We start from the raw sequence: 72089 nt of genomic DNA, 5'->3' as shown, positions 1-72089 counted from the left end.
TTTGGAGTATTTTGAGAGTCTTAATTAGCATAGGGCTTTTTCTTCTTGTTGAGTCAATGATTGCCGCCAGGCCTGCATATCCTTAGGCACCTGAGAATATATTAATCAATGTATTTGGACTATAGAAAAGGAAATACAGTCGTTTTTAAGGTTAGCAATACTACACTTTTTGAGTTAATGGATTTTCTCTTTTGTAATAGATCACTGTACTTTGTTATAAATCACTGTGTCCTTGCTATGCAAAAATGTAACTTTATCACTATCTTAAGACTAAATAGATCTTAAGGGGAGCATTGGTGAAAGGATTTTCATTTGTTGGGCTGATGTTTGCTGCTAAATCTCCATATTCCCTGCCCTTATAATGAATATAACTAACATATAGGAGAAATAAGTATTAACCTTTAAACATATAGGAGAAATAAGTATTAACCTTTAAGATTAATCCTGTTAACCTTGGGTTAAATAAATTCCTTTCTTGATTGTAACTCACTACACCCTCACCCTATAGGAATGTAACTTTATTTGGAGGGTGGTGCCTGGTTTAAGAAAAAACACCCTTGGAAGAAATAAGTTTTTTGGTTATCAGAAAGAAAGGATCATAAAATCCCTAAGACCTTTTTATGTGAAGCACCTGATTTTGATAAAGTTCAGGACTGCTGACCCCCCACCCCCCAACCCCGGGACTCTCTATTCATCCCTATGTGTAACAAAAGGTATATAAGCAAACCTAAAAATAAAGAAAATGGATCAGTTTCCGGAAAGACTGATTCCCCCATGTCGCTTCTTTCTTGTCCCCGTTTTTCTGGCTGAATTCCCATCTGGAGCATGGATGCTATTCCACGTAATCCAAGTTATTCAGCCTCTTTTTCTCCACTAATCTTCCTACTACACTATCCATTTCTAATCTCTCTTTATATCTGTAATTAAATATGTATTTTTCCAAAGACGCCGATGCCGTCCCCCCACCTTCAAATCACCCTGGATCCACCGGGGCTGGACCCTGGCAGTAAGCCCTAGCCACAGCAGTCAAACAGGAAAAAGAAATATTAAGAAAAGGCATCCAAATCAGAAGGGGAAAAGCAAAAGTGTCACTATTTGCAAGTGACATGATACTATATATAGAAAATCCTAAAGTCTCCACCAAAAGACTATTAGATCTAATAAATGAATTCAGTAAAGTTGCAGGATACAAGATTAATATACAAAAATTTATTGCATCTCTGTACACTAATAATGAACTATTAGAGAAAATAAGAAAACAATTCCATTTATAACCACATCAAAAAGGACAAAACCTAGGAATAAATTTAACCAAGGAGATGAATGACCTGTACTCTGAAAACTAGTAGACACTGTGAAAAGAAACTGAAGATGATAAAGATAAATGGAGAGAAATTCAGTGTTAATAAATTGTAAGAATTAATCTTGTTAAAATATCCATACTGCCCAAATTAATCTACATATTTAATGTAATCCCTATCGAAATACCCATGATAATTTTCACAGAACTAGGACAAATAATCCTAAAATTTATATGGAATCAGAAATACCCCAAATTGCCAAAACAATCTTGGGAAAAAAGAACAAAGTTGAAGGTATCATGGTCCCTGACTTCAGACCCTGCATCCGAGGTCAGTGGCAGCGGCTGGGAGGAGCTACCCAGCATCCGAGGTCAGGGGTGGCTGGGAGGAGACACCCCGCGTCAGAGATTAGGGGCGGCTAGGAGAAGCCACCTCGCACCTGAGGCCAGGGGCGGTGACCTTGAGGAGCCACCCGGAGCCCGAGGCCAGGGGCGGCAGCTGGGAGGAGCCACCCACGCCAGAGTCTAGGGCCTGCAGCAGGGAGGAACAACCCAAGGAGTGGTGGCTGCGCAGGCACAGGAGGGCCTAGAGGAGCTATCCCACGTTGAAGATCAGGAATGGTGACGATAAGGAGATACCCCTCGTCCAAGGTAAGGAGCAGCAGCTGTGTGTTGCTGGAGTAGCCGTGAAGAGATACCCCACGCCAAGGTGAGAGAAACCCAAGTAAGATGGTAAGTGTTGCAAGAGGGCATCAGAGGGCAGACACACTGAAACCATACTCACAGAAAACTAGTCAGTCTTATCACACAAGGACCAAGGCCTTGTCTAACTCAATGAAACCAAGCCATGCCTACAGGGCAACCCAAGACGGGCGGGTCATGGTGGAGAGGCCTGACAGAATGTGGTCCACTGGAGAAGGGAATGGCAAGCCACTTCAATATTCTTGCCTTGAGAACCCCATGAACAGTATGAAAAGGCAAAATGATAGGATACCAAAAGAGGAACTCCAAGGTCATTAGGTGCCCAATATGCTACTGGAGATCAGTGGAGAAATAACTCCAGAAAGAATGAAGGGTTGGAGCCAAAGCAAAAACAATACCCAGTTGTGGATGTAACTGGTGATAGAAGCAAGATCCGATGCTGTAAAGAGCAATATTGCATAGGAACCTGGAATGTCAGGTCCATGAATCAAGGCAAATTGGAAGTGGTCAAACAAGAGATGGCAAGGGTGAACGTCGACATTCTACGAATCAGTGAACTAAAATGGACTGGAATGGGTGAATTTAACTCACTGACCATTACATCTACTACTGCGGGCAGGAATCCCTCAGAAGAAATGGAGTAGCCATCATGGTCAACAAAAGGGTTCGAAATGCAGTACTTGGATGCAGTCTCAAAAACGACAGAATGATCTCTGTTCATCTCCAAGGCAAACCATTCAATATCACAGTTATCCAAGTCTATGCCCCAACCAGTAACACTGAAGAACCTGAAGTTGAACAGTTTTATAAAGACCTACAAGATCTTTTATAACTAACACCCAAAAAAGATGTCCTTTTCATTATAGGGGACTCGAATGCAAAAGTAGGAAGTCAAGAAACACCTGGAGTCACAGGCAAATTTGGCCTTGGAATGCAGAATGAAGCAGGGCAAAGACTAATAGAGTTTTGCCAAGAAAATTCACTGGTCACAGCAAACACCCTCTTCCAACAACACAAGAGAAGACTCTACAAATGGACATCACCAGATGGTCAACACCGAAATCAGATTGATTATATTCTTTGCAGCCAAAGATGGAGAAGCTCTATACAGTCAACAAAAACAAGACCAGGAGCTGACTGTGGCTCAGATCACGAACTCCTTATTGCCAAATTCAGACTGAAATTGAAGAAAGTGGGGAAAACCGCTAGACCATTCAGGTATGACCTAAATCAAATCCCTTATGTCTATACACAGTGGAAGTGAGAAATAGATTTAAGACACTAGATCTGATAGATAGAGTACCTGATGAACTATGGACTGAGGTTCATGACATTGTACAGGAGACAGGGATCAAGACCATCCCCATGGAAAAGAAATGCAAAAAAGCAAAATGGCTATCTGGGGAGGCCTTACAAATAGCTGTGAAAAGAAGAGAGGTGAAAAGCAAAGGAGAAGAGGAAAGATATAAGCATCTGAATGCAGAGTTCCAAAGAACAGCAAGAAGAGATAAGAAAGCCTTCTTCAGTGATCAATGCAAAGAAATAGAGGACAAGAACAGAATGGGAAAGACTAGAGATCTCTTCAAGAAAACTAGAGATACCATGGGAACATTTCACACAAAGATGGGCTCGATAAAGGACAGAAATGGTCTGGACCTAACAGAAGCAGAAGATATTAAGAAGAGGTGGCAAGAATACACAGAAGAACTATACAAAAAAGATCTTCACGACCCAGATAATCACGATGGTGTGATCACTAATCTAGAGCCACATATCTTGGATTGTGAAGTCAAGTGGGCTTTAGAAAGCATCACTACGAACAAAGCTAGTGGAGGTGATGGAATTCCAGTTGAGCTGTTTCAAATCCTGAAAGATGATGCTGTGAAAGTGCTGCACTCAATATGCCAGCAAATTTGGAAAACTCCGCAGTGGCCACAGGACTAGAAAAGGTCAGTTTTCATTCCAATCCCAAAGAAAGGCAATGCCAAAGAATGCTCAAACTACCGCACAATTGCAGTCATCTCACATGCTAGTAAAGTAATGCTCAAAATTCTCCAAGCCAGACTTCAGCAATACGTGAACCGTGAACTCCCTGATGTTCAAGCTGGTTTTAGAAAAGGCAGAGGAACCAGAGATCAAATTGCCAACATCCGCTGGATCATGGAAAAAGCAAGAGATTCCCAGAAAAACATCTATTTCTGCTTTATTGACTATGCCAAAGCCTTTGACTGTGTGGATCACAATAAACTGTGGGAAATTCTGAAAGAGATGGGAATACCAGACCACTTGACCTGCCTCTTGAGGAATCTGTATACAGGTCAGGAAGCAACAGTTAGAACTGGACATGGAACAGAGTGGTTCCAAATAGGAAAAGGAGTATGTCAAGGCTGTATATTGTCACCCTGCTTATTGAACTTCCATGCAGAGTACATCATGAGAAATGCTGGACTGGAAGAAACACCAGCTGGAATCAAGATTGCTGGGAGAAATATCAATAACCTCAGATATGCAGATGACACCACCCTTATGGCAGAAAGTGAAGAGGAACTAAAAAGCCTCTTGATGAAAGTGAAACAGAGTGAAAAAGTTGGCTTAAAGCTCAACATTCAGAAAACGAAGATCATGGCATCCGGTCCCATCACTTCATGGGAAATAGATGGGGAAACAGTGGAAACAGTGTCAGACTTTATCTTTTTGGGGCTCCAAAATCACTGCAGATGGTGATTGCAGCCATGAAATTAAAAGACGCTTACTCCTTGGAAGGAAAGCTATGACCAACCTAGATAGTATATTCGAAAGCAGAGACATTACTTTGCCGACTAAGGTCCGTCTAGTCAAGGCTATGGTTTTTCCTGTGGTCATGTATGGATGTGAGAGTTGGACTGTGAAGAAGGCTGAGCACCGAAGATTTTCTGCGTTTGAACTGTGGTGTTGGAGAAGACTCTTGAGAGTCCCTTGGACTGCAAGGAGATCCAACCAGTCCATTCTGAAGGAGATCAGCCCTAGGATTTCTTTGGAAGGAATGATACTAAAGCTGAAGCTCCAGTACTTTGGCCACCTCATGCGAGGAGTTGACTCATTGGAAAAGACTCTGATGCTGGGAGGGATTGGGGGCAGGAGGAAAAGGGGACCACCGAGGATGAGATGGCTGGATGGCATCACGGACTCGATGGACGTGAGTCTGAGTGAACTCCGGGAGTTGGTGATGGACAGGGAGGCCTGGCGTGCTGCGATTCATGGGGTCGCAAAGAGTCGGACATGACTGAGCGACTGAACTGAACTGAACTGACTTCAGACTATACTACAAAGCTACAGTAATCAAAACATCATAGTACTGGTATAGAAACAGATACATGGATCAATGCAAAAAATAGAGAGCCAAGAAATAAACCCACATATCTACAGTTGATCAATCTACAATAAATGAGGCAAGAATATACAATGGAGAAAAGATAGTCTCTTCTTTTAACAAGTGGTGCTGGGAAACCTGGACAGCTACATGTAAAAGAATGAAATTAGAACATTCCATCATACCATATACAAAAATAAATTCTTTATGTTTAAAGACATAAGTGTAGGTCCAAAAGCCATAAAACTTCTAGAACAGAACATAGGTATAGCGCTCTTTGATATGTCATAGCAATGCTTTTTAGACCTATCTCCTCAGGAAATGGAAACAAGAGCAAAACTTAATAAATTTTACCAAATTAAACAAAGATTTTGCACAGCAAAAGAAAGCATTGGTAAAATGAAAAGACAAGCTACAGGATGGAAGAAAATATTTGCAAATTATATAACCAATAAGGAGATGAGATCCAAAATATAAAAACATCTCACGCAAATTAATATTATAAAAACAACTCAATTTTGAAATTGGCAGAAGACCTGAATAGACATTTTTCTAAAGAATACATACAGATGGCCAACAGGCACATGAAAAAAATGGTCAACATCACTAACTTTCAGGTAAATACAAATCAAAATCACAATGAAATATCAACTCATTGTCAAAATGGCTATTGTCAATAAGACAACAAATAAATGTTGATGAGGACACAGAGTAAATGGAACCTGGATACATTGTTGGCGGGAGTGTAAATTAGCACAGCCACTATAGAAAACAGTATGGAGATTCCTCAAAAGACTAAAAATAGAACTACCATCAGTTCAGTTCAGTTCAGTTCAGTCGCTCAGTCGTGTCCGACTCTTTGCGACCCCATGAATCGCAGCACGCCAGGCCTCCCTGTCCATCACCAACTCCCAGAGTTCACTCAGACTCACGTCCGTCGAGTCCGTGGTGCCATCCAGCCATCTCATCCTCGGTGGTCCCCTTCTCCTCCTGCCCCCAATCCCTCCCAGCATCAGAGTCTTTTCCAATGAGTCAACTCTTCTCATGAGGTGGCCAAAGTACTGGAGCTTCAGCTTTAGTATCATTCCTTCCAAAGAAATCCTAGGGTTGATCTCCTTCAGAATGGACTGGTTGGATCTCCTTGCAGTCCAAGGGACTCTCAAGAGTCTTCTCCAACACCACAGTTCAAACGCAGAAATTCTTCAGTGCTCGGCCTTCTTCACAGTCCAACTCTCACATCCATACATGACTACTGGAAAAACCATAGCCTTGACTAGATGGACCTTAGTCGGCAAAGTAATGTCTCTGCTTTTGAATATACTATCTAGGTTGGTCATAACTTTCCTTCCAAGGATTAAGTGTCTTTTAACTTCATGGCTGCAGTCACCATCTGCAGTGATTTTGGAGCCCAAAAAGATAAAGTCTGACACTGTTTCCACTGTTTCCCCATCTATTTCCCATGAAGTGATGGGACCAGATGCCATGATCTCATTTTCTGAACGCTGAGCTTTAAGCCAACTTTTTCACTCTCCTCCTTCACTTTCATCAAGAGGCTTTTTAGTTCCTCTTCACTTTCTGCCATAAGGGTGGTGTCATCTGCATATCTGAGGTTATTGATACTTCTCCCAGCAATCTTGATTCCAGCTGGTGTTTCTCCCAGTCCAGTGTTTCTCATGATGTACTTTGCATAGAAGTCAAATAAGCAGGGTGACAATATACAGCCTTGACGTACTCCTTTTCCTATTTGGAACCAGTCTGTTGTTCCATGTCCAGTTCTAACTGTTGCTTCCTGACCTGTATACAGATTTCTCAAGAGGCAGGTCAGATGGTCTGGTATTCCCATCTCTTTCAGAATTTATGATTAGGCAATTCCACTCCTTGGTATATATGTGAAGAAAATGAAGACACTTATTCAAAAAAGATATAAGTACCCGAGTGTTCATAGCAGCATTATTAACACTGCCAAGATATACAAGCAGCATAGGTATCCATCAACAGATGAATGGATAAAGAAAATGTAATATAACTACACAATTAAATACTACTCAGCCACAAAAAAACATGAAATTTTGCCATTTGCAACAACATGGATGGACTTGGTGGGTATCATGCTTAGTGAAATAAGATAGAGCAAAGCAAACACTGTATATTTTCACTTACACGTGGAATCTAAACTATAAAACTAATGAATCAATACCAAAAAAGGCAGAAACAGACTCACAGATACAGAAAACAAACTAATGATTATCAGTGGGGGGAGAGGTCATGGGATAAGATAAAGAAGGGAATTAAGACATATGAACTACTGTGTATAAAATAAACAAGCTACAAGGATACATTACACAGCACAGGAAAATGTAACCATTATTCTGCTTAAAAATATTGAATCACTATATCATACACATGAAATTAATGTTAATACTATAAATCAACTATACTTGTAATTTAAAAAGTAATGTTTGCTATCAAAATCAATAGAAATTATTCTTGTTCGTAAAAAAGCAAATGAATTTTGTCCCTTTATAAGATAAAAATCTCTGCAAAAAATTGTCAATTCAGCTCAGTTCAGTTCAGTCACTCAGTCACATCCAACACTTTGCAACCCCAATGACTGCAGCACACCAGGCTTCCCTGTCCATCACCAACTCCCAGAGTTTACTCCAACTCATGTCCATTGAGCTGTTGATGCCATCCAACCATCTCATCCTCTGTCAGCTCCTTCTCCTCCTACCTTCACTCTTTCCCAGCATCAGGGTCTTTTCTAATGACTCAGTTCTTCTCATTAGGTGGCCAAAGTATTGGAGTTTCAGTATCAGCATCAGTCCTTCCAATGAATATTCAGGACTGATTTCCTTTAGAATGGACTGGTTGGATCTCCTTGCTGTCTAAGGGACTCTCAAGAGTCTTCTCCAACACCACAGTTCAAAAGCATGAATTCTTCCATGCTCAGCTTTCTTTAGAGTACAGCTCTCACATCCATACATGATTACTGGAAAAACCATAGCTTTGCCTAGATGGAACTTGTTGGCAAAGTGATGTCTCTGCTTTTTAATATACTCTCTAGGATGGTCATAACTTTTCTTCCAAGGAGCAAGTGTCTTTTAATTTCATGGCTGCAGTCAACATCTGCAATGATTTTGGAACCCCCGAAAGTAAAGTCTCACTGTTTCCATTGTTTCCCCATTATTTGCCATGAAGTGATAGGACCAGCTGCCATGATCTTAGTTTTCTGAATGTTGAGTTTTAAGCCAACTTTTTCACTCTCCTCTTTCAGATTCATCAAGAGGCTCTTGAGTTCTTCTTCACTTTCTGCCATAAGGGTGGTATCATCTGCATATCTGAGATTATTGATATTTCTCCTGGCAATCTTGATTCCAGCTTGTGATTCATCCAGTAAAGCATTTCTCATGATGTACTCTGCATGTAAGTTAAATAATCAGGGCGACAATATACAGCCTTGACATACTCCTTTCCCAATTTGAAACCAGTCTGTTGTTCCATGTCCAGTTCTAACTGTTGCTTCTCGACCTGCATACAGATTTTTCATGAGGCAGGGCAGGTGGTCTGGTATTCCCATCTCTTTCAGGATATTCCACAGCTTGTTGTGATCCATACAGTCAAAGGCTTTGGCATGGTCAATAAAGACAGAAGTAGATTTTTTTCTGGAACTCTCTCACTTTTTGATGGTCCAATGGATGTTCGCAATTTGATCTCTGTTTCCTCTGCCTTTTCTAAATCCAGCTTGAACATCTGGAAGTTCACAGTTCACATAGTGTTGAAGCTTGGCTTGGAAAATTTTGAGCATTACGTTCCTAGCATGTGAGATGAGTGCAATTGTGCAGTAGTTTGAACATTTTTTGGCATTGCCTTTCTTTGGGATTGGAATGAAAACTGTCTTTTTCCAGTCCTGTGAGCACTGCTGAGTTTCCCCAATTTGCTGACATATTGAGTGTAACACTTTCACACCATCATCTTTCAGGATTTGAAATAGTTCAACTGGAATTCCATCACCTCTACTAGCTTTGTTTGTAGTGATGCTTCCTAAGGCCCACTTGACTTCACCTTCCAGGATGTCTGGCTCTAGGTGAGTGATCACACCATCATGATTATCTGGGCCATGAAGATCTTTTTTGTATAGTTCTTCTGTGTATTGTTGCCACCTCTTCTAAATATCTATTGCTTCTGTTAGGCCCGTACCATTTCTGTCTTTTATTGGGCCCATCTTTGCATGAAATGTTCCTTTAGTATCTCTAATTTTCTTGAAGAGATCTCCAGTCTTTCCCATTCTATCCTCTATTTCTTTGTATTAATCACTGAGGAAGGCTTTCTTACCTCTCCTTGCTATTCTTTGGAACTCTGCATTCAAATGGGTATATCTCCTTTTCTGCTCTATCTATTGCTTCTCTTCTTTTCACAGCTATTTGTAAGGCCTCCTCAGACAATCATTTTGCCTTTTTGCATTTGTTGTTCTTGGGGATGGTCTTGATCCCTGTTTCCTGTACAGTGTCATAAATATCCATCCATAGTTATTCAGGCACTCTGTCTATCAGATCTAATCAGACAGTGAATCTATTTGCCACTTCAACTGTATAATCATAAGGGATTTGATTTAGGTCATACCTGAATGGTGTAATGGTTTTCGCCACTTCAATTTCAGTCTGAATTTGGCAATAAGGAGTTCATGACCTGCGCCACAGTCAGCTTCCAGTCTTGTTTTTGCTGACTGTATAGAGCACCTCCATCTTTGGCTGCAGAGAATATAATCAATCTAATTTTGGTATTGACCATCTGGCGATGTCCTTGTGTAGAGTCTTCTCGTGTTGTTGGAAGCGGGTGTTTGCTATGACCAGTGTGTTCTCTTGGCAAAATTCTATTAGCATTTGCCCGGCTTCATTGTGTATTCCAATGCCAAATTGCCTGTTACTCCAGGTATTTCTTGACTTCCTGCTTTTGCATTCCAGTCCCCTATAATGAAAAGGACATCTTTTGGGGGTGTTAGCTCTAAAAGGTCTTGTAGGTCTTCCTAGAACCATTCAACTTCAGCTTCTTCGTCATTACTGGTCAGGGCATAGACTTGGATTACCGTGATATTGAATGGTTTACCTTGGAAACAAACAGAGAACATTCTGTCGTTTTTGAGATTGCATCCAAGTACTGCATTTTGGACTCTTTTGTTGACTATGAGGGCTACTCCTTTTCTTCTAAAGGATGCTTGCCCACAGTAGTAGATATAGTGGTCATGTGAGTTCAATTCACCCAATCCAGTCCATTTTCGTTCACTGATTTCTAAAATGTCGATGTTCACTGTTATCAGTTCAACTCATTTTAATGTTTTATGGGTTACTTCGCAATGAGTTAAATGAAATCTTTGACATGTGCTCATTTTATATGGGTATGAGTGTTGTGATTTTTACCTGTTTGAAGTTTACCTCTTAAAAATAGTGGAATCTGGGCTCTGCCTGAAGTATGTTCTTTGCTCTGCCCTGCAGTACCTGCCAGGAGGAACATCTCTGCCCACTGTGCAGGTGGTCAGTGAAGATGCCTTCTGTTTCCTGTCCCTACTCAGTGTCCACATCTGAGGTGGACGTTAGAGTATCTGCTCTCTTCGGTGCTGTAGGTTTTCCATCTCCCCACCATCCGTTCAGACTAGGGGAGCCTCAGGGCATTTTGGAGGGCTTCCCAGGTGGCTCAGCAATAAAGAATCCACCTGCCAATGCAGGAGACATGGATTCCATCTCTGGGTAGGAAAGATCCCCTGGAGGAGGAAATGGCAACCCATTCCAGTATACTTGCCTAGGAGATCCTATGGACAGAGGAGCCTAGCAGGCTACAGTCCATGGGCTTGTAAACAATAGGACAAGACTTAGTGACTAAATAATAACAACAACAACAATAGGGCTTATTGAAGCTAGTATCTGAGTTTCTTTGGCAATAAAAGTCCCCCAGGAACTTGGGAAGTTTTGTGTATTGACTTTGAACAAGCATTATGTACTTGGAGCCTTAACTGAAGTTGTATTCCATAGCAAATATTTACACCTGTCTTGTGTTTACTAGTTCATTGCTTGTGTCAAGGATTTCTCCCCCATTTTTTGAGGACTACCTTGATGCCCACAATATTATCTGAAATAATAGGCTTGAGCTGGATAACAATCTTTTAGCCTGATTTTGCTATAAAGCAGGAGCATTTTATTTAGCTGATAAGACGCTGAGTAAGTTTTGTCTCCAAAGTTTGAATTTGGAAGCATTTGGATTTCAAACCTAAAGCCCATTTGCTTCCAAATATGCTTCAAAATGAACAAGTTCTTGCCAGCTCATCCCATTTTTATTACACTTTGTTAAATGCAACTAGGACAGGCTCCTGGCAACCCCTTCCGCTAAGCAATAGGCACCAAAATCTCATGATCTGACTTCCAAATTATCATGGGTGGGAGCCACATGCACCAACTGACTTGAGTCATCTGATTCCAGTTTTCCAGAAATAATGTTCCTCACCATCCACTGCCCAACCATTAAGCCAATGCCATATGGCTTTAGCTTTTTATTACAGCAACACTCTGCCTGCAGAATTAATTTCTGTATTAGGGTTAAAAGGCTGTCATAATTGTTTTTACTGGAGTCACTTAAGTAAGATAATGGTCTAGCCCCTCATGTGGTGTAGTAGCTTTGCTTTCATGGACACTTAAGGTCACAAATTCATTTTATTTTTTGTTTAGCAATATTCTAAGTAGATGCGGGCAAGTTTTTTCCTGGAAAGGGCTAGATAGTAAGTATTTTACACTTTGCAGGCCATAGCATCTTTGTTACATCTATTCAACCCTGCTGCAAATGCAACCACGTAAGTGAAAAAAAATAATGAGTATGGCTAATGGGTATGGCTAAAATAATGAGTTCCAATAAAATTTTATTTATAGGACACTGAAATCTAAATTTCATATAATTTTCATGTGTTGAAATATTATCATTCTTCTGAGTTTTTCCAACCATTTAAAAATATGAAAATAGGGGACGGGATAAAGATGGCGGAGGAATAGGACGGGAAGACCACTTTCTCCCTCACAAATTCCTCAAAAGAACATTTCAACGCCGAGCAAACTCCACAAAACAACTTCTGGAGGCTGGCAGAGGTCATCAGGCAACCAGAAAAGCAGACCATTGTCTTCAAAAACAGGTAGGAAAAAATATAAAAGACGAAAAAGGAGACAAAGGAGGTGGGGAGGGAGCTCCGTCCCGGGAAGGGAAGCCTGTCCCGGGAAGGGAAGCCCGTCCTGGGAAGGAAATTTTAAGAAGAGAGGTTTCCAAACACCAGGAAACACTCTCCCTGCCGAGTCTGTGGCGAGTCTTGGATACACAGAGGGCAACATAACAGGAAAGAAAAATAAAGAAATAATTAAAGCCAAGAGATTACAAGCCCAACAGTAACTCCCCCAGCGGAAAAGCGGCACAGACGCCTGCATCCGCCATTGGGAAGTGGGGGCAGGGCAGGGACGCGCGGGAGGCGCGGGCTGCAGTGCTTTGTAAGAATCGGGCAGGAACGCCCCACGCGCAACCAGAACGATCTAACTTGCGCTAGCAAACCAGACTGTGGGATAGCTGCCGCCCGAAAAGCTCGAACATAAGACACCGCCAGGACCGAGCACAGAACAAAGGACGGAACGGAAAAAGCCGGCTGCAGACCATCCCCCGCCGGGGACGCAGCCAGAGCCGTAAGGACTGGAAAGGGGCAATTGCAGACCCGGAGAGACTTTACTTACCTAACCGCAAGCAGGCCTCTTTGCTAAGACTTCTGGGGATGCTGGACACTCACAATCTGCCTCACGGGGGACTCCAGCGGTCCACCCAGAAAGCTGAGCAGCAGCGGCAGAAAAGGTGACACGCCGCGGCGATCGCGCTCGCCAAACTCCTGAGCTACTCGGACCTGGGGAGGGCACAAAGCGCAGTCCCAGCCGAATCTGTGCCTCTGAGGGCGGCCTGAGCGCCGAACCTGAGCGGCTTGGACCGGGGAAGTGCACGCAGCCTAGGGCCGGCCCCAGACGGTTCCCGGCTGAGCATCGTAGAGCCGGAGCGGTTTGTGCGCCGCGAGAAGGGACAGGTCAGGCGGGGCTGAGACACTGTGCACACGACAGTGCTATTTGTTTGCAGCATCCCCCCTCCCCACAGCGCGACTGAACTAGTGAGCCTAAAAAACCAGCAAACAGAAGAAGTTAAACAGAGGGAACCACCTTGGAAGTGATCCCACACGGCCCAAAACATCAGAGAAGGGCCAGATATATTTTTAATAATTTTAAAATCATTCCTTTTTTTTTTCTTTTTTTTCTTCTTTTTTCTAACTTTTTTTTTAATTGTTAAGTCTTCTATTTCTCCTCTAATTTTTATTTCTATAACCTACTATTACTATTTAAAAAAAAAAAAAAGACTTTTTTTTTTTTTTTAAGGCAAACACCATATATAGCCTTTGGATGGTTGTTGGTGGTTTTTTGTTTTTGTTTTGTTTTGTTTTGTTTTTTTGTTTTTTTAATAATTCTTGTTTTTTTTTCTTTCTTCCTTTTTCCTTCTGCTTCTTTTCTTTAATATTGTATTTTTTAAAATCCAACCTCTACTCTAGATTTTTAATCTTTGCTCTTAGGTGTCTGTTGTCAATTTTGTACATTTAAAAACCCAAACTTCACTACCCAAGTTTACCTGAGAGCGAGATTACTGGCTTGACCACTCTCTCCTCCTTTGGACTCTCCTTTTTCTCCACCAGGTGGCCTCTGTCTCTTTTCTCCCCCATCTCTTCTCTATCCAACTCTGTGAATCTCAGTGTGTTCCAGACGGTGGAGAACACCTAAGGAACTGGTTACTGGCAGGATTTGTCTCTCTCCTTCTCATTCCTCTCTCTTATCCTCCTGGTCACCTCTGTCTACTTCCTCCCTCTCCTCTTCCCCATATAACTCCGTAAATACCTCTGAGCGGTCCAGACTATGGAGCACACATAAGGAAGTGACTACTGGCTAGCTTGCTCGCTCCTCTTTTGATCTCACCGCATCTCATTCCAGTTACCTCTAACTACCCCCTCCATCTTCTCTTCTCCTTGTAACTCAGTGAACCTCTCTGAGTGTCCCTCAATGTGGAGAAACTTTTCATCTTTAACCTAGATGTTTTATCATCAGTGCTGTATAGATGGAGAAGTCTAGAGGCTACTGTAAAAATAAAACTGAAAACCAGAAGCAGGAGGCTTAAATCCAAAGCCTGAAAACATTAGAGAACTCTTGAATTCAGGGAACATTAAGCAATAGGAGCTCATCAAATGCCTTCATGCCTACACTGAAACCAAGCTCCACCCAAGGGCCAACAAGTTCCAAAACAAGACATACCACTCAAATTCTCTAGCAACACAGGAACACTCCCCTGAGCTTCAATATACAGGCAGCTCAAAATTATTCCAAAACTTTTGATGTCTCATAACCCATTACTGGTCACTCCACTGCATTCCAGAGAGAAGAAACCCAGCTCCACCCACCAGAACTCCAACACAAGCCTCCCTAACCAGGAAACCTTGACAAGCCACTGATAGAACCCCACCCACAGTGAGGAAGCTCCATAATAAAGAGAACTCCACAAACTACCAGAATATAAAAAGCCCACCCCAAATGCAGCAATATAACCAAGATGAAGAGACAGAGGAATACTCAGCAGGTAAAGGAACAGGAGAGTTGCCCACCAAACCAAACAAAAGAGGAAGAAGTAGGGAATCTACCTGAGAAGGAATTCCGAATATTGATAGTGAAAATGATCCAAAATCTTGAAATCAAAATAGAATCACAGATAAATAGTCTAGAGACAAGGATTGAGAAGATGCAAGAAAGGTTTAACAAGGACCTAGAAGAAATAAAAAAGAGTCAAAATATAATGAATAACACAATAAATGAGATCAGAAACACTCTGGAGGCAACAAATAGTAGAATAACGGAGGCAGAAGATAGGATTAGTGAAATAGAAGATAGAATGGTAGAAATAAATGAATCAGAGAGGAAACAAGAAAAACGAATTAAAAGAAACGAGGACAATCTCAGAGACCTCCAGGACAATATGAAACGCTCCAACATTCGAATTATAGGAGTCCCAGAAGAAGAAGACAGAAAGAAAGATCATGAGAAAATCCTTGAGGAGATAATAGTTGAAAACTTCCCTAAAATGGGGAAGGAAATAATCACCCAAGTCCAAGAAACACAGAGAGTTCCAAATAGGATAAACCCAAGGCGAAACACCCCAAGACACATATTAATCAAATTAACAAAGATCAAACACAAAGAACAAATATTAAAAGCAGCAAAGGAAAAACAACAAATAACACACAAGGGGATTCCCATAAGGATAACAGCTGATCTTTCAATAGAAACTCTTGAGGCCAGGAGGGAATGGCAAGACATACTTAAAGTGATGAAAGACAATAACCTACATCCCAGATTACTGTACCCAGCAAGGATCTCATTCAAATACGAAGGAGAAATCAAAAGCTTTACAGACAAGCAAAAGCTGAGAGAATTCAGCACCACCAAACCAGCTCTCCAACAAATTCTAAAGTATATTCTCTAGACAGGAAACACGAAAAGGGCGTATAAACCCGAACCCAAAACAATAAAGTAAATGATAACGGGATCATACTTATCAATAATTACCTTAAACGTAAATGGGTTGAACGCCCCAACCAAAAGGCAAAGACTGGCCGAATGGATACAAAAACAAGACCCCTCTATATGCTGCTTACAAGAGACCCACCTCAAAACAAGGGACACATACAGACTGAAAGTGAAGGGCTGGAAAAAGATATACCACGCAAATAGAGACCAAAAGAAAGCAGGAGTGGCAATACTCATATCCGATAAAATAGACTTTAAAACAAAGGCTGTGAAAAGAGACAAAGAAGGCCACTACATAATGATCAAAGGATCAATCCAAGAAGAAGATATAACAATTATAAATATATATGCACCCAACATAGGAGCACCGCAATATGTAAGACAAATGCTAACAAGTATGAAACGGGAAATCAACAATAACACAATAATAGTGGGAGACTTTAATACCCCACTCACACCTATGGACAGATAAACTAAACAGAAAATTAACAAAGAAACGCAAACTTTAAATGATACATTAGATCAATTAGACCTAATTGATATCTATAGGACATTTCACCCCAAAACAATGAATTTCACCTTTTTTTCAAGTGCTCATGGAACCTTCTCCAGGATAGATCACATCCTGGGCCATAAATCTAAACTTGATAAATTCAAAAAAATCGAAATCATTCCAAGCATCTTTTCTGACCATAATGCATTAAGATTAGATCTCAATTACAGGAGAAAAACTGCTAAAAATTCCAACATATGGAGGTTGAACAACACACTTCTGAATAACCAACAAATCACAGAAAAAATAAAAAAAGAAATCAAAATATGCATAGAAACTAATGAAAATGAAAACACAACAACCCAAAACCTGTGGGACACTATAAAAGCAGTGCTAAGTGGAAAGTTCATAGCAATACAGGCATACCTCAAGAAACAAGAAAAAAGTCAAATAAATAACCTAACTCTACAACTAAAGCAACTAGAAAAGGAAGAATTGGAGAACCCCAGAGTTAGTAGAAGGAAAGAAATCTTAAAAATTAGGGCAGAAATAAATGCAAAAGAAACAAAAGAGACCATAGCAAAAATCAACAAAGCCAAAAGCTGGTTCTTTGAAAGGATAAATAAAATTGACAAACCACTAGCCAGACTCATCAAGAAGCAAAGAGAGAAAAATCAAATCAATAAAATTAGAAATGAAAATGGAGAGATCACAACAGACAACACAGAAATACAAAGGATCATAAGAGACTACTATCAGCAGTTGTATGCCAATAAAATGGACAACGTGGAAGAAATGGACAAATTCTTAGAAAAGTACGATTTTCCAAAACTGAACCAGGAAGAAATAGAAAATCTTAACAGACCCATCACAAGCACGGAAATTGAAACTGTAATCAGAAATCTTCCAGCAAACAAAAGCCCAGGTCCAGACGGCTTCACAGCTGAATTCTACCAAAAATTTCGAGAAGAGCTAACACCTATCCTACTCAAACTCTTCCAGAAAATTGCAGAGGAAGGTAAACTTCCAAACTCATTCTATGAGGCCACCATCACCCTAATACCAAAACCTGACAAAGATGCTACAATAAAAGAAAACTACAGGCCAATATCACTGATGAACATAGATGCAAAAATCCTCAACAAAATTCTAGCAATCAGAATCCAACAACACATTAAAAAGATCATACACCATGACCAAGTGGGCTTTATCCCAGGGATGCAAGGATTCTTCAATATCCGCAAATCAATCAGTGTAATTCACCACATTAACAAATTGAAAAATAAAAACCATATGATTATCTCAATAGATGCAGAGAAGGCCTTTGACAAAATTCAACATCCATTTATGATAAAAACTCTCCAGAAAGCAGGAATAGAAGGAACATACCTCAACATAATAAAAGCTATATATGACAAACCCACAGCAAACATTATCCTCAATGGTGAAAAATTGAAAGCATTTCCCCTAAAGTCAGGAACAAGACAAGGGTGCCCACTTTCACCGCTACTATTCAACATAGTTCTGGAAGTTTGGGCCACAGCAATCAGAGCAGAAAAAGAAATAAAAGGAATCCAAATTGGAAAAGAAGAAGTAAAACTCTCACTGTTTGCAGATGACATGATCCTCTACATGGAAAACCCTAAAGACTCCACCAGAAAATTACTAGAGCTCATCAATGAATATAGTAAAGTTGCAGGATATAAAATCAACACACAGAAATCCCTTGCATTCCTATACACCAATAATGAGAAAGTAGAAAAAGAAATTAAGGAAACAATTCCATTCACCATTGCAACGAAAAGAATAAAATGCTTAGGAATATATCTACCCAAAGAAACTAAAGACCTATATACAGAAAACTATAAAACACTGATGAAAGAAATCAAAGAGGACACTAATAGATGGAGAAATATACCATGTTCATGGATCAGAAGAATCAATATAGCGAAAATGAGTATACTACCCAAAGCAATTTACAAATTCAATGCAATCCCTATCAAGCTACCAGCCATATTTTTCACAGAACTAGAACAAATAATTTCAAGATTTGTATGGAAATACAAAAAACCTCGAATTGCCAAAGCAATCTTGAGAAAGAAGAATGGAACTGGAGGAATCAACTTGCCTGACTTCAGGCTCTACTACAAAGCCACAGTCATCAAAACAGTATGGTACTGGCACAAAGACAGAAATATAGATCAATGGAACAAAATAGAAAGCCCAGAGATAAATCCACACACATATGGACACCTTATCTTTGACAAAGGAGGCAAGAATATACAATGGAGTAAAGAAAATCTCTTTAACAAGTGGTGCTGGGAAAACTGGTCAACCACTTGTAAAAGAATGAAACTAGATCACTTTCTAACACCGCACACAAAAATAAACTCAAAATGGATTAAAGATCTAAATGTAAGACCAGAAACTATAAACCTCCTAGAGGAGAACATAGGCAAAACACTCTCAGACATAAATCACAGCAGGATCCTCTATGATCCACCTCCCAGAATTCTGGAAATAAAAGCAAAAATAAACAAATGGGATCTAATTAAAATTAAAAGCTTCTGCACAACAAAGGAAAATATCAGCAAGGTGAAAAGACAGCCTTCTGAATGGGAGAAAATAATAGCAAATGAAGCAACTGACAAACAACTAATCTCAAAAATATGCAAGCAACTTATGCAGCTCAATTCCAGAAAAATAAACGACCCAATCAAAAAATGGGCCAAAGAACTAAATAGACATTTCTCCAAAGAAGACATACGGATGGCTAACAAACACATGAAAAGATGCTCAACATCACTCATTATCAGAGAAATGCAAATCAAAACCACAATGAGGTACCACTTCACACCAGTCAGAATGGCTGCGATCCAAAAATCTGCAAGCAATAAATGCTGGAGAGGGTGTGGAGAAAAGGGAACCCTCCTACACTGTTGGTGGGAATGCAAACTAGTACAGCCACTGTGGAGAACAGTGTGGAGATTCCTTTAAAAATTGCAAATAGAACTCCCTTATGACCCAGCAATCCCACTGCTGGGCATACACACCGAGGAAACCAGAATTGAAAGAGACACATGTACCCCAATGTTCATCGCAGCACTGTTTATAATAGCCAGGACATGGAAACAACCTAGATGTCCATCAGCAGATGAATGGATAAGAAAGCTGTGGTACATATACACAATGGAGTATTACTCAGCCGTTAAAAAGAATTCATTTGAATCAGTTCTGATGAGATGGATGAAACTGGAGCCGATTATACAGAGTGAAGTAAGCCAGAAAGAAAAACACCAATACAGTATACTAACACATATATATGGAATTTAGAAAGATGGCAATGACGACCCTGTATGCAAGACAGGAAAAAAGACGCAGCTGTGTATAACGGACTTTTGGACTCAGAGGGAGAGGGAGAGGGAGGGATGATATGGGAGAATGGCATTCTATCATGTATACTATCATGTAAGAATTGAATCGCTAGTCTATGTCTGACGCAGGATACAGCATGCTTGGGGCTGGTGCATGGGGATGACCCACAGAGATGTTATGGGGAGGGAGGTGGGAGGGGGGTTCATGTTTGGGAACACATGTAAGAATTAAAGATTTTAAAATTTAAAAATAAATAAATAAATAAATAAAAATAAAAATATGAAAATAATTCCATAAAGAGCCAAGGGCTGTAGTTTGCTGACCCCTATATGACCAGGTTGTCCTCCTCTGCATGGTTGAACCTGGGTCATGGGCATGGCAAGGATCAAGCTCATGTGATAGGAAAAGAGGGACTTCAAAGCAAGCAATATTTTTATTGTTGTTGATAATAAATAGAAATGTATATCTCACAGAGGCTGAAAGTCTCAGATCAGGGTGCCAGCATGGTTGGGTGACATCCTCAGCCAGGGGGCAGATTTTTCATTGTGTCCTCCATGGCGGAAGGGCTAGGAAACACTCTGGAGTCTCTTTTATCAGGACACTAATCTCATTCATGAGGCCTCTACCCCCTTGACCTAAGCACCTTCCAAAGGCTGCATCTCCTACCATCACTTTGGAGATTAGCATTTCAGCACATGAATGGGGGGAGGAGGGGAGGGGAAGCAGACACAGACATTCAGTCTTTAGCACACAATGAACTATCAATCACTAGACACTTGCCAGAATAGTTAAAATTTTAGAAGGAGACAATCCCCAAAGTTGATAAGGTGGAGCATCTGGAATTCTCATGCACTGCTAATGAAAAGGTAAAGTAGCAAATAACCACTTAGGAAAATTATTTGATTGTTTCTATCAACACAAAATATATATATATCCCGCCTGCATGCTAAGTCACTTCAGTCGTGTCTGACTCTTTGTGACCCTAGGGACTGTTCCCCGCCAGACTCCTCTGTCCACAGGATTCTCCTGACAAGAATACTGGAGTGGGTTGCCATGCGCTCCTCCAAGGGATCTTCCCAACCCAGGGATCTAGCCCACATTTCTTATGTCTCCTGAATTGGCAGGCAGTTCTTTACCATGAGCACCACCTGGGAAGTCTTAGCAATTTCATCTGTAGGTATATATCCAAAATACATATGTATTTTCACCAAAAGATGTGTACAATAATGTTCATGAATGCAACACTCTTAGTTGCCAAATAGTAGAAACTTTCCACATGTTCATGAACAGTACAAGGGATACATGGTCACATACAAGATGCTACAGTCATATGCTGGAATGCAGCAACAGGTCTGAGTAAAGTACTGCTACTAACAATGTAAGTAAATCTCTCAACATGATGTTGTCGAAAAGAAAACAAAGTGAGGCAAACTGCCTGGTTCCATTTTATATAAAGTTCAAAAACAGGCATAAGCGACCTGCAGTATTCGAAGTCAGGACAGAAATCAATTTTAGAGAAGAGGGAGGAAGTAGTCATTGAGGAAGGAGTGGGGAGTGCTTCTGGGGTCCTGGGAAGAGCCCGCTTCTTGACCTAAGTGGTGATGACACAGATCTGTTCCCCGTGACTGCATCCTCACCTCTCAGCTGAGCCATCATCCAGAGTAGGCCTTATCTGCACCTGTTTCCTTACAGACTCTTCTTACGTAAGGAGCACAGGTCTGCCTCCTGGGTTACACTTCCTCCTTCCTCGTGTGGGAAGATTTTCCAGTCCAGCTGGTACACCTGCTTCGCTTCATCAAACACAGTCAGTAACTTGAGGGCACACCTGAGCCACATTTCTAACTGGTCCATCCCTTCCAGCCCTGAATGAAAGCCCCTGCCCGAGCACAGGCTCCACACTCCCTGGACAGCACCTCTCTAGTTGAATATGTGCACCCTCCTTCATCCCATCAGATCAGAAAAGCTGTGTGGCTTTGGAGGCAATCAACCCAAATTTGTTTTAAATGAACACATGCAGCTGGGACAATGGATGCCCTTGGCATGAGACCACTGCCCCAGCTCACTCCAGTGAAGCCACAAGGAACAACAAGCTGAGCTAATAGATTTCACAGGTTCAAGACAAGAACATGGGTGCAAAGCCAGTGCTCTGGTTCTAAGGCCACAGACAGAAGAGCAAAAGTGCTATGGAAGAGCATGAGCGCAAGCTGTTATGTCTAATGCAGGCATCAGATCCAGTTATGCCAGCAGAGAACATCACTTTCCATTGGCTAGAACTGGGTCACATGGACCCTGGTCACAAAGGACACTGGAAAACAAAGATAAAGCTAGGTGTCCATGTGCTCGGAAGACCAGAAGAATATCTGATAATCAGCTGTCCCCACTCACTCCCAAGATGACTTCCTAAGAGCATTGTTAGGGTCACCAGCCCGATGTACTTCCTATAAAGTTGCTTGAGACCCATGGCCTGAATTCTATAGGTCCCTAGCTCTAGTTTTGCCTTAACAATATCTCTTCCATTCTGCCAGCTAAAAGACCACAACTATGTGAGGTGAAATTCTCTCCACCTCTGTGTGTCCGTCTTCTAACAACCACATCCATGCAGAGAGAAGCTAAAGATTCTTGGCTCTAGTCTAAGAATATACTATACACAGAAGGCAATGTTAAAGCTATGAAGGTTGACAGATTTTCGTGTCCTAGATGAGCCCTCACATATAACAGTTAAAACTGCATAATAGCTACTACATACGAGCTAGTGACCCATGGGATCATGTGTTCCTGTGCAGTAATCTCTGCTTTGGCACCCCAAATACAGCTGGATTCTTCTCCTCCCCGCCACGCACTAGGGGTCCTACTCCCACAGCCTTTGAAGTATGAAAGTATTAATTGCTCAACCGGGTCTGACTCTGCAACCCCATGGACTTTAGCCTGCCAGGCTCATCTCTCCATGGAATTCTCCCAGCAAGAATACTGGAGTAGGTAGCCATTCCCTTCTCGAGGGGATCTCCCTGACTCAGGGATCTAACTCAGGTCTCCTGCATTTGCAGGTGGATTCTTTACTGCCTGAGCCACCAGGGAAGGCTGCAACTTTTGGACTTACAAATATCCTGGAACAAGTTTCCACACACAATACGGAAAGGTGTCACACTGGCCTGTCAATAGCTGAGATAATGGTGCAGGTGAAGCAGAAGCCCTCCAGATCTTCAACTGGAATATCCCCCAATTGTTGGCTTTGGTAGTGGGGATTCAGGTAATGGGAGGCTGCCAGAACCCACAAAGTCAGCCTCTACCAGACAAGAGCCAGTCTAAGCAGCTGCACTGACATTAGTCTAACTTTGAGAAATTGGATAGAATGTAGATGGTTGGGATCTGATTTTCTGGGAAGGTCACAAATGAGATAAAATCTTCCAAGTGGTAAGAGAACTACTGGTCAAAACTGAATTGTGGTAGGGAGGGAACCCTGAAGTGTAACTAGTTCATGGAAAGGGCCAGATCTGATGGAATTATATTTAGGAAGCAGATCCTTTTTCCCCCATTTTTTGGCCATGCCAGCCAGCATGGAGGATCCCAGTTTCCAAACCAGGAACTGAACCCATGCTCCTCACAGTGGAAGTGCACTTCCAACCACAGGACTGCCAAGGAAACCCTGGAAGCAGGTAAATTTTCTCTTTACTGCCAACAAACAGACTCTGTGGGCTCCCCTTTCCCTGCCCCTTGACAAGACCTGGGGCAGACCTCAAAGTTCTGGGGTCATTTAAGGACAGCCTCATTCTCATATATAGGAAGTTCAGCCTCATATGACTTAAAACCCTAGTCTTGTCCAATCAATCCACTACGGCAGGCCAATCCACAGCTGCTGAACACCAGGATGAACGATTCCCTGTTGGGCCCACCACCTCTGACCATCCTGCTCTGGGCTCCCATCCAGCACTGCAGGCATGCTCTAGTGAAGTGTGTGTCCACTCTCCTCCTGAGCCTTGGCTTTCTTACTACATTTGTAAAGGGTTCAGAGCTTTTTCCTGTCATACCACCCATGCCTCCAACCCTCTCACCCCACTCCTCCTGGCAGATTCTAATTTACTTGGTAAGAGACAGAGCCCAGGAATCTGAATTTTTAATAAGCCCTTAAAGTGATTCTGATGCAAATAATCCATGGAGCAGGATCTGAGAAACAGTGCTCCAGGGAACAGCTGGCATAACAACCAGGAAACACATCCTGTTTTCCTCCGTTCCTGTTCTAACATTAAGCCTTTTGGTTATTTACACACTCTCATCACACAAACAGAGAAGGCAATGGCACCCCACTCCAGTACTCTGGCCTGGAGAATCCCAGGGAGGGGCTGCCATCTATGGGGTCGCACAGAATCGGACACGATTGAAGCGACTTAGCAGCAGCAGCAGCATCACACACATAACCTGTGTGACTACTTCCTTGAGCAACTCACTTCTTTTCCACCTCTCAAGCCTCTGGAATGGCTGGATCATCATAATTCCTTCTGACCTTTAAACTCTGTTCCACGCTCCCTGGTCTTACCAGGCTCTGGCTTTGCTGCAGCCTGCGTACCACTGCAGATGGCTACTTCTGTAGCTTCCTTAGGCAACAATTGCCCATCCTCCTACATCCCACTCACGTTGCACTTGAGAAATGAGGTTGGCATCTTCATTTCTCCCAAAACCATGTCCACACCATGGCACATACACTTTCTTCAGCGGGCCCTACTCCCTGGAGACTCAGGCAATCTGGCCCCCTCTATATCCTGTCTCTGGGCACACTCTGCATCTGCCTTTGCTGCCACTATTATGGGCCAGCTTCCTTCACCACCAGGGCACCCAGCTCAGAATATTTTTCCCATACCAAGTTCCAGGGAACCTCCCATCTACAGAAGCCTCTGTGTTGTGCTGTGCTTAGTTGCTCAGTCATGCCCAACTCTTCGTGAGCCCGTGGACTGTAGGCTGCCAGGCTCCTATGTCCATGGGATTTCCCAGGAAAGAATACTGGAATGGGTTTCCATGCCGTTCTCCAGGGGATCTTCCCAACCCAGGGATCGAACCCAGGTCTCCCACATTGCAATGGATTCTTTACCATCTGAGCCAGCAGTGAAGCCCAAGAATACTGGAGTGGGTACCCTATCCCTTCTACAGGGGGATTTTCCTGACCCAGGAGTTGAACCAGGGTCTCCTCTATTGCAGGTGGATTATTCCCAGCTGAGCTACCAGGGAAGCCCACAGAAGCCCCTACCTTCACATTATCCATCAGCTGTTTTATTGTGTCCCATCACCTGCACCCTTTTAGATACAATCTCAACTCTCTTCCTAATGTTTGCCACAGACCGCTCATTGCCTCCACATGCAAAACCCTGATCCTGGATAGATACAGCTACCCCTTCTCATCTGTGTTTGCACCCCAAATGCTAAATATTAATAAAGAAGAAACTAATTCATAGTGTAGACTGGTCCCAACCTGTAGTTACCAACCTCAAATGGGCCTGTGTCACTGTTCAGGGATGCTATACCACTGCTCTTTTTTCCATATTAAACATTCAAATCCTGTTCTTTCACATCAAATGCCCAATCCTCCACATCCCCCTTCTCCTTCATCATTTGACCTCCTAATTCTCTAGAAAAATAAATAGATAAGCCCTCCTATACCTGCAACAAGATTTTTCTATTTCCACACATATGTCTGTACACTGGGTGGCAGGTGGTACAGCAAAAGTTAAAAGTCCAGGAACTTAAAACAATCTTGGGGTGGGATGGTGTGGGTGGGAGAGAGGTTAAAAAGTATAGGGATATATTTATACTTATAGTTGATTTACACTATTATGAAACCAACATAACATTGTAAATAAAGCACTTATCCTCCAATTAAAAATAAGTTTAAATAAAATAAAGGAAAACAAAAAATCAATACATAAAAAATAAAACAATCTTGCTGATATATAGACTGCTATATCAAAACCTCACGGTAACCACAAACCTAACATCTATGATAGATGTGTGCGTGCATGCCAAGTCGCTTCAGTCATGTCTGACTGTTTGTGGCTCTGTGGACTGTGGCCTGCCAGGCTGCTCTGTCCATGAGACTCTCCAGGCAAGAATACTGGAATGGGTGGCCAGGCCCTCCTCCAGGGGGCCTTCCTGACCCAGGGTTGAACCCACGTCTGTTATGTCTTCTGCATTGGCAGGCAGGTTCTTTACCACTAGTGCCACCTGGGAAGCCCCCTACAATAGATACACACACACACAAGAGAAAGGAATCCACACACAACACTGAAGTCAAATCACAGGAGAAAAGAACAAAAGAGGAAGAGAAGAAAAAAGACCTACAAAAACAAACCCAAAACAGTTAACAAAATGCAATATATCTATAATTACTCTAAATGTATTAAATGCTCCAGGCAAAAGACATAGACTGGATAAATGGTAGGAAAACAAGACCCATAGGAACTTCACTGGTGATCCAGTGGTTAAGACTCCATGCTTCCAAAGCAAGGAGTGCCTGTTTGAGTCCTGGTCAGGGAACAAAGATCCCACATGCTGTGTGGGGAAAAAATAATTCATGACAATCTAAAAACAAGAACCATACATGTGTTACCTATAAGAGACCCACTTCCAATCAAGAGGCACATACAGTCTGAAAGTGAGAGGAAGGAAAATGGTATTCCATGCAAACAGAAATCAAAAGAAAGTTGGAGTAGCAGTATTCACATCAGACAAAATAGACTTTAAAAATAAAGACTGTTACAAGAGAAAAAGAAGGACAGTACATTATGATCAATGGATCGATCCAAGAAAAGATATAACAATTGTAAATATATATGCACCCCACTTAGGAGCACCTCAATATATAAAGCAAATGCTAAAGCTATAAAAGGAGAAATCAACAGTGACACAATAATAGCAGAGAACTTTAACACCTCACTTACATCAGTGCACGGATCATGCAGGAAAAAATCAGTAATAACTAACATCATACTGAACACTGAAAATTTTAAATCATTTCCTCTAAGATCAGGAAAAAAACAAAGAAGCCCACTCTTGCCACAATTATTCAACACACTTTTGGAAGTCCTAGCAATGATAATTCGAGAAGAAAAAGAAATAAAAGGAATCCAAAGTGGAAAAGAAAAAGTAAAACTGCCACTGTTTGCAGATGCCTGGATTTGAATGTTTACTATCAAGAACCAAGCAGTAGTGCAGTGTCCCCAAGGAACAACACAGAACCATTTGAGGCTGGTAAGCACAGGTTGGGACCAATCTACACTATGAATTAGATTCTTCTTTATCAACATTTAACACTTGTATGATACTCTATGGGGCTTCCCACATGGCGCTAATGGTAAAGAACGTGCCTGCCAATGCAGGAGACTTAAGAGACACATCTTCAATACATGGGTCAGGAAGATCCCCTGGAGGAGGGCACAGCAACCCACTCCAGTATTCTTGCCTAGAGAATTCCATGGACAGAAAAGCCTGGTGGGCTGCACTCCACAGGGTCACAGAGAGTCAGACACAACTGAAGCGATTTAGCATGCACGTACACACACATGATACTATACATAGAAAATCCTAAACATGTTACCAGAAAACTCCTAGAGCTCATCCATGAATTTGGCAGGGTTGATGTACACAAATTAATGCGCAAAAATCTGTTGCATTGCTGTACACTGATAGCAAAACACTGGAAAGAGCAATTAAGGAAGCAATCTCCTTTACCACTGTCATCAAAAAGAATAAGATACCGAGGAATAAACCTGCTAATAAAGCAAAAGAGCTCTATTCCAAAAAACTATAGACACTGATGAAAGAAACTGAAGACATGACAAACAGAAAGATATACCAGATTCTTGAACTGGAAGTATTAATGTTGTTAAAATGATCATACCACCCAGGATAATCTACAGATTCAAGGCAATCGCTATCAAAATACCAGTGGCATAGTCACAGAACTAGAATTTAAAAATTTAAATGTATGTGCAAACACAAAAGACTCTGAATAGATGAAAGAATCATAGGAAAGAACTGAGCTGGAGGACTCAGCCCCCCTGACATTATATTGCAAAGCTATAGTCATCAAAAAAAGGTATGGAACTGGCAGAAAAAAGACAGAGATCCACAGAACAGGATAGAAAGCTCAGAAACAGGTGCACAAACTTGCGGTCACCTGACCTAAGGCAAAGGAGGCAAGAGTACACAACAGAGAAGAGACAGTCTCTTCCATAAGTGATGCAGTGAAAACTGGACAGCTACATGTAAAAGAATGACAATAGAGTGTTCTCTAACACCACACACAAAAGCAAATTCAAAGGCATATGAAAATATGGTCAACAACACTAACTATTAGATAAAGGCAAATCAAAACCACAATGAGTTATCACCTCACAGCAGTCAGAATGGCCACCATAAAAAAAAAAAATGCTACAAATAATAAACGCTTGAGAGCATGTAGAGAAAAGGGAGCCCTTCTACACTGATGTTAGGAATGTAAATTGGTGATGAACAGGATGGGGATTTCTTAAGAAACTAAAATTAGACCCACCAGATGATCTACAAAATCCACTCCCGGATATATATCCAGTGAAAACCTAATCTTAAAAGATCTGTGTACCCTAATACTCACAGCAGCAAAATTTACAATGACCAAAACACTGAAGCAACATAAATGTACATTGGCAGATGAATGGATGAAGAACGTGTGCATGTGTGTGTGTGTGTGTGTGTGTGTGTGTGTACACACACATTCAATGGAATACTACTCAGCAATAAAGAAGAATGAAAAAATTCCACTTGCAGTAACATGGGTGAACAGAGGATTATCATACTAAGTGAAATAAGTGAGCCAGCAAAAGACAAATATCATATAATACCACTTATATGTGGAGTCTTAAAAAATTATACAGATAAATTTATTTATCAAACAGAAGTAGATTCACAGACATGGTTACTAAAGCAGATAGCATAGGGATAAATTAGGAGTTTGGATTAAAATATACACACTATTATATATAAAATAGATAAAGTTCCAACTGTACAGCACAGGGATCTAAACTCAAAATTTTTTTAAAACTTATAATGAAAGCTGTGGTACATATACACAATGGAATATTACTCAGCCATTAAAAAATACATTTGAATCAGTACTAATGAGGTGGATGAAACTGGAGCCTATTATACAGAGTGAAGTAAGTCAGAACAAAAAACACCAATACAGTATATTAACACATATATATAGAATTTAGAAAGATGGTAATGATAACCCTATATGCAAGACAGCAAAAGAGACACAAATGTATAGAACAGTCTTTTGGACTCTGTGGGAGAAAGCGAGGGTGGGATGATTTGAGAGAATAGCATTGGAACATGTATATTATCATATGTGAAACAGATCACCAGTGCAGGTTCGATGCATGAGACAGGGTGCTCAGGGCTGGTGCACTGGGATGACCCTGAGAGATGGGATGGGGGGGAGGTGGGACAGGGTTCTGGATGGGGAACACATGTACACCCACGGCTGAGTCATGTGAATGTATGGCAAAAACCACTACAATATTGTAAAGCAATTAGCCTCCAATTAAAATAAATAAATTTAAAATGAATAAAATAATATTTAAAAAATAACATATAGTGAAAAACAATCTGAAAAAGAATATATATGTTTAACTGAATCACTTTGTTATACACCTGAAACTACACAATACTGTAAATTAACTATTTTCAATTTTAAAAAGAAAAGATATTTTGGAGTCTTATCCCCTAGTACTTAGGAGTGTGACCTTCTTTGAACAGAGTCTCTGCCAGGGTCCAGCCCTGGTGGATCCAGGGTGATTCGAAGGTGGGGACGGAGTTGGCATCTTTGGAAAAATACATATTTAATCACAGATATAGAGAGATTAGAAATGGATAGTGTAGTAGGAAGATTAGTGGAGAAAAAGAGGCTGAATAACTTGGATTACGTGGAATAGCATCCATGCTCCAGATGGGAATTCAGCCAGAAAAACGGGAGCAAGAAAGAAGCGACATGGGGGAATCAGTCTTTCCGGAAACTGATCCGATTTCTTTATTTTTGGGTTTGCTTATATACCTTTTGTTACACATAGGGATGAATACAGAGTCACGCGGGGGTCAGCAGTCCTGACCTTTATCAAAATCAGGTGCTTCACATAAATGTATAAAAAAAAGTCTTAGGAATATTACATCATCTTCTGGCCATGAGTGAGACCTGCTGACATTTTATGATCCTTTCTTTCTGATAACCAAAAAACTTATTTCTTCCAAGGGTGTTTTTTCTTAAACCAGGCACCACCCTCCAAATAAAGCTGCATTCCTATAGGGTGAGGGTGTAGTGAGTTACAATCAAGAAAGGAATTTATTTAACCCAAGGTTAACAGGATTAATCTTAAAGGTTGATACTTATTTCTCCTATATGTTTAAAGGTTAATACTTATTTCTCCTATATGTTAGTTATATTCATTATAAGGGTAGGGAACATGGAGATTTAGCAGCAAACATCAGCCCAACAAGTGAAAATCCTTTCACCAGTGTTCCCCTTAAGATCTATTTAGTCTTAAGATAGTGATAAAGTTACATTCTTACATAGCAAGGACGCAGTGATTTATAACAAAGTACAGTGATCTATTACAAAAGAGAAAATCCATTAGCTCAAAAAGTCTAGTATTGCTAACATCAAAAACTACTGTATTTCCTTTTCTATAGTCCAAATACATTGATTAATATATTCCCAAGTGCCTAAGGATATGGAGGCCTGGCGGCAATCATTGACTCAACAAGAAGAAAAAGCCCTATGCTAATTAAGACTCTCAAAATACTCCAAAACTCTCTGTGCTGTTTACAGTTGAGAGGTAGTAAACAATCATGTGCCTAGTGGCAGCAGTATGGATAATCCTGTCACACAAGCTAGTCTGTCAGCAGAGAGGTTTGGCCTGAGACATCCTTGTTCCGTCCAGAGCAGGGAATTAGCAGCAATTATTGACACAACAAATGAAAAAACCCTTCACCAATATAATTCCTAACCAACCCATTATACTAATAATTTCTAACTCCCCAAAATAATTTGCCTTTAGTAAGTCTAAAACATCTCGTGCCTCTCAGATTAGGAGGCTGTAGACAATCACATTTGGCCGGACGAACCTATACAGGTGGGCTAGAGAACCTTCAGAGGAGTCCGTAAGCTGAAACACTCTTGTCACGCCCAAGAATTTTTATTGCCTTGGAGCTGCACGTTTACTCCTCCTCCGAGAGAAACGGTTATGGGGGAGAGCCCCCCGTAAAGTCAGAGGTGTAGGTGAGAGCATAAAACAGACTCTGGCTTTGGGGTTAGATGCTCGGGAACAGGGGGTTTCCTGAGGCTTGATCACGCCTTTGCGTATGCCAAGCCTCCTTCCTCATGACCTTAGCCATGGGAGGAATTCCTTAACATGAGGTGATGAAGGTGAGCCTTGGTCTAATGAGACTGGTGTCCTTAAAGGAGTTTGACAGCAGGGGCGTGCACACGACAGGGAGACGCCATGTGAAGACGAAGGCCAACATCATGGTGATGAAGCCACAAGACAAGGAATGTTCAACCATACCACACACTACCAGCATCTAGGAGAGAGACCTGGAACAGATTCAGAGTCACAGGTCTCAGAGAGAACCACCCCTACCGACGCCTTCATCCTGTACTTCCAGCCTCCAGACCTGTCATTTTTCTCCATCATCACTTTAAACGTGATACAGCTCCCAGAACAGAAGTGAAGTGAAGTCGCTCAGTCATGTCCGACTCTTTGCGACCCCATAGACTGTAGCGTACCAGGCTCCTCTGTCCATGGGATTTTCCAGGCAACAGTACTGGAGTGGATTGCCATTTCCTTCTCCAGGGGATCTTCCCAACCCAGGGCTTGAACCCAGGTCTCCTGCATTGTAGACAGATGCTTTACCGTCTGAGCCACCAGGGCACTCAACAAATATTTAGAGAATGACGGGGTCCAGAACTCTTGGCCTTTTAATTCATTCTGTCCCCGGGAGTCCTAAGCCAAGCCTTTACAAGGCAGCCTGAGCTGCGAAACTTGATCACTCATTCCACACCCTCAGGAGAATTCCTCCTGTGTCTACTCCTGACAATTTCAAAGTCTGGTCTCTTTGATTTTCTAGCAACCAATCATCTCTTCAGTTTTCAGCTTCTGATCCTCAGCTGAGCTGTCCCTAGATTAGCCCTCACCTACCCTTTCCCACCACACTGGCCATTCTCTGCCTTGAATTTCCAAGCACAGCCTCAGGTCCCCTGCATTCCAGTAGCTGCTCTGATGGGCAGAAGGGGACATGAAGCCTGACCATGTGAGTGGGACTGACCAGCAGCAGAAGAGATCTTTCCTGGGCGAGAATTAGATGACAGAACTGATGTGGATCCTTGTTTTGTTTTCCTAGTCTTCAACCACCAAAAGAGGGGCTTGGTACTTGGATCCAGAATGAATTACACACGGTTCATCACAGCCAAGAGAGCGACCAGAAAACCTTATTCCATCAGAGTCATGTGTGAGTCCAAGCTGCACCCCTCTCCCCCAGAGTGGAAGTGGAGGGGGAGCACCCACACAGCAGCTCCAGGCTGGGTGAACCTGGCTCTGTGCAGACTTGACACAGAAGTCAGGCTGAAATAGGCAGCAGCGTAATAAATCAGCAACAGAGAGAGACCAGGCCGCACCAGGTGGGCACGTCCTGGTTAGGGTCCAGGAGGCTCTTCTGGGCACAGGAGGTGGGGTTCAGCACAGCCTGCAGACATGTGCAGAGCAGGGAAGGTGGGTACACAGGACAGGAAAGGGGCACAGGGAGCCTGGCAAGCCAGGAGGGGCCGAGTGGAGGAGGGTTTTCTGTTACTGTGGCCTCTGGCTTGCTGCCTGATCAGTCGGCCTTCTTAGCTGCACCTGTTGATTCCTTACTTCCTGCACCAGTGAGGTCAGCCCAGAAAAATTCATCTTCTATGTTTCTTTCAGACTAGCAATTGCAACCCACTACAGTACTCTTGCCTGGAGAATCCCATGGATGAAGGAGCCTGGTAGGCTGCAGTCCATGGGGTCGCTAAGAGTTGGGCATGACTGAGCAACTTCACTTTCACTTTTCACTTTAATGCATTGGAGAAGGAAATGGCAACCCACTCCAGTGTTCTTGCCTGGAGAATCCCAGGTCGGCGGAGCCTGGTGGGCTGCCATCTAAGGGGTCGCACAGAGTCAGACACGACTGAAGCGACTTAGCAGCAGCAGCAGCATTCTATCACTAGACATTATTACACTATAAAGTTGTATTGCCTTTAACACAACATACTGACCATCTCTGTTTATGAAAGTCTTCACTGAAAGTGTTTCTTCTTCTCTTCCATGCTGTTTAAGATGAGAAATTGGACAAGGCCCTGAAATCTGTCATCTCCTTGGCGACTGGATTACCAAACCCTAACATGTTCCCTTTCAAGACTGCAGTTATCACCATAGAAAACGGGAAAGCAATCCAGTTTGACGAACAGTTGATGAAGAAAGCACTGCAGCATTCTCAGAGTGCTGGGTCCTCATCAGTAGATAATTTAGCTTACTTGATTCATTTTCATAAGCAATGTTCTACAGCCAGCTGACAGTGTTACTTGTGTCTTTTTAATTGGATAGTCAGCAGGTAAGAAGGTCTGAGCAAGCAGCAAGGACACTGACAGCTTAACAGCCCTACTGATTGCTTCTAAACCATACATAACTAGGAGAAGGAGACGAGCCTTTTGAAGAAGGTTATCATTTGAGCTGAGACTGGGGGCGGTGATGAGGGGGGCACGTGGGAAATGAAATGGGGTGAAAAAGGAAGATAAGCTAACTGAAGAAGCAGGCTAGGAGAAAGGAGGAAAAGGATGATCCAGGAAGCAGCCATTTTATTTCCTGGGGGAATTTTTCACTAATTATATTCCCATTCTAAACAGGCAGCTGTGCAAATATGTTGCCTGAAGTTCAGATGTATTTAGTTTCATAAAGGCAAATGGAACAAACATTCAAAGGCTTTACTTAGCTGGTCTTCTTCCAGCAATGAAGGGTAACCTACAGAGTATCAATTATACCTTATTAAAGCCTGTTTCCTCTGTGATTAAAGAACAATGCATGTTGGGTGAATAAGAATTGTATTGTATACAATGTACACCTAGGTTTTTCTTTTCATGATGCAAAGAACTTAACCTGGGCTTCTAAGTATACTAAGAAAATCTCCCTAAGGAAAACGAAACAAAAAGAAAAGAAAAATAAATTATACAGGGAGTGCTTCATATAAAAGGAAAAGTACAGGCTTTGGAATAAGAAACCTGTGGATTCAAATCTCAGCTCTTTTGTACCAGTCAATTAACTTTATGTGGATTTCTTAATCTCTAAGTCTGTTACCTTGTCTATAAAGACATTAATATTGCCAAAAAGCATTTGAAGATTTTTAACTCAAACGTATAAAGTGCCTGGTATAAAGCCACCATTTAGTTGCTGTCTACTACTATTCTGATTTTCACTACTGTCAATTTTTAAATGCATTCATGCTTTAGAATCCCAGAGCTGTTATCCTGGCTAAAACAGTTACAAGTAAAATTGCATAATCCGCCCACCATCCATTATGCACCCAGCCAAGGACAGATGGACATGTGTGTCACATGCGGCAGCCAAGAAGGTCTCTGTAAGGTAAGACTGGAGGGGAAGGGCACCCACGGCAAGAATCTAACATGTGCACCCATACAGCCATCTCTCCCTTAACCACAGAGCAGCATGTTTTGTGGGATACCAAGTCTTCACTAGAACCATAAGTACAACTTGAAGACATTCACCAGCCTGATTTCTCTTAAACAGAGAGCCCAGAGCTCTGAGTCCTTTGGACAAGATTCCCTGCAGCTTAGTGAGCACGGATCAGTTTCATGTGGCTCAGAGATTCAGGCCACGTTGAGTTAGGCCGTGGTTATGTCCGTATGACGTTTTAATTCCTCGAGGGTGTGTCCTGACCCTCCTGAGCTGAGGCCTCATCCCTTTGTGCGTCTGCTGCTGTCATCGTCTGTACCAGCTGCCTCTTGTCTCCCTCTTGGCTGTGCTTCTCCAGATCTAAGGGTACGTCTGGTCTGTGGCTGACCTCTCCTCTGGGTTAGCGTCTTCTCTCTCTGTCTCTCTCTCTCTGTTTGTCTGTCCTCTCCCTGCCCCTCCCCTGGATTACAGGAAGTCCCCTGAGGTAACCACCACTGGGGGTTCCTCTGATAAAGAGACTGCGTATACACTTCTCAGTTTCATTTATCATTTATTTTTCTTTCTCTTGAATAATTAGTCTGGGATAAGGAGGTTCTATATTCAGTCTTCACATAGAGATTAAAGTATGACTCTTGTTTCTATCAAATCAGAGTAGTTTTCTTGCTCTTCTTTTTTATGTAAATGTGAAACCTACAATCTAGTTACTTTTAATAAATTTCATTTAAATTATATTACATAATAACATATTAAAGTAATAACACTTTATCATTTTCCTCCCTCTTTTTGTACTTAACTAGGAAAAAGACAAGGATTAGGTGCTGTTTGAGTTTTTCCCTTTTTTTTTTTTTTTGAGGAGAAATACTAGTGATGCCCAAGACCAGTAGGTAAAAAGTTCTTTTCAGTGAAATACTTATGCTAGGAAATTACACCATGAGCCTTTTTTTCCCCAAGAAACATGCTCTGGAAAGTTCCTTCTTTGTCTATCTCAACATTACTCCTGTCAAAAAGGAAAAGAGCATAAAAGGCCAAAAACATTAGTAACTCACTGGCTTATAGCCATGCTATTGCCAAGACCTCCTGGAAATCTGGTTTAATATTTCTTGCTCTTTTCTCTCCAGGATAAATATAATTTTAGGTGCATATATCTCAAATAATAAACAGCACTCACTCCTCATTTATGATATTGGACTTTCTCATGTCCCCTTGCCAACACAGGAAATGTTGGTCATGAGGTTTTCATCTGATCCATGAATTATACATGGATTTGCTTGGTCCTAGGAGGTCCTGTAAAATGTAAATCAACTAACTTGTCAGAGGAGGACTGTGTTTGTCATAAAATGCCTAAAACTCATAAGGAATAGTAAATGGAATATCCTAGGCCAAATCAGGAAAGAAAAGTCAGATCTTCTGTCTCAATGGATACTGGCCGTGATGTTTCTCAAGAGCTCTAGGTTATTAAAATGACACGGAGGAGAGGCTTGACCTGGGGATGATGAAACATCACAGGGAAGGAAAGGATGGTTCTGTGCCTTGTGTAAGATTAGTTGGAACGGACTCTTCTGATTCAGGCAGGGAAAATCTCTGTCTGGCTCTGATGATGCCCTGAGGCATCACAGCGTCCTCAAGATCTACTCTGATTTGCAGGCCTGGTCTCCCTTGACCTCCACGTCTCCTGAGCCCTTGCTGAAACCGTCCTTTCTGGAAACTCCCCCATCCTTGCCCTGCCCACCCTGCAGTGTCCATGGTTCACAGGAGCCCCCCAAGACTGGGCCTCAGACCTCTTCCCCTTCCCGCACACACCTCCCCTGGGCATCACGCGAGGTGCCCCGGTCACGCCTCCATCGCCAGGCGCCCCCCACATCTGCGTGTCCACCAGCCCCACTGGCCTCACCCCAGGCTGTTTCAGTGGCACCTCACACCAAAACACACTCAGCTGCTTCTCCCTCAGAAACAGACAACATTGGGGTGTTTTCTGGTGAATGACACCCCTCCCATCACCTCCTTACTGTGCAGCCAGAAATCCAGAGGCCCCTGCTTACCGCTCCTTCTCCACTTCCCCTCAGCCCACACTTACGTCCCTTGCTTCTGGTTTCCTCAGTGCCCCTCAGCTCTCTTCAGCTCCACCACCACCACCCCATCCAGACCACCCTTGCCTTTCCCTGGGACTGCAGCAAAAACCTCCCAAATGAGCCTAAAATCTTCCCAGACTCCACCTGTATTCTCACTCCTCTCTGATACTTTGATTTCGCAGCCAGAACGACCTTCTCAAATGCCTGTCTGATCTCATGACTCCTGCGTCCCGCCCTCTACTTCAAACTCTCCCTGGCTCACTTGTCCAAAGGCCTCCAAGGGATGCTCTCTGTCCACTTCCTTCTGACCTCCCTCCACTCTCCTCTTCACACTCCACCTCAAGCCACAGGATTCTTTCAGTTTCTCAAATGTGTACCTATCGTCACCTCTTCCCGACTCTTCACTTCCTCAAAGAAGCCTTCCCTGATACCCCAAGTCTGCTGAGTGCCCAGGTCCTCCTACAATGAACGCCAGAACACTGGCATCCACACAGCAGTGCTTATCACGGATCTTACATGCATGTTTATCTGAGCAGTGTCTAGCTCAGTGCTCTGGCACCTTCATGAGGGTAAAACCATCCCATACAATCTTCACTTTCTCTCCATACATTACACAGGCCTGGCTTACATCAAAGATTTAAAATTTTTTCAAAGAAGGCATAAATACACTTTAGGAGACAAACTAGTTTTTTTTTTCAACCTAAAACAGAGGTTGGCAAACTATGGCTTGAGAACAAAACAACCCTTGTCTGATTCTATAAGCAGAGCTTTAGTGGAACTCAGCTTACACACTGTCTATGGCTGCGTTTTCACCACGGAGGCAGAGATAAGTGGTGGCAACACAGACACTGGGGCCCACAGAACACGCCCCAATTGGCATTTACGGAAAACTTGCCAACTCCTAATCTGGAACCCTGAAAGTGAAAGTGAAAGTCGCTCAGTCATGTCCAACTCTTTGCGACCCCATGGACTGTATAGCCCATGGAATTCTCCAGGCAAGAATACTGGAGAGGGTAGTCTTTCCCTTCTCAGGGGATCTTCCCAACCCAGGGATCAAACCCAGGTCTCCTGCACTGCAGGCAGATTCTTTACCAGCTGAGTAACAAGGGAAGCCCAAGAATACTGGAGTGGGTAGCCTATCCCTTCTCCAGGTGATCTTCCTGACTCAGGAATCAAATCAGGGTCTCCTGCATTGCAGCGGATTCTTTATCAACTGAGCTATCAGGGACACCCATTCTAAAACCCTGCTGCTGCTGCTGCTAAGTCGCTTCAATCGTGTCCAACTCTGTGCGACCCCACAGACGGCAGCCCACCAGGCTCCCCCGTCCCTGGGATTCTCCAGGCAAGAACACTGGAGTGGTTTGCCATTTCCTTCTCCAATGCATGAAAGTGAAAAGTGAAAGTGAAGTCGCTCAGTCGCATCCGACTCCTAGCGACCCCATGGATTGCAGCCTACCAGGCTCCTCCGTCCATGGCAGTTTCCAGGGAAGAGTACTGGAGTGGGATGCCATTGCCTTCTCCCAGTGAGCTCAAAAAAAAACAAAAGTTGGAGGGGGTGTTCTAAGACTTGAAACTATATTCTCCAAGCTAACCTGTGTTTCTTTTGTTAGGTGTTGGAAATGATCATTAATTTGAAGATAATATCCTTGTAAACAAACCTGTTTATTCAGGAACAATTCATGCTGTGAGTACATATTCTTATAAAATGCAAGTCTCTTTCTTATAATAAAGAAAGAGAAACAACTGCACCTTTAAAATTATCTGCCCAGTGAAAAATAAAATAGCATCTTTCTTTTGTAAAGAAGAGAAGTTTTAGTATAAGGAAAATATGCTAAACATACCCTCTGATTTATACATTTCTTTTGACAAAATCTAAATGTAGATGTGCTAAAATTCAGTCAGGAAAATCATGTCCCATTTTCTTAGTATTTCACTTGAAATGCCTCTTAATTTACAAAAACATTTTTCATTACTGTCTAGATTACCACATGTCTAAGACAAATCATTGTCAATGTAATATAACTAAACCTGTAAGTATGACCAGGACTTTCATACCTAGTGTTAATTATGGGACTCTAGACCCAGAATAAGGAGGCAGATCACCTGCTCTGCTGGGCCCTGGTCAGAACTCAGCACTGTCTGGGGCACAATACTTTGGGGTTGATGTGAACACAGTCAGAGAAGCAACCAGAGTCACAAAGAAGTAGAAATGAGACCATATGTTGAATGCTTTTAGGAACCATGCTCTTTCCCGCAGAAAGAGGAGATCCACGGGGACGTGAGGATTGTCCTCAACCATATAAAAGTTACAGAGGAGCTGGATTTGTCTGTGTGGGTCCTTAGGTCGACAGAACCGGAACCAAAGTATGGAAACTGCAGGGAAGCAATTTCAACTCAACGTTAACAACTTTCTAACCACCAGTCTTACCCACTCTCTGCGGAATAAGGCAGGCCTATCACTGCAGGTGCTCAGAAAAAGCAGCCAGACACAAAAGAACAAACATTGTATGATTTCCCCTTATTCAAAATATATAAAACAAGCAAATTCATAGAGACCAGAAGTTGATTAGAGGTGACCAAGGACTGGGGAGGGGGAATGGGGAGTTCTTGCTTAGTGGGCACAGGGTTTCTGTTTGGAGTAATGAAAAGATTCTGGAATTAATAGCGATGAGAGTTGCACAAACTGAACACAATTATTGCCCCTGAATCACACACTTGAGAATGGCATGTTTTTTAGTAATATATATTTTACCATAACTTTAAAGTGAAAGTTTTAGTTGCTCAGTCATGTCTGCCTCTTTGTGACCCTATAGACTGTAGCTCCCCAGGCTCCTCTGTTTATGGGATTATCCAGGCAAGAATACTGGAGTTGGTTGCCATTTCCTCCTCCAGGGAACCTTCTTGACCCAGGAATTGAACCTGTGTCTCCCACATTGTAGGCAGATTCTTTACTGGCTAAGCCACCAAGTGTGCTGTGCTTAGTCACTCAGCCATGTCCGACTCTTTGTGACCCTATGGACTGTAGCCTACCAGGCTCCTCTGTCAATGGAGATTCTCCAGGCAAGAATACTGGTGTGGGTTGCCATACACTCTTCCAGGGGATCTTCCTAACCCAGGGATCAAACCGGGGTCTCCTGCATTGCAGGTGGATTCTTTACCATCTGAGTCACCAGGGAAGCCCTCAACGGAAGCCCTTTTAAACTGAAAGCAAAATAATTGCCTTTTCTTTGTGATTGGAAACTAATTATTAACTTCTTTCCTAAACTCATATGGCATTAGATTAGACAATGCCTATATTAAAAGACGTTTACTCCTTGGAAGAAAAGTTATGACCAACCTAGATAGCATATTCAAAAGCAGAGACTTTACTTTGCTGACTAAAGTCTGTCTAAGTCAAGGCTATGGTTTTTCCTGTGGTCATGTATGGATGTGAGAGTTGGACTGTGAAGAAAGCTGAGCGCCGAAGAATTGATGCTTTGAACTGTGGTGTTGGAGAAGACTCTTGAGAGTCCCTTGCACTGCAAGGAGATCCAACCAGTCCATTCTGAAGGAGATCAACCCTGGGATTTCTTTGGAAGGAATGATGCTAAAGCTGAAAGTCCAGTACATTGGCCACCTCATGCGAAGAGTTGACTCATTGGAAAAGACTCTGATGCTCGGAGGGATTGGGGGCAAGAGGAGAAGGGGATGACCGAGGATGAGATGGCTGGATGCCATCACGGACTCGGTGGACATGAGTCTGAGTGAACTCCGGGAGATGGTGATGAACAGGGAGGCCTGGCGTGCTGCGATTCATGGGGTTGCAAAGAGTCGGACACGACTGAGCGACTGAACTGAACTGTTATACGTAAAACTTGCATTTATGTAAATAACTGGATGCACATACATTGTTACATGCCAAAACACAAATCCATACCAGCCTCTAAGGGAATAGGCTGAAGTTCCACGTGCATTTATCTCATCATCGATTATCAATTTCTTATATTCATGTAGATGTGTTTGGAAAGTCTAAGATCTTTTAAATTGGCTGCAAATATGGTCTAGACTATTCTCAGTGTGTAAATATACATTTAACCTCTACTAACTATATAGGCACCCCACTCAGTACTCTTGCCTGGAAAATCCCATGGACGGAAGAGCCTGGTAGGCTGCAGTCCTTGGGGTCGCTGAGTCGGACATGACTGAGCGACTTCACTTTCATTTTTCACTTTCATGCATTGGAGAAGGAAATGGCAACCCACTCCAGTGTTCTTGCCTGGAGAATCCCAGGGACAGCGGAGCCTGGTGGGCTGCCATCTCTGGGGTTGCACAGAGTCAGACACGACTGAAGCGACTTAGCAGCAGCAGCAGCAACTATGTTTGCTTATCCCTTGAAAACTATTTTTCTGAGAAGCTAATCTCAATTATTATTATTTTTAATTTTATTGAAATATAGTTTATTAACAATGTCATTTTAGTTTAAATATACAGGAAACTGATTCAGATATATATATGTGCATATATATATATATATATATATATATATACTACAATACATATCTGTTCTTTTCAGATTCTTTCCCATTATAGGTTATTATAAGACATTGAATATAGTTACCTATGCTATACAGTAGGAAATTGCTGTTGATTTTATATATTGTAGTATGTATAAGTCAAACCCAAATTCCTACTATATCCCTCCCCGCATTTCCCCTTTAATAATCATAAGTTGCTATAATATGTCTATAAGTCTATTTGTTGTGTAAAATAGTTCAAAATAGTTAATTTGTATCATTTTTTATATTTTTTATAAAAGTGATATCATATAATACTTGTCTTTCTTTGATTTACTTCACTTAGTACGATAATCTCTAGACCCGTCCATGTGACTACAAATGGCATCATTTCATTCTTTTTTATGGCCAAGTATCATAGATGTGATCAAACAGGAGATGGCAAGAGTGAACATCAACATTCTAGGAATCAGCGAACTAAACTGGACTGAAATGAGTGAATTTAACTCAGATGACCATTATATCTACTACTGCGGGCAGGAATCCCTCAGAAGAAATGGAGTAGCCATCATGGTCAACAAAAGAGTCCAAAATGCAGAACTTGGATGCAATCTCAAAAATGACGGAATGATCTCTATTCTTTTCCAAGGCAAACCATTCAATATCACAGTAATCCAAGCCTATGCCCAACCAGTAATGCTGAAGAAGCTGAAGTTGAATGGTTCTATAAAGACCTACAAGACCTTTTAGAACACACACCCAAGAAAGATTTCCTTTTCATTATAGAGGACTGGAATGCAAAAGTAGGAAGTCAAGAAACACCTGGAGTAACAGGCAAATTTGGCCTTGGAGTACAGAATGAAGCAGGGCAAAGGCTAATAGAGTTTCGCCAAGAAAACGCACTGGTCATAACAAACACTCTCTTCCAACAACACAAGAAAGACTCTATACATGGATATCACCTGATGGTCAACATCGAAATCAGATTGATTCTATTCTTTGCAGCCAAAGATGGAGAAGCTCTATACCATCAGCAAAGCAAGACCAGGATCTGACTGTAGCTCAGATCATGAACTCCTTATTGCCAAATTCAGATTTAAATTGAAGAAAGTAGGGAAAACCACTACACCATTCAGGTATGACCTAAATCAAATCCCTTATGATTATACAGTGAAAGTGAGAAATAGATTCAAGGGCCTAGATCTGATAGATAGAGTGCCTGATGAAGTATGGAATGAGGTTCGTGACATTGTACAGGAAACACGGATCAAGACCATCCCCATGGAAAAGAAATGCAAAAAAGCAAAATGGCTGACTGAGGAGGCCTTACAAATAGCTGTGAAAAGAAGAGAAGTGAAAAGCCAAGGAGAATAGGAAAGATATAAGCATCTGAATGCAGAGTTCCAAAGAGTAGCAAGGAGAGATAAGAAAGCCTTCCTCAGCAATCAGTGCAAAGAAATAGAGGAAAACAACGGAATAGTAAAGACTAGAGATCTCTTCGAGAAAATTAGAGATACCAAGGGAACATTTCATGCAAAGATGGGCTCGATAAAGGACAGAAATGGTCTGGACCTAACAGAAGCAGAAGATATTAAGAAGAGGTGGTAAGAATACACAGAAGAACTGTACAAAAAAGAGCTTCATGACCCAGATAGTCACAATGGTGTGATCACCCACCTAGAGCCAGGCATCCTGGAATGTGAAGTCAAGTGGGCCTTAGAAGGGATCACTACGAACAAAGCTAGTGGAGGTGATGGAACTCCAGTTGAGCTCTTTCAAATCCTGAAAGATGATGCTGTGAAAGTGCTGCACTCAATATGCCAGCAAATTTGGGAAACTCAGCAGTGGCCACAGGACTAGAAAAGGTCAGTTTTCATTCCAATCCCAAAGAAAGGCAATGCCAAGGAATGCTCAAACTACAGCACAATTGCACTCATCTCACATGCTAGTAAAGTAATGCTCAAAATTTTCCAAGCCAGGCTTCAGCAATACATGAACCGTGAACTCCCTGATGTTCAAGCTGGTTTTAGAAAAGGCAGAGAAGTGGGAGGGGGGTTCAGGACGGGGATCACGTGTATACCTGTGGCGGATTCATGTTGATGTATAGCAAAACCAATACAATATTGAAAAGTAATTAGCCTCAAATTAAAATAAATAAATTTATATTAAAAAAAAAAAGAAAAGTCAGAGGAACCAGAAATCAAATTGCCAACATCCGCTGGATCATCAAAAAAGCAAGAGAGTTCCAGACAAACATCTATTTCTGCTTTATTGACTATGCCAAAGCCTTTGGCTGTGTGGATCACGATAAACTGTAGAAAATTCTGAAAGAGATGAGAATACCAGACCACCTGACCTACCTCTTGAGAAACCTATATGCAGGTCAGGAAGCAACAGTTAGAACTGGACATGGAACAACAGACTGGTTCCAAATAGGAAAAGGAGTACGTCAAGGCTGTATATTGTCACCCTTACTTATTTAACTTATATGCAGAGTACATCATGAGAAATGCTGGGCTGGAAGAAGCACAAGCTGGAATCAAGATTGCCGGGAGAAATATCAATAACCTCAGATATGCAGATGATGCCACCCTTATGGCAGAAAGTAAAGAGAAACTAAAAAGCCTCTTGATGAAAATGAAAGAGGAGAGTGAAAAAGTTGGCTTAAAGCTCAACATTCAGAAAACAAAGATCTTGGCATCCGGTCCCATCACTTCATGGCAAATAGATGGGGAAACAGTGTCAGACTTTATTTTGGGGGGCTCCAAAATCACTGCAGATGGTGACCGCAGCCATGAAATTAAAAGACGCTTACTCCTTGGAAGAAATGTTATAACCAACCTAGATAGCATATTCAAAAGCAGAGACATTACTTTGCCTACTAGGTCTATCTAGTCAAGGCTATGGTTTTTCCAGTGGTCATGTATGGATGTGAGAGTTGGACTGTGAAGAAAGCTGAAGGCCAAAGAATTGATGTTTTTGAACTGTGGTGTTGGAGAAGATTCTTGAGAGTCCCTTGGAATGCAAGGAGATCCAACTAGTCCATCCTAAAGGAGATCAGTCCTGGGTGTTCATTGGAAGGACTGATGCTGAAGCTGAAACTCCAATACCTTGGCCACCTCATGCGAAAGACTCATTGGAAAAGACCCTAATGCTTGGAGGGATTGGGGTCAGGAGGAGAATGGGATGACAGAGGATGAGATGACTGGATGGCATCACCAACTCGATGGACATGAGTTTGTGTGAACTCCGGGAGTTGGTGGTGGACAGGGAGGCCTGGCGGGCTGTGATTCATGGGGTTGCAAAGAGTCGGACACGACTGAGCAACTGAACTGACCTGAATATAGAAGTAGGCCTTCTTCAATGAACAATGCAAAGAAAAAGAGGAAAACAACAGAAGGGGAAAGATTAGAGACATCTTCAAGAAAATTGGAGATATCAAAGGAATATCTAACCCAAAGAAGGGCACAATAAAGGACAGAACTAAAGACACTGTAGAAGCAGAAGAGATGGAAAGAATAAACAGAAGAACTGTGCATAAAAGATCTTAATGACCCAGATAACTATGATGGTATGGTCACTCACCCAGAGCCAGACATTCTGGAATTTGAAATCAAGTGGGCCTTAGGAAAGCATTGCTATCAATAAAGCTAGTGGAAGTGATGAAATTTCAGCAGAGTTACTAAAAATCCTAAAAGATGATGCTATCAAAGTTATGCACTCAATATGTCTGCCAATTTGGAAGACCTAGCCATGTCCACAGGACTGGAAAAGCTCAATCCTCATCCCTGTTTCCAAGAAGGTTCAAGCCATCAGACAGCTGTACTCATCTCCCATGCTAGTAAGGTTAGGCTCAAAATCCTGAAAGCCAGGCTTCATCATTATGTGAACCAAGAACTTCAAGATTTCAAACTGAGTTTAGAAAAGGCAGAGGAACCAGAGATCAAATGCCAATACTGCCTGGATCATAGAGAAAGCAAAGGAGCTCCAGAAAAACATCTCTCTCTGTTTCATTGACTATGCTAAAGCCTTTGACTGTGGATCATAACCAACTGTGGAAAACTCTTAAAGAGATGGGAATACCAGACCATCTTACCTGAATCCTGAGAAATTTGTATGCTGGTCAAGAAGCAACAGAACCTTGTACGTAACAACTGACTGGTTCAGGATTGAGAAAGGATCGACAAGGCTGTTTATTGTCATCTTGTTTATTTAACTTATACACAGAGCCCATCATGAGAAACAGCCTGGATGAGTTACAGACTGGAATTGAGATTGCCAGGAGAAGTATCAGCAATCTCAGATATGTGGATGACACCACGCCAGTGGCAGAAAGTGAAGAGAAACCAAAAAACCTCTTGATGAGGGTGAAGGACAAGAGTGAAAAAGCTGGCTTAAAACTAAATATTAAATAAACCAAGATCATGGCATCCAGCCCTATCACTTCATGGCAAATAGAAGGGGAAAAAGTGGAAGCAGTGAGAGATTTCCTGTTCCTGGGCTCTAAAATCACTGCAGATGGTGACTGCAGCCATGAAATTAAAGACGATTGCTTCTTGGCAGGAAAGCAATGAAAAACCTAGACAGTGTGTTTAAAAGCAAAGACATCACTTTGCCGACAGAAGTCCGTACCGTCAAGGCTATGGTCCTTCCAGTAGTCATGTACGGTTGAGAACGCTGAGTGCTGAAGAAGTGATACTTTCGAACTGTGATGCTGGAGAGTCCCTTGGACTGCAAGGAGATCGAACTAGTCAATCTTAAAGTAAATCAACCCTGAATACTCATTGGAAGGACTGATACAGAAGCTGAAGCTCCAATACTTTGGCCACCTGATGTGAAGAGCCAACTCACTGGAAAAGACCCTGATGCTGGGAAAGATTGAAGGCAGAAGCAAAAAAAGGTAACAGAGGATAAGTTGGTTGGATGTTATCACTGATGCTATGAACGTGAACTTGGGCAAACTCCAAAAGATGGTGAGGGACAGAGAAGCCTGATGTGCTGCAGGCCATGGGGTCGCAAAGAGTCGGACACAACCTGGTGATTAAACACACAATATTCCACATATATATGTACCACATTTTCTTTAGGCATTCATCTCTCAGTGGACATTAGGTTGCTTCCATGTCCTGACTATTGTAAATAGTGCTGAACATTGGTGTGGATATATATTTTTGAATTGTCCAGGAGTGGGATCACTGGGCCATATATGTAACTCTGTTTTTAGGCTGTTAGTGAACCTCCATGCAGTTCTCCATAGGATCTATATGATTCACATTTCCATCAACAGCGTAGGAAGGTTCCATTCTCTCCAAACCCTCTCCAGCATTTATTGTTTACAGACTTCTTGATCATAGCCATTCTGACTGGTGTGAGATACGCCTCATTGTAGTTTTCATTTGCTTTCTCTATAATTTGCCATGTTGAGCATCTTCTCAAGTGCACGTTGGCCAACTGTATGTCTTCTTTGGAGAAATACCTATTTAGGACTTCTGTCTACTTTTTGACTAGGTTGTTTTTGTTTTTTTTGATATGGAATTGTGTGAGTTGTTTGTATAATTTGGAAATTCATCCCTTGTCAGATGCATTGTTCTAAATATTTTCTCCCAATCCATAGGCTGTCTTTTCATTTTGTGGATGGTTTCCTTTCCTTCTTATTTACTAAGTCTCATGTTTTTTCTTTTGTTCATCCATAAACATAAAATATGAAAACACAAGTCTTTCACAAAACTCTGTCTATAAGTAAGGCCACTACTTTTGACTTCAGCCTCTGTAGTTGGTACAGTATTGAAATACTTGCACACCCCTTGCAGAGCCACAGCCTGGATGCTCCTTGGTGCCCCAGCACCACCCTGGCCCCCCTGACTCCTCTCCTGAGACCACCCTGAACCCCATACAGTGCAGAGCTAATGCTGGCATGGCAGGGGTCTCCAGGACCCCATTCCACCGTGCTCTGTGTCTGTTGCTCCCATGCTACACCGCTTGTCCAATATTTTGAGTATCACCTCTGCTTATAACTTCTTATGTATTAGCATCACAGGTGCTTTCTAAGTTGATTTCCTCTCAAAACCATTCCCTAATAAACACCTATTTTATGAACCAGTTCTAATCATAATTGTGAAGATAATGCAGCGTGGGCCTAGAGCTGAGGGCAGGCTTGCGTTTAAGGGTGTAAATGGTAGCATTCTCCTTAGTGTAAGAACCCTTGGCACTGATATTTTACAGTCATGTCTCCATCTCAGACTTGGTTTTCTCTCTGTACTTGACAGCTGCAACCCCTGGGCTGCAACATGATTAATGTTTCCAGTGATGAGCACGAGATTATTCCAGACTCCCTCAGAGAAACACTTTCCAGATGGGAGCCAGAAGATTCAAAGGACCCCGAGAAAAACAGCCCCAAATTTTTTACACTGTCCCACATGGCAACAACCCTGCTGGGGACTCATTAACAACTGAGTGCAAAAGGGAAATCTATTAAGTTATTTTCAAAGAAGGTGTTAGGTACTTGTGTTCTTATTTCCTTCTGACTCTAGAAGAGTGCTCTCAAGTTCCTTCTCTTATTAGCCTCTTGCTCTCAATGAAGATGGTTTTTAATAAAACAAAGTCATCTATACCAGTGTTGCCACAAATTAAAACACAAGAATTTACTACAGTCTGGTTGACTGTATGTTTCTTTCCCTTTAACTGATATTTCCACTGCAAGAGATGCTTTTCTTGGTGGGCTGTTACAGTCACCTCTTACACCCGTCTCTTCCTTCTGTCTTCTCTTCATCCCCCGCCTGCAGCCCATAGAGTGGCTCCCACCACCCGCGTTACTCAAACCCACCATCTCCTCGCGCACTCTCCCTCCTTGACCTGTGAGCCCCTCGGAGTCGCCCACCCCGACCCCCACACCAGCCCGTGACATCCTTCCTGCTTTAGCGTGGACCTAGAGTGGCTTCTCCAGCCGCGTCACCCCACACTGCAAACAGTATCAAAAGTCCTTCACCTGCCGCACACAGTGATGGAACCTGGGCCTCTGTATAAGGCTAGGGTCTCTGATGTCCTTCCTTCTGTCCCTTAAACATCTTGCCTTCTAGAAACTTCTGTCCCTAAAACATGCCAAGTATTTTCTGGCTCCAGAGCCATGGCTCCCTGCTCTCAGTCTAAACATCTTCTCCCCCAGCATCTGCACAACTGATGCTTCCAGTCAGCCTGAGCTCTCCTGCAGCTTCCCTGTCTCTCTCTCTCAAACGTCAGCCTCCTCAACCATCTGCTGGGCCCTCAGAACCTCCCACCTAATCCTCCTCTGGTCACTATCTAGGAGCTCAGGTTCTGTCTTTACCACCAGAATGAAAGTTCTGTGAGGACAGAGCCTTTAGGGCTGGTTCCCCCTCCTAGGACAGTGGGGACTCAGTAGCTGCTGGGATGATTGAATGAGTGAATACAAAGAACTCTGATTCCAAGTGATTTTCATCTTAGATAGCTCAAGAAATAAATATGCTCCTTTAACCATTTTGTAGCTTGCAAGAAAATATGACTTCCTCATCACAGACGATCCTTACTATTTTATGCAGTTCAACAAGGTAAGTGATGGTGTCAACTCCACACACAATCAGTAGATAAGTGGTTGTAAGTTATTGCATTGTTTTGATTTTAACCTGGGTCCTGAGTGTTTTCATCCCTGGAGCCTTACTCTTTTTCTAGAAATTCCCTACTTTTAGAACAGTGGCTGGCTCTCTGTGTCAGGCACACGAAGGAACACGTGAGTGAAGATGAGTGTCGTCTTGACTCCACATCCTGACCGTAGTTCCACAGACATGGAACCAGAGATGTGGAGTGGGTGTCTCCTGGGGTGTCAGCCTCAGTCTCTCAGGGGAGGCTGATGGGTTGGAGGACTTGGGAGCCGTGGTCAGAGAGAAGGCGGAGGGCTGTGCTCAGTCAGTGATGTCCTGTGAGCAGAGGAGGGCATTCCTAGCATCATGCTCCCTGCCTGCCATCCCTGTCGCGTAGGGACGGGAAGGCACCTGCACAATAAAGGACTTCCAGATCCTTCCCCAGTGTCCACGTGCACCCCTGTCCCCGAGCATTGTTCCCTAGGAGACAACAGTAATGGCACAGACGCCAACGCCCGGTTCCTCAAAATCTAACACTAGAAATGCTCTCAGGGCTGCAGAGAACAGACACACGGATTCAGTCCCCACTACAAATCTACTGCAAAGAAACACAACTCCTGGCTTTGTATCTATTTGCCTGACTGTCATGTCTGCCTGCCACCCACCCTAAACACAACCATGGCCCCCTTCCCTGTGGGCACTTACTTTGAAATAAACATGGAAGATTCAGCATTGCATACTGACTACATGGCTCATCTTCATTTATACTTTTTCAGGGCTTCTAGTTTTTCTAAGGGTCAGCATCCCCTTTCTAAACAGCCCTGCATGCTGATGACCCTCTTTGTTGTGGTCTTTTCCAAACTAGTTTTCCTGGAATCCTTCCTAGAAAACTGTTCATCCTGGACCTCAAGCCTTGGGACAAGGAGGTCCTATGTGAAGTTTCCCCACTCTGCACAAAGTAGGAATACAGACTCTAACAGATATAAATATGTATTTACCTTCCATTTCAAGCCCTGGGCACCAACATTTCTCTCCATGGAAGTGGATGGCTGTGTCATCCGAGCTGACTCTTTTTCCAAAGTCCTGTCCTCGGGGTAAGGCCCTGGCTCTGCCTTCAGGCTGCAGATAAAGGTGACAGGGGCTGCCCCTCAGCATCTTTAGTGCAGACAGTTCTTCTCACCTAAGATGCTTGCATACACTCACCCTAACACATCTGTTTGATTATTATTATTACTACCAGACTTTCTCCCAATCCATCCCCACTGGTCAAATTAAGTTATAGGTGTAGGGGGACTGGTCAGGTTTTTGGTTGCATGTATGAAAAAACACATTTAGAAATATATGGTCAGATATGCATTCTATTTTAAGTGTACAATTAAATTTAAATGTGTATTTTAAGTAAGAAGTAGTGTCACTAGAAGGTGTTAACTGTCTAGATTCCTTTGTCCCCAGGTTACAGCCTCCTTCCACATGAAATCAGCAATATGATGTTAACTGATGTAGCAGGATTGGGAATATGCCTTTTCTATCTTTGTGCAGGTTGAGAGTAGGGTTTATAACTGGTCCAAAGCCCTTGATCGAGAGAATTGTTTTACACACACAAGTTTCAGCAATGCACACCAGCACTTTTACTCAGGAAAGGACAATTTAGGAAACAGGAATGTTTAAAGTCAGATCATAAAATGGATGCGGGCAAATAAGACAAGGTGCAGGTGTCAGGGAGCGAAGTCACTGACTGCTTCTCTATTTTCCTATGGGCTGAATTAGAAGATCAGATACCACAGATGTTTGCTCCAAAAGGCAAAAGACATTTAAATATACCTGAGCTGTTTCAAGCTGTAGACCAAGCTCCTAGAGTCAGAGATCTTATTCATGTTGTATCGTGGCATCTAGCCCAGGAACCCCATAAAAACTCATCAGGACGGAAGAGGTTTGATGAAGTAACACACCATTATTTCAAGGGGCCATGCAGAGCGGCAGTTATTGAATGGATCTGGGCCTGGACATTCTGATTTGAGTCCAGGATTTGTGACCAGCAGTGATCACAGGAAATTTAACTTCACCTAATGCCTCAGTCTCAATATGAGTAGAGAGAAATAATGGCCTGTCTAATAAGGGTATTGCAAAGACCAACTTTGCTAAAATATATGGTACAGCAGTTTCTCGCATATACCAAGGACCATATAAATATTTGTTATTTTCATTATTATTGTTGTCATTGTTATTAAGCAACATTGTTATAAGTCATTGGCCCTATAAAGCTTGGTGCAGCTTATTGCATCCTCTTAGTGTGGTTTGTACATAATCAAGAGTGATTTGCTGTTATATTTGACAAAAAGTACATTTTAGAGGATGAACCTTGTTACTGTCTCATGCCTTTTAGCTCCTGGTATCACAGCTTCTACATCAGTGGGGAGAAGAGGGCTTTCTAGCTCACATCGACAGGTACTGTATTTTAGGTTCCATAGTTTATATAGAATGCACTTCACTTGATTAATTTTCTATTTTGAATTATTCCAAAATAATGGAAAAATCACAATGATACAAAGTTTACTACCTGACAGGTCAAACAAATGTGCTCTGTTCCTTCATTGAGTTTCAACATTTTCATCAAAATACAAAACAGGTTCTTATAGACTGGACTCCAGAGCCTTTTGGTTTCTGCAATCAGTGTAGCAAACACATATTTTTCATTGTTTTCTTCCTCTAGGGTTATTGATTTCTACCGGGAGCAGAGGGATGCATTACTGGCAGCGGCAGACAAGTGGTTAAGTGGTGAGTGGAACACACATCCTGTCCTGGGATGAGCAGTCGTCCTTCTATGAGTGAGTGATACCACAGAGTATTGTTAATAACCGTGGGGAAGGAAATAGGGTCCAGGCCTATTCTGGTCAAGAAAATGTTACTCTAGGGTTTCCCTGGAGTGCAGTGGTTAAGAATATACCTTGCAATGCAGGGGACACCTGTTCAATCCCTGTGCTAGGAAGATTCCATATGCCCCAGGCAGCTAAGCCCAGGCACCACAACTGTCAAACTGGCACTCCAGAGCCCATGCTCTGCAGCATGAGAAGCCACCACAGTGAGAAGCCTGTGCACTGCACCTAGAATGGCCCCTGCTTACCACAACCAGAGAAAGCCCACTCGCAGCAGCAAAGAGGCAACACATCAGAAATAAGTACTTTTTAAAAACGAAAGTGGTACCCTATAAACAATGTCAGAAGCAACAGCAATAACCCTGCCACAATCACAGCATTTCTACTACACCTAACTGCTGCACAGAGTATGTGGTTTAAAGAAGAAAAGACCAATTAATCTAACAATCAACCAGCAATAACCTACTGAGAGCCAAATAAAGCCTTTTGGTTCTCTGAACCAAAAAGGTTTTCAAATGTTGCTCCAAAGAGAAGAGGAATTGTGAGATCAACAACATAATTCTTTCCTGACTCTATAAAAACAAAATACTACAATCTTTGGCAGGTTTTTCATTACGTATGATTTGCCTTTTAATCATTAACTTCATTTATCTACTATCTCATCTTTTCTATTGCTAATTTGATTTCAGGATGGTTTAGATTTAATTTTCTATTAAGGAAAAAAGTAAAATGAATTTCATGGCTTTAATTACACCACTAAAAATGCCTTTGGCAAAAATAACAGTAAATACACAGTGAAGTGAAAGTGGCTAAGTCCGACTCTACGAGACCCTGTGGACTGTAGCCCACCAGGCTCCTCTGTCCATGGGATTCTCCAGGCAAGAACACTGGAGCGGGTTGCCATTCCCTTCTCCAGGGATCTTTCTGACCCAGGGATCAAACCCAGGTCTCCTGCATTGCTGGTGGACTCCACAGGACTCAGCCACCTGGGAAGCCCTAATATAAGGTATCAATTCCTTATTTCACTCATACCTTCTTCCCTATGATGTCCTGGTAAAAATACAATTAGTATTTTTTATAAAGTACTATTTTACCACACTGTAAAGTTGAAAAAAGGTTTTAATCAACAGCAAGTTCTTTTTTTTTAAATGGTAATAATTAAAACCAAAATAATTTTGTTCCTTGGTTTCTCTATCCTTATATTCAATGAAACATAAAGCCTACAAATGCACCTAGAATTCCTTGATTTTAAATATTACTTTTATAACTAATTATATTCTGATAAAAATGTCAATTCATTACACATCTGAACAATTTACTGAAACACTAGTAAGATTCTAGAAGGAGTTGAGGAATCCTCTCCTACAATTTGAAGGAAACATGTGTGTCTTAGGGACAGCTCTAAGGAAGAAAGATGGGTATGACATAGGAGTTCCTGCATGGCCCTCAGCTCAGTTCAGTTCAGTCGCTCAGTCGTGTCCGACTCTTTGCGACCCCATGAATCGCAGCACGCCAGGCCTCCCTGTCCATCACCAACTCCCGGAGTTCACTCAGACTCACGTCCATCGAGTCCGTGATGCCATCCAGCCATCTCATCCTCGGTGGTCCCCTTTTCCTCCCGCCCCCAATCCCTCCCAGCATCAAAGTCTTTTCCAATGAGTCAACACTTCGCATGAGGTGACCAAAGTACTGGAGTTTCAGCTTTAGCATCATTCCTTCCAAAGAAATCCCAGGGTTGATCTCCTTCAGAATGGACTAGTTGGATCTCCTTGCAGTCCAAGGGACTCTCAAGAGTCTTCTCCAACACCACAGTTCGAAAGCATCAATTCTTCGGTGCTCGGCCTTCTTCACAGTCCAACTCTCACATCCATACATGACCACAGGAAAAACCATAGCCTTGACTAGATGGACCTTAGTCAGCAAAGTAATGTCTCTGCTTTTGAATATGCTATCTAGGTTGGTCATAACTTTTCTTCCAAGGAGTAAGCGTCTTTTAATTTCATGGCTGCAGTCACCATCTGCAGTGATTTTGGAGCCCAAAAATATAAAGTCTGACACTGTTTCCACTGTTTCCCCATCTATTTCCCATGAAGTGATGGGACTGGATGCCATGATCTTCATTTTCTGAATGTTGAGCTTTAAGCCAACTTTTTCACTCTCCACTTTCACTTTCATCAAGAGGCTTCTTAGTTCCTCTTCACTTTCTGCCATAAGGGTGGTGTCATCTGCTTATCTGAGGTTATTGAGATTTCTCCTGGCAATCTTGATTCCAGCTTGTGTTTCTTCCAGCCTAGCATTTCTCACGATGTACTCTGCATGGCCCTAAAACCCACTAAAATCCTATACATACACATGAGTCCTCTTTCTCCCTTTCTTCTTTCAAAACTTCCCGTCACTTTTTGAAATAAAACTCAGAACATCCAATTTCAGGACTCATAAAAATATATTTTTTTAAATTCTGTCACTGAAGGAACTTTTTTGGAAATGCTAGTTTATAGTTACTGTCACTTGTCATTTAAGTGATATAACTGACATCATGAAAACTGGACTCAGAAAATATTTCTTCTCTTCTTTTCTTTGTAGGTTTGGCAGAATGGCAAGTTCCTAATGCTGGAATGTTTCTGTGGGTGAAAATTAAGGGCATTCATGATGTAAGAAAACTGATTGAAGAAAAAGCCGTTAAGAATGAGGTAAGACAGGAGGAAAAGTTAAACTTTTTCTGTAATTTCTTAATAAAAATTATAAGATGTTTATCATTGCCAACTAGCACAAGGCATTACATTTGCTTATCAGATACATTATCTCATTAAGATCACAATAGATTTTGGGTTACAGAATTAGTCTCCTAAGTAGGGGAAATACAGTCATTCAGCTCAGCTACTGGTTAGCTTAGTGGCCAAGAGCACAGTTTCGGGAGCCACAGTCCTTGGGTGTGATCCCCAGCTCCAGCCCTTCATGATATGTGGTGTTGAGTGAGGTGTCCTCCTTGAGTCTCATCTGAAAAAAAGAAGATAATAGGAATCTCTCCTTCTTACGATGGCTATGATGAAAGGAGTCAACTTGGAGAAAACTCCTAGACTAATGCCTGGCACATAGTAAATACTTGATAAGTGTTAGCCATTATTATTTAAAATAGAAGTAAAGCATACTCAGGGTGGCACTGTACTTCATTGAAGAATGTCACTTTTTAATTTTTATTTTATATTGAGGTATAGTTGGTTTACAGTGCTGTGTTAGTTTCAGGCACACAGAAAATTGATTCAGTTATATGTATGCATATATTTATGCTTTTCAAATTCTTTTCCCATATAGGTTATTCTGAGATACTGAGTCAATTGCTTGTGCTATACAAGTAGGTTCTTATGGATTATTTTACATATGGATTGGAGAAGGAAAGGGCAACCCACTCCAGTGTTCTTGCCTGGAGAATCCCAGGGATGGGAGAGCCTGGTGGGCTGCCGTCTACAGGGTCGCACAGAGTCGGACACGACTGAAGCGACTTAGCAGCAGCAGCAGTGTGTATATGTTAATTCCAACCTCCTGATTTATCCTTTCCACACACACCCCCAACATTTCCCCTTTGGTAAACTTTTCTAAATCTTCGAGTCTGTTTCCGCTTTATAAATAAGTTCATATGTATCATTTCTTTTAGATTCCACATACAGTTTAATCACATATTTGTTTTTCTCGGTGTGATTTCACTTAGTGTGACAATCTCCAGGTGTATCCGTGCTGCAGATGGCATTATTATATACATTTTTAGGGCTGAGTAATAGTACCACATCTTCTTTATCCATTCCTCTGTTGATGGATGTTTAGGTTGCTTCCACATTTTGACTACTGTCTATAGTGCTTCAGTGAACAGTGAGGCACGTATAACTTTTTGAATTTTGGTTTTCTCCAGACATTTTCCCTGAAGTGGGACTGCTGAATCATACAGGAGCTCTATTTTCAGTTTTTTAAGGAATCTCAATACTATTCTCCATAGTGACTATACCAATTTACTTTCCCACCAACAGTGTAGGAGTGTTCCTTTTTCTCCACACCCTCTCTACCACTTATTGTTGGTAAAATTTTTGATGATGGCCATTCTGACCTGTGTGAGGTCATTCCTTATCGTAGTTTTTATTTTTCATTTCTCTAGTAATTAGTGATGTTAAGCATCTCTACATGTATTTTTTGGCCATTTGTATGTATTCTTTGGAGAAATGTCTATTTAGATCTTTGGTCCATTTTTTTATTGGGTTGTTTGATCTTTCTGATACTGAGCTCATGCGTTGTTTCTATATTTTGGAGATTAATCCCCTGTCAGTCACAGTGTTTGAAAATATTTTCTTTCATTCCATTGACTGACCTTTTATTTTGTTAATGGTTTCCTTTGCTGAATAAGCTTTTAAGTTTAATTAGGTCCTATTTGTTTATTTTGCTTTTGTTTCCCTTACTGTAAGAGGTAAATCCAAAAACATATTATTGAAATTTATGTCAGAGAGTGTTCTGCCTATGTTTTCCTCTCAGAGTTTTATAATTTCTGGTCTTACATTTAGGTCTTTAATAAATTTTGAGTTTATGATTGTGTATAGTGTTACAGAATGTCCTAATTTTGTTTCTTTATATGTATCTGTCTGGTTTTCCCAGTACCATTTATTGAGGAGACTGTCTTCTCTCCATTTTATAGTCTTGCCCCTTTTGTCATAGATTAATGGATCATAGGTGCATGAGTTTACTTCAGGGCTTTCCATACTGTTCCATTCATCTATATTTCTGTTTTTCTCACCAGTACCACACTGTCTTAATTACTGTAGCTTTGAATTATAGTCTGAAGTTAAGGCCCCCAAGTCCTTGACCTCCCTTTTTCTTTCTCAGGATTGCTTTGGCTATTTGGGGTCTTTTGTGTTCCCATATATATCTTAAGATTTATTTACTCTATGTCTGCAAAAAAAAAAAATGCCACTGGCAATTTGATAGGTATTGCATTAAACTTGTAGATTGTCTTCGGTAGTATAGTCATTTCAACAATATTGATTCTTCTAGTCCAAGAACATGGTGGTGTATCTTTTTATCTGTTTGTGTCATCTTTGATTTCTTTCATTAGCATCTCATACTTTTGAAGTTCAGGTCTTTTGAGGCCTTGGTTAGGTATGTTGCCTAGTCATATCCAACTCTTTGCAACCTCATGGACTGTGCCTGCCAGGCTCCGCTGTCCATGGGGATTCTCTAGGCAAGAATACTGGAGTGATTTGCCACACCCTCTTCCAGTGGTTAGGTATACTCTTATGTATTTTATTCTTTTCAATGAGATGGTAAATGTGATTAATCCTTAATTTCTCTTTCTGATCTTTCATTATTAGAGTATGGAAGTTAACAGATTTCTATGCATTAATTTGTACCCTGCAACTTTACCAAATTCATTGATGAGCTCTAGTAGTTTTCTAGTAGCATCTTTAGGATTTTCTATATATAGTACCATGTCATCTGCAAACAATTTTAGTTTTACTTTTTCCTTTCCGATTAGGATTCATTTCTTTGTCTTCAATTCGATTACTATGTATCTCAGTGTGTTCCCCCTTGGGTTTATCCTGTATGGGACTCTGTACTTTCTGGACTTGGGTGAATGTTTTCTTTCCTACATTAGGGAAATTTTCTGCTATTTTCTCTTCAAATACTTTCTCGGTCCCTTGCTCTCCCGCTTCTCCTTCTGGGACCCCTATAATGCTAATGCTGGTGCATTTAAAGTTTTCCCAGAGATGTCAAACTGTCCTCATGTCTTTTCATTTTTTTTCTTTAATCTGTTCTGTGACAGTGATTTTCACTGTCCTCTCTTCCAGCTCACTTATTCATTCTTCTGCCTCATTTATTCTGCTATTGATTCCTTCTAGTGTACTTTTCTTTTCAGTTATTGTATTGTTCAACTCACTTCTTTATGTCTTCTAGATCTTGGTTAAACATTTTTGCACCTTCTTGTTCTGTGCCTCTATTCTTTTTCTGAGATCTAGAATCATCTTTAGTGCCATTCCTCTGAATTTTAGCGGGGTAGATTGCCTATCCCCACTTCACTTGGTTGTTCTGAGGTTTCATCTTGTTCCTTCATCTGGAGCACATTCCTCCACCATCTCACTTTGTCTAACTTTCTGTGTTTGCAGTTCTCATTCAGCAGGTTGCAGGGCTGTAGTGCTTCTTTGCTTCTGGTGTTAGCCCTCTGGCAGATGAGGCAGGTATAAGATACTTATCCAGGCTTCCTGCTGGAAGGGGAGGTTTCCTGCCCACTAGCAGACAGGGCCATGTAAAGGGGTGTGTTCAGAGGTAGTTGTGAGCTGAGAAAGATTTTAGGCAGTCTGTCTGCTGATGGGTGGGGCTGTGTTTCCATCCTATTGGTTCTGTGACCTGAGGTGTCCCAGCACTGCAGCCACTGTTGGGTGGGGCCAGTCTTGGTGTCAAGGTGACAACCTCCGGGACAGACCATGCCAATGAGTACTCCCCAGTACCACTGCCACCAGTGTCTTTGCCCCTACATTAAGCTACGTCTGCCTCCCACTCACCACCCCCCAGTAGACCCACCAAGACATACAGATAGGTGTAGCCCAGGCTCCTGTGAAGTCACTGCTTTTACCTCTGGGTGCTAGTGCGCCTGAAACCTTCTTTGTGCCATTCAAAGGTGGAGTTTCTGTCCCCTTCAAAGCTGTGGAACTCCTGCAATCATGCCCTGCTGGCCTTCAAAGACAAATGCTCTAGTGGAGCTCCTCCCCCTGATGCTACGGAGAATCTGGTGGGGGTCTCAGAACTCTCACTCCTGTGGGAGAACCTTTGAGCTGTAATTATTTTCCAGCTTGTGGGTCACCCACCTGGCAGGTTTGAGATTTGATTATCTCACAAATGCACCCCTCCCAGCATCTTGTTGTGGTTTCTTCTTTGACTTTGAATATGGAAATATCTTTTTATTGTGGGCTCCAGTCCATTTTGTTGATGGTTGTTCAGCAGTTAGTTGTGATTTTTGTGTTTTCATGAGAGGAAGTAAACTCAAGTCCTTTTATTCCACCATGTTCTGTGTTACTTCTGAATTTTTTTAAATAGCCCATAATTTTACCACCCAGGTTTTTTGACCATTTATGGTAATTTTCTTGAAGAGCTTGTATGTATCTAATTTTTTTTAATGAAATGAAATTATTTTTTTACTAAAGTATAGTTCATTGACAATATTACATTAGTTTCAGGTGCACAATATGGTGATTCAATACTTCTAAAATTATACTCTTTGCAAAGTTAATATAAAACATTAGCTATATTCCCTATACTGTATAATATATCCTTATGTTATTTCTTTTATACATAATAGTTTATACCTCTTAATCCTCTACTCCTATCCTGCCCCTCCTCCCATCCCTCTCACCACCAGTAACCACAAGTTTGTTTTCTATATCTATGAGCTTATTTCTTTTTGTTATATTTATTCATTTGTTTTAGGTTCTGCATAGAAGCGATAACATACGGCAATTTTCTATCTCTGACTCATTTCACTAAGCATAATACTCTCCAAATCTGTCCATATTGTCACAAATGGCAGGGTTTAATTCCCTTGTATGGCTGAGTAGTATTCCATCATAGGCATATACCACAAATTCTTTATCCATTCATCTGCAAATGGATATTTATGTTGCTTCCATATCTTGGCAATTGTAAATAATGCTCCTATAAATATAGGCACCCATGTATCTTTTAAAATTAATATTTAAATTATTATATATATACCCAGGAATAGAATTTCAGGAACACAGCATAGGTCTATTTTAGTTGTTTGAGAAATCTCATACAGGTTTCTAAAATAGCTACTCCAGTTGAAATTTCTACCGATAGTTTACGACAGTTCCCTTTTCTCCACAGCCTCAACAACAGTTTTTATTTGTGGTTTTTTTGATGAGAGCCATTCGGAGAGGTATGACATGATATTTCATTGTGCTTTGATTTGCATTTCCCAGATGACTAATGATGTGCAGCATCTTTTCATGTGCCTATTGGCAATCAGCATATCTTCTTTGGAAAATGGCTATTTGGGTCTACTGCTGTTTTTTTAACAGGACTTTTAATTTGTTTGATATAGCTATACATTTATTTTACATGATTAAAATTACATGGAAAGATTTTCATCCACCTTTTTTCACTTAATTAGTCTGCAAGGATGTCTGTACATTTTGTACTTAAACCATAAGTCTATTGAGATTTCATTTAGGGACATAAATAAAGCTGAAAAATCTAAAAATTTTTTGTGCAGCTCCCCAATTTATAAAATAAATCATCCTTTCAACATTAATTTTTTAAACATATTCATCAGTCTTATGTAAACACTAAGATATGTTTCTAGTATCATGTTTGTCTTGAGGTACTAAGTACAAGAGAAAAACCATGTTGATGCTAGCAAAGTCCTATGCTAGAACATAAGCGACAAGGCAGGCTAGCAGTCAGAGCAGGAAAATGGCTGTCTGGAAGCAAAAGCAAATCCACTCTCCTGGGAAACTCGCTCACCCCCTCTAACCATCATCCTTGAGTGCAAGACCCATGCTTTATCGATTCTTATAATGGTAATGACAGCACATGGTAATTGCTTAATAAATACTTACATGACTTGAAGAATTACATTTTAGTTTAACAAGTCATTTTGGACCTCTCACAGGAGAAGATGAAGTGCATGTCCTTCTACTCTGCATTCTCATTGTATCAAATTGAAGAAAGTAGGAAAAATCACTAAACCATTCAGGTATAACCTAAATCAAATCCCTTACAATTATACAGTAGAAGTGACAATTATATTCAAGGGATTAGATCTGATAGACAGAGTGCTTGAAGAACTATGGGCAGAGGTTCATGACATTGTACAGGAGGCAGTGATCAAGAGCATCCCAAGAAAAACAAATGCAAAAAGGCAAAATGATTGTCTGAGGAGGCCTTACAAATAGCTGTGAAGAGATGAGAAGCTAAAGGCAAAGGAGAAAAGGAAAGATATATCCATCTGAATGCAGAGTTCCAAAGAATAGCAAGAAGAGATAAGAAAGCCTTCCTTGGTGATTAATACAAAGAAATAGAGGAAAACAATACAATGGGAAAGACTAGAGATCTCTTCAAGAAAATTAGAGATACCAAGGGAACATTTCATGCAAACATGGGCACAATAAAGGAAAAAGATTGTTTCGGACCTAATGGAAGCAGAAGATATTAAGCAGAGGTGGCAAGAATACACAGAAAATTTATACAAAAACAATCTTCATGACCCAGATAACCTAGAGCCAGACATCCTGGAATGTGAAGTCAAGTGGGCCTTAGGAAGCATCACTACAAACAAAGCTAGTGGAGGTGCTGGAATTCTAGTTGAGCTATTTCAAACCCTAAAAGATGATGCTGTGAAAGTGTTGCACTCAATATGCCAGCAAATTTGGAAAACTCAGCAGTGGCCACAGGACTGGAAAAGGTCAGTTTTCATTCCAATCCCAAAGAAGGCAAGGCAAAAGAATGTTCAAACTACTGCACAATTGCACTCATCTCACACGCTAGCAAAATAATGCTCAAAATTCTCCAAGCCAGGCTTCAACAGTATGTGAAGCGTGAACTTCCAGATGTCCAAGCTGGATTTGGAAAAGGCAGAGGAACCAGAAATAAAATTTCCAACATCCATGGGATCATTGAAAAGGCAAGAGGGTTCCAGAAAAACATCTATTTCTGCTTTATTGACTATGCCAAAGCCTTTGACTGTGTGGATCACAACAAACTGTGGGAAATTCTTAAAGAAATGGGAATACCAGACCACCTTACCTGTCTCCTGAGAAATCCGTATGCAGGTGAAGAAGCAACAGTTAGAACTGGACGTGGAACAACAGACTAGTTTCAAATTGGGAAAGGAGTACGTCAAGGCTGTATATTGTCACCCTGCTCATTTAACTTCTATGCAAGAGTACATCATGCAAAATGCTGGGCTGGATGAAGCACAAGCTGGAATCAAGATTGCTGGGAGAAATATCAATAAGCTCAGATATGCAGATGACACCACACTTATGGCAGAAAGTGAAGAACTAAAGGGCCTTTTGATGAATGTGAAAGAGGAAGTGAAAAAGTTGACTTAAAACTCAACATTCAGAAAACTAAGATCATGGCATCTGGTCCCATCACTTCATGGGAAATCTATGGGGAAATAGTGGAAACAGTGTCAGATTTTATTTTGGGGGGCTCCAAAATTACTGCAGATGGTGATTGCAGCCATGAAATTAAAAGACGCTTACTCCTTGGAAGGAAAGTTATAACCAACCTAGACAGCATATTAAAAAGCAGAGACATTACTTTACCAACTAAGGTCTGTCTAGTCAAGGCTATGGTTTTTTCAGTGGACATGTATGGATGTGAGAGTTGGACTGTGAAGAAAGCTGAGTGCCAAAGAATTGATGCTTTTGAACTGTGGTGTTGGAGAAGACTCTTGAGAGTCCCTTGGATTGCAATGAGATCAAACCAGTCAATCCTCAAGGAAATAAGTCTTGAATATTGTGTGGAAGGACTGATGTTGAAGCTGAAGCTCCAGTACTTTGGCCACCTGATGTGAAGAACTGACTGAATGGAAAAGACCCTGATGCTGGGAAAGATTGAAGGCGGGAGGAGAAAAAGGGATGACAGAGGATGAGATGGTTGGATAGCATCACCGACTCAATGGACATGAGTTTGAGCAAGCTGTGGGAGCTGGTGATGGACAGGGAAGCCCTCTGTGCTGCAGTCCATGGAGTCGCAAAGAGTCAGACATGACTGAGCAACTGAACTTATAATAAGTCAGTTTTATTACATTTTGTTTGCTTTCTTATCAATGCCATTATCATCCAGAATATTTGATAAGTGGCTATTTGTGCATATCCCTGAACTAAGAGCTAAGGATAGAGACTTCCTATTTTATAGTCGTTTTCTTCAGTCCCCTTCACTTATTCCATTAACCCTGCGGCATGTACTTTAACTTCTAAATAATCTGGAACTTTATCACTTCTGCCTTACACCAGATTTGTGCCATCATTCAAGGAGATTACCACCACTTCCTCCTTCTCTACAGAAACTCGCTTCTGGCACATCCCATAACTATTCTACGATATTGGGAGAAATTACATTTTCATTGTTAATGAAGACAAAAAACTCTTCTTCCACCTTGAAATCTTCTTCCCTTAGTTCCCCAAATCATTTCATTCCCAGTTCATCAAACTTCAGTGACCAGAGCCCAGATTTATAACAAGTAATAACAGTTACTTGAAGTTCGAGTATCATGATTTTACTAGACAACAATTCCAAAGACTTAACACAAGCCAAGTTTTATTTCTTTCTCCAGCACAATTTTCAGAGGCACGGTCTACAGGCCCTTCTGCTCCCTCCTTGAGTCAGAGACCTGGGCTCCGGCCACCGTCTTGCATGGCATTTCAATTCATGGACCACAATGGAAACAGCATGCAGAGGGTATGGCGGGTCACATGGGGAGATGTTCACAGGCCAGGCCAAAAACTAGCACCAAGACTTCCCCTCCCTGGTTGGGATTCAATCACTTGGCCGTGAGCATCTAGAAACAGGCTGGGAACAGTGTGTTTGCATGCCTAGGAAGCAGAGGACACTTGCTTGGGGGCAGCAAGCTGGCAGCCACAGAAGTCACAGAAAGGAGACGGTGTCCCAGAGTTTTGACAGAATTACTTGCCATTTTATTCCTCCAGTCTAAGTATTGTTTCCACCTCTTTGAGTGACCCATTTTCTTCACATCTTCAGGCCTCTTCACTCTGTATCTTCTCCCTAAAGGACTTTTCCTTACATTTTGTTTGGTCAATACCTACTTATCTTTGAAGTCCCAACTTAAAGGTCACTTCCAAACTTGATATCTCATAAAGAATATTTCATTGTTAGAATTTATTTTACTTTTCTAGTTATATTAGATGGTTATTATATTTATTACAATTTCTGTTGCCTGTAGGAACTGTCCTTCATCCATTAAAGCTAAAATTTAGAGTTTTCCTTCTGCTTCTGTGCATTATTTTAGGGTACAGAGAAGAGACAGGACTGTCATATTTATCCTAAATACTTTTCCTGTTTCTGTGCTTTTAGTTTTGTTTATTGTATGATATGCAGAATTTTTCTGTAAGTTGTTTTTTCTCTTGAAATTTTTTCATTGCTTTTAAACTCAGAAAGTCCTCTGACACTCTGAGGTTAGATTTACCTCTATTTTTATTTTTCCTTTAATTACCTATTTTCCAAAACTCTCAGATATTCATGCTTCCAGGATATGGTTTCTACATTGATAGTTCAGCTTCTTGCCCCTACTTCAGAGCATCCTTCTCTTCAGCTTCTCCAGAACAGATGGACATGGTGAGTTATCAATTTATTTTTTGTGTTCATTTTGTGAGTTACAACATTTTTTGATGTCTCTTCGGTTTCTGAAAAATGGGAATAATTGGAAAGTCATGAAGTACAACTCAAAGAAGTTGCCAGGCTTCTATGGAAAGGTGATGAGACCAACTTGGAGTTGAATTTTATTGATTCTGTGAGTAGATTTCAGACCTAACTCAACAGTGTTGACAGATCATCAGCATGTTATAAAGACAACCTCTTTCCCTCCTGCATAAAATTAACATGAGTCAGAGTACAAATTCATGAAGCCATTGGACTCTTTCTCTGAAGGAAAAATATCAACAAGGCTCAAATTGATGATAAGAATTAACTAATTGATTAATCAAAAAGTCCAGCTTTAATCAAGATAATATGAAGAAAAGAAGCAAGTTCCTAACTACTACCATGTCAGGAACTCACAGAAGAGCCATACACTGAAATCCAGTAACTGCAAGAAGAGTGTATACGTATCCTTGGAGATGGGATGTTTCTGGGTGTGGTTCTTGATTTACTTGCTTTCTCACATCATTAAATATGCTTTTCCTAAGTTATATATGAGTAGAGTTGGACAACTAAAACTATATATAAGGCATATGCAGATGAGAGAATATTTGAAAAAATAAAATAATTGGTTTTCTGGGAGAAAATGATGAGCTTGTGGGGAAAAAAAAAATTTCTTTTTAATGTCTGGGATTCTGACATGTTTCCATATATTAGTGGACATGATGGCATACAACCCAGATAAACCTGAGGTTAACCCTGAGCTTTCATTATCTGATCTCAACATAAGATGGGACTCCTTTTTAAAATTTTTAATGTTATGGCAGAATTCTCCTAAAGTCTCTTGAAAGTGAAAGTTGCTCAGTCAGGGCCAACTCATTGTGACCCCCATGGACTATATAGTCCATGGAATTCTCCAGGCCAGAATACTGGAGGGGGTACCCTTTTCCTTCTCCAGGGGATCTTCCCAACCCAGGGGTAGAACCCAGGTCTCCTGAGTTGTAGGTGGATTCTTTACCAGCTGAGCCACAAGGAAGCCCAAAAAGCATGTTAATTTCAGTAATTCTCCTCTCTGTCTTATTTTAGGCCTTTCAGTGATTAGCTTAACTTATAGAAGAACCTCTATGAAGAAATCAAACTCTTCGTAGCACTCACGGATTCAGATAAATTATTTCTGTTTTAGCAAGAAGAAATGATCATTGGTGTAAGACTTACAGATTGGGTTTCAACAAATATGTCACATTTGTAATAATTTAACTACACAACTTTTAAAGTGCCCTTGAAACCAGCAGAATGCCAAAATTTATTTATAATCCTTTTGATAAAATTTCAACCCCCAAAATGTTATCCTTATCAAGGGTTTTATTGTAAAGAACTCTATAGTCACTTTCTGCCTTTTCATACTTATTATAGTAAAATGCCAGGCTGGATGAAGCACAAGCTGGAATCAAGATTGCTGGGAGACATATCAATAACCTCAGATACACAGATGACACCACCCTTATGGCAGAAAGTGAAGAGGAATTAAAGAGCCTCTTGATGAAAGTGAAAGAGGAGAGTGAAAAAACTGGCTTAAAACTCAACATTCAAAAAACTAAGATCATGGCATCTGGTCCCATCACTTCATGGCAAACAGATGGGGAAACAGTGGAAACAGTGACAGTCTTTATTTTCTCAGGCTCCAAAATCACTGCAGATGGTGATTGCAGCCATGAAATTAAAAGACGTTTGCTCCTTGGAAGAAAAGTTATGACAAACCTAGACAGCATACAAAAAAGCAAAGACACTACTTTGCCAACAAAGGTCTGCCTAGTCAAAGCTATGGTTTTTCCAGTAGTCATGTATGGATGTGAGAGTTGGACTATAAAGAAAGCTGACCACCAAAGAATTGATGCTTCTGAACTGTGGTGTTGGAGAAGACTCTTGAGAGTCCCTTGGACTGCAAGGAGATCCAACCAGTCCATCCTCAAGAAAATCAATCCTGAATATTCATTGGAAGGATGGATGCTGAAGCTGAAACTCCAATACTTTTGCCACCTCAGGCAAAGAGCTGACTCATTTGAAAAGACCCTGATGCTGGGAAAGATTGAAGGCAGGAGAAGAAGGGGACAACAGAGGATGAGATGGTTGGATGGCATCACTAACTCAATGGACACGGGTTTGAGCAAGCTCTGGGAGTTAGTGATGGATGGGGAAGCCCTGCATGCTGCAGTCCATGGGGTCACAAAAAGTTGGACAAAACTAAGCAACTGAACTGATAGTCGCTTTATAATTTCCAGTAAATTTTCTTTGAAACTAATATTCTACAGTAAGTTATTTGTAAGAATATAGCTGAATTCAAAATGGTATATCATGTATACTCTATTTTTAATTAAATTTAATTAAAATGTATTGCAAAAGTTGTTAGAATTTGACCATTAGGCATAATTCTCAATTAGAGGATCATAGACATTATGCTATGGCATAGGAATCTCTTTAAAATAAAATTCAAAAACTAAACATACCTAAAGGTCTGCTTGCTAATTCTAAATGAGGACAAGAGATCAAGGACATAGAAAAAGGTACTAAATTGTATTTTTATGATACTACACAACATAGAGGAAAACAACAGAATGGGAAAGACTAGAGATCTCTTCAAGAAAATTAGAAATACCAAGGGAACATTTCATGCAAAGATGGGCTCGGTAAAGGACAGAAATTGTATGGACCTAACAGAAGCAGAAGATATTAAGAAGAGGTGGCAAGAATACACAGAAGAATTGTACAAAAAAGATCTTCACGACCCAGATAATCATGATGATGTGATCACTAATCTTGAGCCAGACATCTTGGAATCTGAAGTCAAGTGGGCCTTAGAGAGCATCACTACGAACAAAGCTAGTAGAGGTGATGGAATTCCAGTAGAGCTATTTCAAATCCTGAAAGATGATGCTGTGAAAGTGCTGCACTCAATATGCCAGCAAGTTTGGAAAACTCAGCAGTGGCCACAGGGCTGGAAAAGGTCAGTTTTCATTCCAATCCCAAAGAAAGACAATGCCAAAGAATGCTCAAACTACTGCACAGTTGCACTTATCTCACATGCTAGTAAAGTAATGCTCAAAATTCTCCAAGCCAAGCTTCAGCAATACATGAACCATGAACTCCCTGATGTTCAAGCTGGTTTTAGAAAAGGCAGAGGAACCAGAGATCAAATTGCCAACATCCGCTGGATCATCGAAAAAGCAAGAGAGTTCCAGGAAAACATCTATTTCTACTTTCTTGACTATGCCAACGCCTTTGACTGTGTGGATCACAATAAACTGTGGAAAATTCTGAAAGAGATGGGAATAACAGACCACCTAACCTGCCTCTTGAGGAATCTGTATGCAGGTCAGGAAGCAACTGTTAGAACTGGACATGGAACAACAGACTGGTTCCAAATAGGAAAAGGAGTACATCAAGGCTGTATATTGTCACCCTGCTTATTTAACTTATATGCAGAGTACATCATGAGAAACGCTGGACTGGAAGAAACACAAGCTGGAATCAAGATTGCCAGGAGAAATATCAATAACTTCAGATATGCAGATGACACCACCCTTATGGCAGAAAGTGAAGAGGAGCTAAAAAGGCTCTTGATGAAAGTGAAAGTGCAGAGTGAAAAAGTTGGCTTAAAGCTCAACATTCAGAAAACGAAGATCATGGCATCCGGTCCCATCACTTCATGGGAAATAGATGGGGAAACAGTAGAAACAGTGTCAGACTATTTTTTGGGGCTCCAAAATCACTGCAGATGGTGACTGCAGCCATGAAATTAAAAGATGCTTACTCCTTGGAAAGAAAGTTATGACCAACCTAGATAGTATATTCAGAAGCAGAGACATTACTTTACCAACTAAGGTCCGTCTAGTCAAGGCTATGGTTTTTCCTGTGGTCATGTATGGATATGAGAGTTGGACTGTGAAGAAGGCTGAGCACCGAAAAATTGATGCTTTTGAACTATGGTGTTGGAGAAGACTCTTGAGGGTCCCTTGGACTGCAAGGAGATCCAACCAGTCCATTCTGAAGGAGATCAACCCTGGGATTTCTTTGGAAGGAATGATGCTGAGGCTGAAGCTCCAGTACTTTGGACACCTCATGCGAAGAATTGACTCATTGGAAAAGACTCTGATGCTGGGAGGGATTGGGGGCAGGAGGAGAAGGGGACGACAGAGAATGAGGTGGCTGGATGGCATCACGGACTCGATGGACATGAGTCTGAGTGAACTCCGGGAGATGGTGTTGGACAGGGAGGCCTGGCGGGCTGCGATTCATGTGGTGGCAAAGAGTTGGACACAACTGAGTGACTCAACTGAACTGAACTGAACACAGCTTCAAAAATGTATTCATATCAGTTACATGATTTCTGGCTACTACACTCCTTTCAGGTACTTAGAACTTACTTTTTAATGATTTTCTTTCTCACCTTTATGATCGTAATTTTCCTCATCTGATTATTAAATATATGCTGATCTAAATGTTTTCAAACAATCCAGGAAGAACAAGCAATAAAGTTAACGTTGCTGGCTGTTTCAGCCTCAGCATCCATCATCCAGCCTTTTAGATGTTTCTGTGCATGTACGCATAATGTGTACAAGAATAGGATGTCATTAGGACAGTATCAGAAATACCCCGTATCTCTTTTCTGTTGCTGTAGAAAACTTTACCTACGTTCCATGATCTAGTCCTTATAAAGTTATCAGGTTCTTTGAGGAATTAGGACACTTATGTCACTGTTATTCCCACCCTCCTTATATATATAAATATCTCCATCATGGCTATTATTTCCCCAGCATCTGAATGAGCTGGAGCATTGAGTCCTGGTGAGAATCACTATGGTTATTTCAAGCTAACCTAAAATTAAGAGTTGTCAGGAGGTTCAGAGAGCCCCAGGCAGGATAAACCCAGGGAGGAACACACTGAGAAGCATAGTACTCAAATCGACAAAAGTAAAGAAAAAATAGTTAAAGTAATAAGGGAAAGGCAATAAATAATGTGCAAAGGAATCCCCATAAAATTGTTGGCTGGTTTCTCAACAGAAATTGTTCAGGTCAGAAGGGAGTGACATGATATATTTAAAGTGATGAAAGGGAAGGACTTACAACTGAGAATACTATACCCAGCAAGGCTCTCATGCAGATTCTACAGAGAAATGAAACGCTTTATAGACAAGCAAACGCTAAGAGAATTCAGCACCACCAGACCAACTTTACCGTCTGAGCCACCAGGGAATTCTTGGTGGCTCAGATGGTAAAGAATCTGCCAGCAATACAGGAGACCCAGGGTCAGGAAGATCTCTTGGAGAAAGGAATGGTTACCTACTTCAGTGTTCTTGCCTGGAGAATTCCATGAACAGAGGAGACTGGTGGGCTACAGTCCATTTGGTCACAGAGTCAGACACGACTGAGCAGCTAACACCTTTTTTTCACTTTCAGACCAACTTTGCAACAAATGCTAAAGGAACTGCTCTAGGTGGAAAAGAAAAGGCCACAACTAAAAACAAAGAAATTATGAATGGGAAAGCTCATCGGTAAAGGCAAACATACAGTAAATGCTTCTCACCAGCAATTATGAGAAGTGTACAGCATAGACGTAGGATACTGGAAATACCTTTGAAATTAAAAGACCAGTAACTTAAAACAATCTTGTACATAGATGGTATGTCAAAACCTCATGATAACCACAAACCAAAAATCTAAAATTGATACACACAAAAAAGAAAAAGGAATCTAAACACAACACCAAAGTTAGTCATCAAATCTCAAGAGAACAAAAGAAGAGGGGAAGAAGAAAGGTCTACAAAAACAAACCCCAAACAATTAATTAAATGTCAATAAGTTAGCATATTCAAAAGCAGAGATATTACTTTGCCAACTAAGGTCCATCTAGTCAAGGCTATGGTTTTCCTGTGGTCATGTATGGATGTAAGAGTTGGACTGTGAAGAAGGCTGAGCGCCGAAGAATTGATGCTTTTGAACTGTGGTGTTAGAGAAGACTCTTGAGAGTCCCTTGGACTGCAAGGAGATCCAACCAGTCCATTCTAAAGGAGATCAGCCCTGGGATTTCTTTGGAAGGAATGATGCTAAAGCTGAAACTCCAGTACTTTGGCCACCTCATGCGAAGAGTTGACTCATTGGAAAGGACTCTGATGCTGGGAGGGATTGGGGGCAGGAGGAGAAGGGGACGACAGAGGAGGAGATGGCTGGATGGCATCACCGACTCGATGGACGTGAGTCTGAGTGAACTCCGAGAGTTGGTGATGGACAGGGAGGCCTGGCATGCTGTGATTCATGGGGTCACAAAGAGTCGGATGCAACCGAGCAACTGAACTGAACTGAACTGAAGAACATATATACTGAAAATTACCTTAAATCTAAATGGATTAAATGCTTCAACCATAAGACAGACTAGCTGAATGGATACAAAAACAATACCTTATACATAAGAGACCCACTTCAGATCTAGGGACACACACAGACTGAAAGTGAGGAGACGGGAAAATGCATCCTATGCAAATGGAAACCAAAAGGAAACTGGAGTAGCAATATTCATATCAGACAAAATAGACTTTAAAATAGAGACTGTTACAAGAGACAAGGAAGGACAGTACATTACAATCAAGAGATCAATCCAAGAAGAAGAAATAATAATTGTAAATATATACGCACCCAACCTAGGAGTACCTCAATATATAAGGCAAATAGAACAGCTGTCACTCTGCAGGGTTTCCTTCGGATTTAAATTTAAATATTGACTTGTCAATTATGAGTCCCTCCTCTGGCCCCATGTAAAAAAAGTCTTTAATGCTTCCCTGTAGATCACTGAAACTGAAAGCTGCTGCTGCTGCTAAGTTGCTTCAGTCGTGTCCGACTCTGTGCAACCCCATAGACGGCAGCCGACCAGGCTCCCCCGTCTCTGGGATTCTCCAGGCAAGAATACTGGAATGGGCTGCCATTTCCTTCTCCAATGCATGAAAGTGAAAAGTGAAAGTGAAGTCGCTCAGTCATGTCTGACTCTTAGCGACCCCATGGACTGCAGCCTACCAGGCTCCTCTGTCCATGGGATTTTCTAGGCAAGAGTACTGGAGTGGGGTGCCATTGCCTTCTCCAGAAACTGAAAGCTAGTTCTTTGAAAAGATAAACAAAATTGATTAACCACTAGACACACTCATCAAGGAAAAAAAAGGAGAGGACTCAAATCAATAAAATTGGAACTGAAAAAGGAGAAGTTGCAACGGACACCACAGAAATACTAAGGGTCATGAGAGACCACTACAAGCAACTAGAATATGCACCAATAAAATGAACAGCCTAGAAGAAATGGGCAAATTCTTAGGAAGGTGCCAAGACTGAACCAGGAGGAAAGAAAAAATATGAATAACCAATTGCATGCATTGAAATTACATCAGAAATTTAAAAGCTCACAACAAGCAAAAGTCCAGGACCAGATAGCCTCACAGGTGAATTCTATTAAATATTTACAGAAGCATTAACACCCATACTTCTGAAACTATTCAAAAAATTGCAGAGGAAGGACACTTCTGAATTCATGTTATGAGGCGACCATCACTCTGATACCAAATCAGACAAGATACCACAAAAATAGAAAATCACAGGCCAATATCACTGATGAACACAAATGCAAGAAATCCTCAACAAAATACTATCAAATCAACTCCAACAAAACATTAAAAAGATCACACACCATCATCAAGGGGATTTATCCCAGGGAAGATAGGATTTTTCAATATTAAGAAAATAATCAACGTGATATACCACATTAACAAATTAAAGGTGTTTTTTATTTTTAATTTGGATCATCTCAATAGATGCAGAAAAATCTTTTGATAAAATTCAACATCCATTTGTGATTTTAAAAAATCTCTTCAGGAAGTGGGCATAAAGGGACCATATGGGCTTCCCTGGTGGTTCAGATGGTAAAGAATCTGCCTGCAATGCAGAAAACCTGGGTGCAATCCCTGAGTCGGGAAGATCCCCTGGAGAAGGAAATGCCTACCCACTGCAGTATTCTTGCCTGAAGAATTCCATAGACAAAGAAGCCTGGTGGCCTACAGTCCATAGGGTCACAAAGAGTCAGACATGACT

At 41.4% G+C, this 72089-nt stretch overlaps 1 pseudogene; it reads left to right on the top strand.

Annotated features, from left to right (window-relative positions):
- Positions 1–32299: 32299 nt before the first annotated feature.
- On the top strand, positions 32300–65094 carry LOC128052279 (kynurenine/alpha-aminoadipate aminotransferase, mitochondrial-like; annotated as a pseudogene).
- Positions 65095–72089: the final 6995 nt, after the last annotated feature.

The sequence above is a fragment of the Budorcas taxicolor genome, chromosome 8 (genome assembly GCF_023091745.1).
Source record: "Budorcas taxicolor isolate Tak-1 chromosome 8, Takin1.1, whole genome shotgun sequence".
Taxonomy (NCBI): Eukaryota; Metazoa; Chordata; class Mammalia; order Artiodactyla; family Bovidae; genus Budorcas; species Budorcas taxicolor.
This window is presented reverse-complemented; position numbering and strand designations above follow the sequence as displayed.